The sequence below is a fragment of the Mesoplodon densirostris genome, chromosome 7 (assembly GCF_025265405.1).
Source record: "Mesoplodon densirostris isolate mMesDen1 chromosome 7, mMesDen1 primary haplotype, whole genome shotgun sequence".
In the NCBI taxonomy this organism is placed as follows: Eukaryota; Metazoa; Chordata; class Mammalia; order Artiodactyla; family Ziphiidae; genus Mesoplodon; species Mesoplodon densirostris.
In genome coordinates, this window is record NC_082667.1 from 23,063,169 (window position 1) to 23,135,257 (window position 72,089).

Genomic DNA, 72,089 nt, shown 5'->3' on the forward strand with positions numbered 1-72,089 from the left:
AGCAAGGTAAAAACCCACCAGACCTAACAAACGCAGAGGAAATAGGCAGAATAATGAGAGTAAAGATGATGCAAAATCTTGGAAATAGAATGGAGAATATACAAGAAACGTCTAACAAAGACCTAGAAGAATTAAAGAGCAAGCAAACAATGATGAACAACACAATAAATAAAATTAAAAATTCTCTGGAAGGGATCAATAGCAGAATAACTGAGGTAGAAGAATGGATAAGTGACCTGGAAGATAAAATAGTGGAAATAACTATTGCAGAGCAGAATAAAGAAAAAAGAATGAAAAGAATTGAGGACAGTCTCAGAGACCTCTGGGACAACATTAAACACACTAACATTCGAATTATAGGGGTCCAAGAAGAATAAGAGAAAAAGAAAGGGACTGAGAAAATATTTGAAGAGATTATAGTTGAAAACTTCCCTAATATGGGAAAGGAAATGGTTAATCAAGTCCAGGAAGCACAGAGTCCCATATAGGATAAATCCAAGGAGAAACACACCAGGACACACATTAACGAAACTGTCAAAAATTAAATACACAGAAAAAATATTAAAAGCAGCAAGGGAAAAACAACAAATAACACACAAGGGAATCCCCATCAGGTTAACAGCTGATCTCTCAGCAGAAACTTTGCAAGCCAGAAGGGAGTGGCAGGACATACTTAAAGTGATGAAGGAGAAAAACCTGCAACCAAGATTACTCTACCCAGCAAGGATCTCATTCAGATTTGATGGAGAAATTAAAACGTTTACAGACAAGCAAAAGCTGAGAGAGTTCAGCACCACCAAACCAGCTTTACAACAAATGCTAAAGGAACTTCTCTAGGCAGGAAACACAAGAGAAGGAAAAGACCTACAATAACAAAACCCAAAACAATTAAGAAAATGGTAATAGGAACAAATATATTGATAATTACCTTAAATGTAAATGGATTGAATGCTCCAATCAAAAGACATAGACTGGTCGAATGGATACAAAAACAAGACCCATATATATGCTGTCTAAAAGAGACCCACTTCAGACCTAGGGACACATACACACTGAAAGTGAGGGGATGGGAAAAGATATTCCATGCAAATGGAAATCAAAAGAAAGCTGGAGTAGCAATTCTCATATCAGACAAAATAAACTTTGAAACAAAGACTATTACAAGAGACAAAGAAGGACACTACATAATGATCAAGGTATCAATCCAAGAAGAAGATATAACAATTGTAAATATTTATGTACCCAACATAGAAGCACCTCAATACATAAGGCAAATCCTAACAGCCACAAAAGGGGAAATCGACAGTAACACAATCATAGTAGGGGACTTTAACACCCACATTCACCAATAGACAGATCATACTGAATGAAAATAGATAAGGAAACACAAACTTTAAATGATACACTAGACAAGATGGAGTTAATTGACATTTATAGGACATTCCATTCAAAAACAACAGAATACCCTTTCTTCTCGTGTGATCATGGAACATTCTCCAGGATACATCATATCTTGGGTCACAAATGAAGCCTTTTTAAATTTAAGATAATTGAAATCGTATCAAGTATTTTTTCTGGCCACAACGTTATGAGACTACATATCAATTACAGGAAAAAATCTGTAAAAAATACAAACACATGGAGGTTAACCAGTACACTACTTAATAACCAAGAGATCACTGAAGAAATCAAAGAGGAAATCAAAAAATACCTAGAAACAAATGACAGTGGAGACATGATGACCCAAAACCTATGGGATGCAACAAAAGCAGTTCTAAGGGGGAAGTTTACAGCAATACAACCCTACCTCAGGAAACAAGAAACATCTCAAATAAACAACCTAACCTTACACCTGAAGCAATTAGAGAAAGAAGAACAAAAGAAGAACAAAAGAACACCAAAGTTAGCCAAAGGAAAGAAATCATAAAGATCAGATCAGAAATAGATGAAAAAGAAATGAAGGAAACGATAGCAAAGATCAATAAAACTAAAAGGTGGTTCTTTGAGAAGATAAACAAAATTGATCAACCATTAGCCAGATTCATCAAGAAAAAAAGGGAGAAGACTCAAATCAGTAGAATTAGAAATGAAAAAGGAAGAGTAACAACTGACACTGCAGAAATACAAAGGGTCATGAGAGACTACTACAAGCAACTCTATGCCAATAAAATGGACAACCTGGAAGAAATGGACAAATTCTTAGAAACGCACAACGTTCTGAGACTGAACGAGGAAGAAATAGAAAATATGAACACACCAATCACAAGCACTGAAATTGAAACTGTGATTAAATATCTTCCAGTAAAAAAAAACCCAGGACTAGATGGCTTCACAGGCGAATTCTATCAAACATTTAGAGAAGCTTAACACCTATCCTTCTCAAACTCTTCCAAAATATAGCAGAGGGAGGAACACTCCCAAACTCATTCTATGAGGCCACCATCACCCCGATAGCAAAACCAGACAAAGATGTCACAAAGAATGAAAACTACAGGCCAATATCACTGATGAACGTAGATGCAAAAATCCTCAAAAAAATACTAGCAAACAGAATCCAACAACACATTAAAAGAATCATGAACTATGATCAAGTGGGGTTTATCCCAGGAATGCAAGGATTCTTCACTATATGCAAATCAATCAATGTGACACACCATATTAACAAATTGAAGGAGAAAAACGATATGATCATTTCAATAGATGCAGAGAAAGCTTTCGACAAAATTCAACACCCATTTATGATAAAAACTGTACAGAAAGTACGCATAGAGGGAACTTACCTCAAGATAATAAAGGCCATATATGACAAATCCACAGCCAACATCATTCCCAATTGTGAAAAACTGAAACCATTTCTGCTAAGATTCAGAACAAGACAAGGTTGCCCACTCTCACCACTATTATTCAACATAGTTTTGGAAGGTTTAGCCACAGCAATCAGAGAATAAAAAGAAATAAAAGAAACCCAAATCAGAAAAGAAGAAGTAAAGCTGTCACTGTTTGCAGGAGACATGTTACTATACACAGAGAATCCTAAAGATGCTATGAGAAAACTACTAGAGCTAATCAATGAATTTGGTAAAGTTGCAGGATACAAAATTAATGCACAGAAATCTCTGGCATTCCTATACACTAATGATGAAAACCCTGAAAGTGCAATTATGAAAACACTCCCATTTACCACTGCCACAAAAAGAATAACATACCTAGGAATAAACCTACCTAAGGAGACAAAAGACCTGTATGCAGAAAACTATAAGACACTGATGAAAGAAATTAAAGATGATACAAATAGATGGAGAGATATATCATGTTCTCGGATTGGAAGAATCAACACTGTGAAAATGACTGTACTACTCAAAGCAATCTACAGATTCAAAGCAATCCCTTTCAAACTACCACTGGCATTTTTCACAGAACCAGAACAAAAAATTTCACAATTTGTATGGAAACACAGAAGACCCTGAATAGCCAAAGCAATCTGGAGAAAGAAAAGCGGAGCTGGAGGAATCAGGCTCCCTGACTTCAGACTATACTACAAAGCTACAGTAATCAAGAGAACATGGTACTGGCCCCAAAACAGAAATATAGATCAACAGAACAGGATAGAAAGCCCAGAGATAAACCACGCACATATGGTCACCTTATCTTTGATAAAAGAGGCAAGAGTATACAATGGAGAAAAGACAGCCTCTTCAATAAGTGGTGCTGGGAAAACTGGACAGCTACATATAAAAGAATGAAATTAGAACACTCCCTAACACCATACACAAAAATAAACTCAAAATCTTTTAAAGACCTAAATGTAAGGCCAGACACTATCAAACTCTTAGAGGAAAACATAGGCAGAACACTCTGTGACATAAATCACAGCCAGAGCCTTTCTGACCCACCTCCTAGAGAAACGGAAATAAAAACAAAAAAAAACAAATGGGACCTAATGAAACTTAAAAGCTTTTGCACAGCAAAGGAAACCATAAACAAGACAAAAAGGCAACCCTCAGAATGGGAGAAAATATTTGCAAATGACACAACTGACAAAGGATTAATCTCTAACATATACAAGCAGCTCATGCAGCTCAATATCAAAAAGACAAACAACCCAATCCAAAAATGGGCAGAAGTCCTAAATAGAGATTTCTCCAAAGAAGATATACAGATTGCCAAGAAACCTATGAAAGGATGCTCAACATCACTAATCATTAGAGAAATGCAAATCAAAACTACAGTGAGGTATCACCTCACACCGGTCAGAATGGCCATCATCAAAAAATCTACAAACAATAAATGCTGGAGAGGGTGTGGAGAAAATGGAACCCTGTTGCACTGTTGGTGGGAATGTAAATTGATACAACCACTATGGAGAACAGTATGGACCTTCCTTAAAAAACTAAAATTGGAACTACCATATGACCCAGCAATCCCACTACTGGGAATATACCCTGAGAAAACCATAATTCAAAAAGAGTCATGTACCACAATGCTCGTTGCAGCTCTAAGTACAATAGCCAGGACATGGAAGCAACCTATGTGTCCAGCGACAGATGAATGGACAAAGAAGATGTGGCACATATATACAATGGGATATTACTCAGCCATAAAAAGAAACGAAATTGAGTTATTTGTAGTGAGCTGGATGGACATAGAGTCTGTCATACAGAGTGAAGTAAGTCAGAAAAAGAAAAACAAATACCATATGCTAATACATATATATGGAATCTAAAAAAAAAAAAAAAAAAAGGTCATGAAGAACCTAGGGGCAAGACAGGAATAAAGACGCAGACCTTCTAGAAAATGGACTTGAGGACATGGGGAGGGGGAAGGGTAAGATGGGAGATAGTGACAGCGTGGCATGGACATATGTAACTACCACATGTAAAACAGATAGCTAGTGGGAAGCAGCCACATAGCACAGGGAGATCAGCTCGGTGTTTTGTGACCACCTAGAGGGGTAGGATAGGGAGGGTGGGAGGGAGGAAGTCACAAGAGGGAAGAGATATGGGGATATATGTATAGCTGATTCACTTTGTTATAAAGCAGAAACTGACACACCATTGTAAAGCAATTATACTCCAATAAAGATGTTAAAAAAAAAAGAAATAAAGTGAGAGTAAAAAAAAAAATTAAAGAACCAGCAAACATCTACTTTAAAGAATAGTTTTGTATGAAGCACTGGGTTTTGTATGATGACACAAATATCCCCTAAACACTCTGTCCAGGGTTTGATTGGTCCCATGCAAACACTTCTCACTGATTAGAGTAAAACGTGAGTTCCTGGAAAATGGAAAAGATACCAAGATGCATGGCAGAAATGGACTGGAAGTCAAAAATAAAGTCCAAACACTGCCACTGTGTAGTTGTTTGAGCTTACACAAACATCTGACCTCTTGGGATTTAGACAATACAATCTCCAGCTTCTCTGCAAGCTTTAGTGTTCTGTGCTTCAAAGTACAGCTTCAGACCAGTCCTGTGCTATAATCTAGTTCCAGAAATCTATATCTGAGCTGTCAGTTCATGAAAAGAACATATATAATTATAAAATGAACAGTCCTAAGTTTCTAGGTTACCTCATTCTGGAGAATTCTGCCCTACTTTTAGCATAGAAGGAGAAATTTCATAAGAATTCTTATGCTTTAAAATTTTTTTACACTTCTGTCATCATAATAAGCATGAATTTTATTCATTCTTATAGAATCCTCACTTATTGTAGCATATGAAGTAACTCCAATTGTTCTAATTGTTGGGAAATCATAGTGATTCCCTCTACTTATTTTGTCCTCCTCAATTCTTTAAACTCTTCTTTTGTAAATATACTAAGTAGGAAAGAGCATATTTGATAGTATTCCAATCTACATGAAGCTCCTATCTTCTTAGCACAAAAAGACTAGGTAAATTTTTGAATGCAGGAAAACAGTTTAATGACCATTCAGATTCACTAGCTGTCAGGTACAAAAGAAAAACAAGTTATCTCCTAATGCTTTGGCTTTTAGGATATTGCCTCTGAGATTAATGTATACACTCTCCCCTTTACCTACTCTCTTCAACTGGCTAACTCCTGCTTATTGCGAAGGTCTCAGCTTAGACATCACATCTTGCAGAAAGTCAAGGCACCCTTTGTTTAACCCAATGGTTCTCAACTGGGTGCAATTTTGCCCCTCCCCTCAGAGGACATGTGGCAATGCCTACAGGCATTTTTGGTTCTCACAACCTGGGGGAAGGTTGCTACTGGCATCTAGTGGGTAGAAGCCAGGGATGCTGCTAAACATCTTACAGTGTGCAGGAAAGCTCCCACAACGAAGAACTGTCTGTCTGACATGTCAGTAGGGCCGATATTAAGAAACTCCAATTTAAGCCATCATAGCATTTGTCACACTGTATTGTATTTGTAGGGTTTATGCACCTGAGAACAAGAGCATGCCTTGATTTCCACTGCATGTTCCTTGCATACCTGGGACTCATTAGGCAGACGGTAAAAACGAAATGACAGGCCAGCTGAATTAATAAAGGAAATTACATATAGTATACAAGGAAGCAAGAATAAGACCATAGCATATTTATTGTTACAACAAAATATTTTTTTAGATTGCCTAGATAAAATGTTCACAGTTTACAAAGCGCTTTAAAACCGTGATCCAACAACTCAGCTAGCCAAGTAGAGTGTAACTTAACTCAGTTTTTACAAAGAAGGCACCAATTCTTAGAGAAGTTAAGAGGCTTGCAAATGTAAATGATAAATGATCTAGCACTGGAGGTATCTTACAAAGCCTTCACTGATTTGTTACAAAATTTTAGGAACTTAGAAGTAACCAGTTGGTTGTGTAGTGGATGTCACACTATCCCTTTTATACTGCCAAAGAAAAGCTTTAGCTTTGTTCCATAGGAGCCCCATAACCACTCAACTTCAGCTAACAAAAGCAACCAAGTGCCACTGACTCTTGGAAGGTTTGGCCTAATAAAAGAGTGCAATTATGCAATAATGTGTCACTTAGCAATTCCCTTATAGGTGGCTCAAAGGCACCAGGGACATATCCTAGGTAATGATGAAAATAAACTGCTCCTTGTTAAATCTCTAATCAGCCAGATTGCCTAAACGTTTAGAAACACAGAATATATAGAAGGTAGTTTTCCAAAGGAAATTTCCTTGATTTGAAACTCATCTCTGCATACTTATTTGCAGCATTTCTTTGGGCAAATATCTTAACATCAATGTATGTGCCTCAGTTTACTCAACTGTAAAGTGAGGATTATAATAACAACCATTTCATAGGACAGTTGAGGGGGTGAAATGTCTTCATACACATAAGGTACTTAGTGCCTGAAATAAAGTGTGCCCAATAATTTTTATCAATCTACTATCTATCTATCTATCTACCTACCTACCTACCTACCTACCTATCCATCCATCCATCATCTATCCATCCATCTAATTTGATGCAAGTGCTATCTCACTGAAGTTTACCATAGGGTAAAAGACCCCATATTCTCAGGGAATTTCGCTATGGATGTGACATCCATCAATCCATATATCATTGATCTATCTTATCTGTCTATCTATCTACCTATCTATCATTCATTATTTCTGTATCCTCTCCCAAGTAAAGAATTCTTCCTGGAGATAAATAAGCCACATCAATATGCTATGTGTCTCATACACATCAAATGTCTATGTAAAAACCTACCTAAGTACTTTGACTAATGTAGTCAACACACGTATTTCTTGGTTCCCCTGCATCCTATTCAACTTAACTTCTTTGGTAACAAAGCAAATTTTGCGGGGGGAATTGTCTTACTCAAGAATGCTATGGGAACCTTTCATATCTCAATTTATCTATTTCTGTAACTTTTTTTACAAAGCAAATGTATTACTCTGGCAGAAAAAAATCAGTGTTACTCATACTCAAATAATATAAAGAGTCTTTTTAAAAATAATTGCCATGGACTCCTTCTCCAGCCTTGACCTATATTATGTTAATTACAGTGTTGTGTAAATGTACACAAACATAAAATAAAGCTAGGCATTAAGGCATTAGGCTAAATAAATTGAATGTAAAACTAAAAATGGGATAAAATTTTAATGACAGTGAAAAATTGGTACTGTTGGGTTTAGTAGCATGTGGCAAACAGTGAGCTGTGCCACCCAGATTGCCCTTCAAGGAAGGACGCACTGACCAGCTGTGAGGACTGTAGGCTCCAGCTGTCACCTTCTTCAAGGTCTGCCTCAGCTGCAGCCTCCTGGCCCAAGGTCAAGCCTTTCCTTGAACAGCCTGTATCTTGCAACTGTGCAAGGTTGGGGTATAAAGGCCCCCCATTTCAGCTTGATGGGGGACAGCTCTAACAAGCAATGCTCACCCCAGAGCTCCCTGCCAGGTTGGCTGAGGTACTATTGGTCTGCATCAGAGTTCAACTCCTTCATTCTACCCAGACCTGTCCTCTCTTCCTTTCTTCTACAGAGACTGATCTCAAATAAACATCTTACACCCCAAGCTCTCTGTTTCCAGAGAATTTGATCTACAACACAATAAAAAGAAAAGAGCCTATGCTTCTATATTTTTAGTTTGATGACACAAATACCAGAAATGAACATTTAATGAACAGCCCAAAACAGTATTAATAGACTCAAGCCTGTGTTTGTCCATCTTCAACTGAGCAATGAGTGAGGGCAACTTGTGTGCTTAAGAATACAATTCTTTGTGTGTTTCCATTAATCAATAAGCTATACAGCTATACCTAGTAATTAAGAGCTCTAGCAGCTCATCTTCCCATTATGCAGAATAGAAAATCTTTTTTTAAATTTTTTTAATTTTTTTAATTTTATTTTTTAATTTTTTAATTTTTTTTTGCTTTATAACAGATTTAATCAGTTATACATATACATATGTTCCCATATCCACTCCCTTTTGCGTCTCCCTCCCACCCTCCCTATCCCACCCCTCCAGGCAGTCACAAAGCACCGAGCTGATCTACCTGTGCTATGCGGCTGCTTCCCACAGGCTATCTACCTTAATTTTGGTAGTGTATATATGTCCATGCCGCTCTTTCACTTTGTCACAGCTTACCCTTCCCCCTCCCCATATCCTCAAGTCCATTCTCTAGTAGGTCTGTGTCTTTATTCCTGTCTTACCCTTATGTTCTTCATGACATTTTTTTTCTTAAATTCCATATATATGTGTCAGCATACAGTATTTGTCTTTCTCTTTCTGACTTACTTCACTCTGTATGACAGGCTCTAGGTCCATCCACCTCATTACAAATAGCTCAATTTCGTTTCTTTTTATGGCTGAGTAATATTCCATTGTATATATGTGCCACATCTTCTTTACCCATTCATCCGATGATGGACACTTAGGTTGTTTCCATCTCTGGGTTATTGTAAATAGGGCTGCTATGAACATTTTGGTACATGTCTCTTTTTGAATTATGGTTTTCTCAGGGTATATGCCCAGTAGTGGGATTGCTGGGTCATATGGTAGTTCTATTTGTAGTTTTTTAAGGAACCTCCATACCGTTCTCCATAGTGGCTGTACCAATTCATATTCCCACCAGTAGTGCAAGAGTGTTCCCTTTTTTCCACACCCTCTCCAGCATTTATTGTTTCTAGATTTTTTGATGATGGCCATTCTGACTGGTGTGAGATGATATCTCATTGTAGTTTTGATTTGCATTTCTCTAATGAGTAAAGATGTTGAGCATCCTTTCATGTGTTTGTTGGCAGGCTGTATCTCTTCTGTGGAAAAATGTCTATTTAGGTCTTCTGCCCATTTTTTTTTTTTTTTTTTTTTCCTTTTTGCGGTATGTGGGCCTCTCACTGTTGTGGCCTCTCCCATTGTGGAGCACAGGCTCCGGACGCGCAGGCCCAGCGGCCATGGCTCACGGGCCCAGACGCTCCGCGGCACATGGGATCCTCCCAGACCGGGGCACGAACCCGCATCCCCTGCATCGGCAGGCGGACTCCCAACCACTGCGCCACCAGGGAGGCCCTCTGCCCATTTTTGGATTGGGCTGTTTGTTTTTTTGTTATTGAGCTGCATGAGCTGCTTATAAATTTTGGAGATTAATCCTTTGTCAGTTGCTTCATTTGCAAATATTTTCTCCCATTCTGAGGGTTGTCTTTTGGTCTTGTTTATGGTTTCCTTTGCTGTGCAAAAGCTTTTAAGTTTCATTAGGTCCCATGTGTTTATTTTTGTCTTTATTTCCATTTCTCTAGGAGGTGGGTCAAAAAGGATCTTGCTGTGATTTATGTCATAGAGTGTTCTGCCTATGTTTTCCTCTAAGAGTTTGATAGTGTCTGGCCTTACATTTAGGTCTTTAATCCATTTTGAGCTTATTTTTGTGTATGGTGTTAGGGAGTGATCTAATCTCATATTTTTACATGTCCCTATCCAGTTTTCCCAGCACCACTTATTGAAGAGACTGTCCTTTCTCCACTGTACATTCCTGCCTCCTTTATCAAAGACAAGGTGACCATATGTGCGTGGGTTTATCTCTGGGCTTTCTATCCTGTTCCATTGATCTATCTTTCTGTTTTTGTGCCAGTACCATACTGTCTTGATTACTGTAGCTTTGTAGTATAGTCTGAAGTCAGGGAGCCTGATTCCTCCAGCTCCATTTTTCTTTCTCAAGATTGCTTTGTCTATTCGGGGTCTTTTGTGTTTCCATACAAATTGTTAAATTTTTTGTTCTAATTCTGGGAAAAATGCCAGTGGTAGTTTGATAGGGATTGCATTGAATCTGTAGATTGCTTTGGGTAGTAGAGTCATTTTCACAATGTTGATTCTTCCAATCCAAGAACATGGTACATCTCTCCATCTATTTGTATCATCTTTAATTTCTTTCATCAGTGTCTTATAATTTTCTGCATACAGGTCTTTTGTCTCCTTAGGTAGGTTTATTCCTAGATATTTTATTCTTTTTGTTGCAATGGTAAATGGGAGTGTTTCCTTGATTTCACTTTCAGATTTTTCATTATTAGTGTACAGGAATGCCAGAGATTTCTGTGCATTAATTTTGTATCCTGCAACTTTACCAAATTCATTGATTAGCTCTAGTAGTTTTCTGGTAGCATCTTTAGGGTTCTCTATGTATAGTATCATGTCATCCATTATGCAGAATAGAAAATCTTTAACAAAATATCACACAAAGGAATATTCCAGGCAACTGAAAACTGCAAAGCATAAACAATTGCTGGGTGACAATATTGCACTAAACAGGCAGTTATTTCAATGAGGCATTGTACTAGCTAGCAATTATTTCATAAAACATTGCACACAACATGGATGATAATTCTACAACATACCTCACAGGATAATTATTTAAGGCTGTTCAATAAATGTTTACTCCAAATCAGCAATTATTTCTTTAACAATGATGATATATTCAGAAGGAGTTTTCAAAACCTGGCATAAATAGATAGGCTGAAAGAAACCTGCATGTACCAGAGTCTAATGTTCAAAAGCTTTTAAGAGAGTAAACACAAATTTAAAAAACTTCTTTTTTGCTCAACAAGCCATTTCTCCTGTATTTAATCATCTCTTCAATTCACTTATTCATCAAATACTTAAGTGTCACCTACTTTATATCTTGAGCTGTGGAATGAAAAGAAAGAATCCTGTGGTCAAGGAGGTGTTTGCAACCTGTTAGAGCCTGACATGATTGACATGTATTTCAAGGCAGGCATGAAAAGTTGTCCCTGTCTCTCTCCCTGTCTCATCCCCTACCCACTTCCCTTTTCTGCAGCCATTCTGGACTGTTTTATTTTTCTCAAGTCTCCAAATCCAACCCTAGTAGAAGCCATTTGCCCCTGCTGTCTTCTCTGTCTATACCTGCACTATCCAGTAGGGTATTCCGTAGGCACATGTGGTTACTGAGTACTTGAAATGTGGCTACTCTAAATTGAGATGTGTTTTAAGTGTGAAATAAACACTCAATTTTGAAGACTTTGTACAAAAGAATAATGTAAAATGCACCACGATTAATTTTAGATAGTTATGGGATGAAATAATATTTTGGAAATATTGGTTTCTATAAAATACACTATTAAAATTAATTTTATCTGTTTCTTTTTTAATGCGGCTACTAGAAAAATTAAAATTACTTATGTGGCTCACACTATATTTCTATAGGACAGCTCTGGTCTAGAACATTCTGACGTGTTCATGATTTCTTCTTGGCATTCTGGTATCAGCTCATTGTCTTCGCCTCAAAGAGTTTTTTTTCTGACCATTATTCTAAAGAAGACACACCACCCTCACCCACTCAGTCACTCTCACATTACCCCATTTAACCTTTTTTTTATTATAGTAAAAAATATATAACATGAGATCTACCCTAACAAAGTTTTAAGCATACAGTACCATGTTGTTACTATATGCAGACTATTGTACAGTAAATCTCCAGAACCTTTTTATCTTGCATGACTGAAACTCTATCCATTCAACAATTCCCCATTTCTCCCTACCCTCAAACCTTGGCAACCAACATTCAACTCTGTGCTTCTATGAGTTTGACTAACTTATTTACCTCACATAAGTGGAATCATGTAATATTTGTCTTTCTGTGACTGGCTTATTTCACTTAGCATAATACCCTGAAGGTTCATCCATGTTGTAGCACATGACAGGATTTCCTTTTTTAAAGCTGAATAATATTCCATTTTATATACCACATTTTCGTATCCATTCATTCATCAATGGAATTTGGGTTATTTCCACCTCTTGACTATTGTGAATAACACTACAGTAAACAGCCACTAAGGAAAACATTGTGGAGCATCTCCAAAAAATTAAAACTAGAACTACCACATGATCCAGCAATCCCACTTCTAGGTATTTATACAAAAGTATTGAAATCAGGATCTTGAAAAGATATTTGCACTCCTGTGTCCATTTAGTTTTCTTTTTAGCACTTATTATTATTTGAAATTACCCTCTGGACTTATTTACTTTTTTAATCATCTCTGTCAGAATATAAGCCCCAGGATAGCAACTAATACATCTTCTTTACCATTTAAACTACAGCAATAATATAATGCCTGAAACTTAGTAAGTGTTCAATAAATAACTATTGAACAAGTGAATGAAGATGCAACACACACCTAGGTAAAGGAGCAGCCAAGTGTGCCAGGGAAGACAGAGAAGGGAGCACTCTAGGTTGAAAGTATTTGGCTAGGTTCTCTAGAAAGAGCAGATTCAATCCACCTGTCTACCTAGCCAACTATCTTTTTATCCATCTTTCCAACATTGATCCATTTACTCAAAAGACATTTCTTTAGCACTTCTATGTTTCAGGCACTGTGCTAATTGCAGAGAAATATTGTACCATATACAATAGTGAATACAATTAAACAGGGTCCTACCATTATGTGGCTTACAATCTAGAAGGAAGACCAACCAGTATGAATAGTTACTTAATTACATAAACAATTAATTATAATTTTGATAAGTGCTAGGGAGGGCAATTTGTCTAGGGGATCAGAAGAGGCTTACACAGGTGAGCAATATTTATGCTAAGACCTGAATGATAAAAAGGAGTTAGCCTGAGCTAACCTTGACCCTAAAGGGACAAGGCAGAAAGGGAAGTTCAGAGAAATCCAAGTAATTCAGTTCTTCTGGGGCACCAAGCATGTATGTGAGACAGACAGACTGCCAGTATGAATGTAGGTAATTTTATAGAAAGTATATTTATCAGTTAAATACACATATATTGATGTAGAATGAAAAACTCAGCAATGGTTCTAAATTTTGAAGGCAATGACACATAACACCTTAAATGAAATTTTAATCAATTTTTAATTCTGATGAAATAATCAATATTTATTTTTAGAAAATTTAAAAAATATCACTAAAAGGAACTTAAAATTATCCCTGATATTATTTTCCAAAGATAAGTACCATTAATGTCTTAGTTTACCTACCTTGATTTTTTTTCTATTTTATTTCTATACATACATTTATTATTATAAATGTATGTATAGAAATAAATAAAATAGAAAAAATTATACATACATTTATTCTATTTTTTCTATTTTATTTCTATACATACATTTTTTTTCTACTTGTATATACTTTTTAACAAAAAGACCTAAGTATAACAATTCTTATGTTCTTATAGGTACCTTTAAAAGAATAGTAGAACCAAGACTCTGAAAGTAACTAACTCTCATTTTTCTAGAAACATAAATTAAAAAATTTTAGAACCTGTTTTTAAGTACCAAACTCTCCCCTAAAATTTAGAAAGTAAAATCAGTAGTTTTCACCACATTCCCACAAAACCAGTAATATCACAGGAAGTCTCTGATTGAAAACCAAGGAAGCACCTCAATATATAAGGCAAATACTAACAGCCATAAAGGGAGAAATCGACAGTAACACAATAATAGTGGGGGACTTTAACACCCCACTTTAGTCAATCAACAGATCATCCAGACAGAAAATCAATAAGCAAACACAGGCCTTAAATGACACATTAGACCAGATGGACTTAATTGATATTTGTAGAGCACTCCATCCAAAAACAGAAGAATACACATTCTTCTCAAGTGCACACAGAACATTCTCCAGGATTGAGCACATCTTGGGCCACAAAGCAAGCCTTGGTAAATTGAAGAAAACTAAAATCATATCAAGCATCTTTTCTGACCACAATGCTATGAGATGAGAAATAAACTACAAGAAAAAATCTATGAAAAACACAAACACGTGGAGGCTAAACAATATGCTTCTAAACAACCAATGGATCACTGAAGAAATCAAAGAGAAAATCAAAAAATATCTAGAGACAAATGAAAATGAAAGCACAACAATCCAAAACCTATGGGATACAACAAAAGCAGTTCTAAGAGGGAAGTTTATAGCAATACAACCTTACCTCAGGAAACAAGAAAAATCTCAAATAAACAACCTAACCTTACACCTAAACAAAACTGAAAGTTAGTAGAAGTAAAGAAATCATAAAGATCAGATCAGAAATAAGTGAAACAAAGAAGACAATAGCAAAGATCAATGAAACTAAAAGCTGGTTCTTTGAAAAAATAGACAAACTTGATAAACCTTTAGCCAGACTCATCAAGAAAAAAAGGGAGAGGACTCAAATCAATAGTTAGAAATGAAAAAAGAGTAGTTACAACTGACACCACAGAAATATGAAGGATCATAAGAGACTACTATATGCAACCGTATGCCAATAAAATGGACAACCTAGAAGAAATGGGCAAATTCTGAGAAAGGTACAGACTCCCAAGACTGAACCAGGAAGAAACAGAAAATATGAACAAACGAATCACAAGCAGTGAAACTGAAGCTGTAATTAAAAACTCCCAACAAACAAAAGTCCAGGACCTGATGACTTCACAGGCGAATCCTATTAAACATCTAGAGAAGAGCTAACACCTGTCCCTCTGAAACTGTTCCAAAAAATTGCAGAGGAAGGAAAACTCTCAAACTCATTCTATGAGGCCACCATCACCCTGATACCAAAACCAAAGATACCACTAAAAAAGAAAATTACAGGCCAATATCACTGATGAACATAGATGCAAAAATCCTCAACAAAATACTAGCAATTCAAATCCAACAATACATTAAAAGGATCATACACCATGATCAAGTGGGATTTATCCCAGGGATGCAAGGATTTTTCAATATCCGCAAATCAGTGTGATACACCACATCAACAAATTGGAGAATAAAAACCATATGATCATCTCAACAGATGCAGAAAAAGTTTTTCACAAAATTCAACACCTATTTATGATAGAAACTCTCTAGAAAGTGGGCATAGAGGGAACCTACCTCAACATAATAAAAGCCATATATGACAAACCTACAGCTAGCATCATACTCAACAGGGAAAAGCTGAAAGCATTTCTTCTAAGATCAGGAACAAAACAAGGATGCACACTCTCACCACTTTTATTCAACATAGTTTTGGAAGTCCTAGCTATGGCAGAGAAGAAAAAGAAATAAAAGAATCCAAATTGGAAAAGAAGTAAAACTGTCACTGTCTTCAGATGACATGATACTACACATAGAGAATCCTAAAGACGCTACCAGAAAACTACTAGAGCTCAGCAATGAATCTGGTAAAGTTCAGGCTACAAAATTAATGCAAATCTGTTGCATTTCTATACACTAACAATGAAAGACCAGAAAGAGAAATTCAAGAGACAATCCCATTTACCACTGCATCAAAAAGAATAAATTACCTAGGAATAAACCTATCTAAGGAGACAAAAGACCTGTACTCTGAAAACTACAAGATGCTGATGAAAGAAATCGAAGAAGACAGAAACAGATGGAAAGAAATGCCATGTTCTTGGATTGGAAGAATAAATATTATTGAAATGACTATACTACCCTAGGCAATCTACAGATTCAATGCAATCCCTATCAAATTACCAATGGCATTTTTCATAGAACTAGAACAAAAAAATCTTAAAATTTGTATGGAGACATAAAAGACCCTGAATAGCCAAAGCAGTATTAAGAAAGAAAAGTGGAGCTGGAGGAATCAGGCTCCCTGTCTTCAGACTATACTACAAAGCTACAGTCATCAAAACAGTATGGTACTGACACAAAAATAGAACTATAGATCAATGGAACAGGATAGAAAGCCCAGAAATAAACCCACACACCTATGGTCAATTAATCTATGACAAAGAAGGCAAAACTATACAATGGTGGAAAGACAGTCTCTTCAACAAATACTGCTGGGAAAACTGGACAGCTACATGTTAAAAAAAATGAAATTAGATCATTCTTTAACACCATACAAAAAATAAGCTCAAGATGGACTAAAAAACTAAATGTGAGACAGGACACTATAAAGCTCCTAGAGGAAGACATAGGCAAAACACTCTCTGACATAAATTGCAGCAATATCTTTTCTGATCCACCTCCCAGAGTAATGGAAATAAAAACAAAAATAAACAAATGGGACCTAATTAAACTCAAAAGCTTTTGCACAGCAAAGGAAACCACAAACAAAATGGAAAGACAACCCACAGACTGGGAGAAAATATTTGCAAATCATGCGACCGACAAGAGATTAGTCTCCAAAATTTACAAACAGCTCAAATGGCTTAATATCATCAAAACAAATAACCCAATCAAAAAATGGGCAGAACACCTAAACAGACATTTTTCCAAGGAAGACATATGGATGGCCAACAGGCACATGAAAAGATGTTCAACATCACTAATGATTAGAGAAATGCAAATCAAAACTACAGTGAGATATCACTTCACACCAGTCAAAATGGCTATCATCGAAAAATCCACAAACAATAAATTCTGGAGAGGGTGTGCAGAGAAGGGAACCCTCCTACACTGTTGGTGGGGATGTAACTTGGTGCAGCCACTATGGAGAACAGTATGGAGGTTCCTTAGAAAGTTAAATATGAGCTACCATATGACCCTGCAATCCCACTCTTGGGCATATATCTGGAGAAATACAGGGTCCAAAAGGATACATGCACCCCAATGTTCACTGCAGCACTGTTCACAATAGCCAAGACATGGAAGCAACCTAAATGTCCATCAACAGAGGAATGGATAAAGAAGATGTGGTACATATATACAATGGAATATTACTCAGCCATAAAAAAGAATGAAATAATGCCATTTGCAGTAACATGGATGGACATAGAGATTGTCATACTGAGTGAAGTAAGTCAGACAGAGAAAGAGAAATATCATATGATATCACTTATATGCAGAATCTAAAAAGTAATGATACAAATGAACGTATTTACAAAAGAGAAACGGACTCAAAGACTTAGAGAATGAACTTATGGTTACCGGGGGGGGGAAGGGTGGAGGGAAGGGATAGTTAGGGAGTTTGGGATTGACATGTACACACTGCTATATTTAAAAAGGATAACCAACAAGGACCTACTGTATAGCACAGGGAACTCTGCTCAATGTTATGTGGCAGCCTGAATGGGAGGGGAGTCTGGGGGAGAATAGATACATGTATATGTATGGCTGAGTTGCTTTGCTGTGCACCTGGAACTATCACAACATTGTTAATCAGCTATACTCCAATATAAAATTAAAAGTTAAAATAAATAAAATAAAACCAAGGAAAATGTTGTTCCTCCTCTCAAATATATGGCCAGACACCTATTAGAGTATTATGAAGTCTTACTATAAATAATTAAACATAAGCTGCCAATGCCCCTAGTAAAATACATGAACCAAATATATTTATGGGATGTACTACCTAAGCTGATTATGATGTGTTTATTCCCTTACCTAATCAAGACTGGTTTGTAATTCAAAACAAATGTCACAATCTTTAGAGCAAAGGAAAATTAACGAGCATGAATAGTCTATAACTCTAACTTAAAAAAATTAAACCAGGCCAATCAAACTATTCTCAAATCATAAACTCCTAAAAACTGAACACTTGGGAACCAAAATAATAAGGCTCTCAATAACTTTCTATATTTTATTCTACCCAAATGTGCAAAGATACAGTTTGTGACCCCCAACTTTCTTTCCTTATTGACTATAGTATTTATCATTCTGGCCATTAAATAGATTAATAGCCCCCATTTTTCACCCATCTTTTATTCATACACTTTGCCATATAACTTTGCAATGCTCTCCTACTTTGAGTGAGATGTTCTGCCCCACCCCTTGACTCTGGCTCAGTCATGTCAACAAGCAAATGTGAATCAAACAGGGGCTTGGAAAAATGCTTGACTGTTTTAGTTTGTTCCATTGCTTCTCTGTGATTGCCATGAACATAGACTTGAGCTAGCTTGCTCCAGTCATGAATAGCTCCAATCATCACAGCCAAAACTATCCTACATCAGCCAATAGCCAGTTGATGCCAGGTGGGCAAGTAGTCCCAGCCCAGATTCAAAGAATGGCCAAGCCAATGCCAGACTAAATTGCCAACTTCCAGACTTGTGAGCAAAATAAATGGTTTGGGGTGATCATGCCAAACACACTATTATTGAGTCAATAGATGACTGATACAGCAACAAATATCTTCATTAGTAGCATTATTTTCACTTCTGAAAAGAAGTCAGAGTATACTGAAAAAGGCAATAAATAGCAATGAATTTTCCTTCTTTCTTTCTAATTAAATTTTCTACAAAGAAACACCTTAGTCATGGATTATAATTAATCTATGGTAAAACATTTCTAATGGTTACTATCCATAATATTTTGACCACTTCCAAATTTCCATGATGAGTGTATAAGAAGAGAAAAAGAGCTTATTATTCCTATCAGAATGATAAAGTTACTTTTAACAACTGCTGTTCTTCCAAGCTGATTTTCTTTAAAATTAAGAGCAACATTCTGGTCAATTTGAAGTTAGGATTGTCCAAATACATGCAAGGAAGACATGTTTAAAATAACTCTTCTAACAAATTCAAAAAAAGACATTCTCAAAAGTATTACACCACTATTACACCATTAAAATCTGTGGGAATAGTAAAGAACCTAAGTAGAAACAGCATTATGAGGGCTCTAACAAGATGAAGTTTATCAGGAATAAATGTCATATTTCAATCTTGGGACTAATGAATCACTTTTACTTGTAAGTATGGTGTGGGAGAGATGTAACTTAGCACACCAATTACTGAAAACTCAATTATAGTTAATAACACAAAAAGCATGAGGGCGTAAATGTGATTAAATGGAACTGAGGTTCCAGCATTGCTGGGAAAAGGAAAAATTACTAATTTATATTTGACTATATAAGTCAAGATGCATGCTCTAATGTAGCCACTAAATATGTGAAAGACTTTACAACTAGTAAGTCAATAAAGGGAAAATATGGATTTTAAAACATCTGATTAGTCTACAAGGAGACAAGAATGGAAAGAAAAAACTTAAAGTGGGTGATACAAATAGAAAACAGATATTAAATATTAACATAAAAACCCAAATATATTAATGATTGCATTACACATAAGAAAAAAAAATTCTCTAGTTAAAAGGCAAAGATTGGCAGACTGCATTAAGAAAATGGTTTTCAAAATCACACCCTAAATATAAGAACACAGAAAAGAATTAGGGTAGAAGAAGATACACCAGACATCTCCACCCAGAAGATAGTTCATGCAGCAAAACTAATACCAAACAAAGTGGATTATAAGGCAAGAATCATTTGTAGAGACAAAGGCAATGGGGTGGAGGGTGGGAAAGGATGTTCACAATGGCAAAAGAATCAAGCCACCACGAAGATATAACAGCAAAAAGTATAGGCAACAAATAGCAGAATAACAGATTCAAAATATATGAATGAAAATTGAGAGAAATAAAAGAATATATAATAGAGAAAATTAACAAAGCCAACTATGGTTCTATGTAAAACCTAGTGAAAATGATTAACTGTTAACAAGACTAATAAAACACATAAATTATTAATATCAGGAATGAAAAGGAGGTCATTGCTTCAGATCTACACAAGCCAAAAGAAAATAAAAATATATAATAAACAACCTTATTAAAATATCCTTATAGTTTATACATTTTCCTTTATGTATATTATACTTCAACAGAAAGTTTACTTTCAAGAATGTGAAAATATTTAATTTATTGTCATGCTCAAGCAGCACATTTCTTCCCTACTAAACCCTTAATTTCTCAAAGGCAGGTAGAGTACATTATTTTCTATTACTGTCTGCAAGAAGGCAGGGGAAAATATATCCTTATTTTTAAAAATTCTACTGTCTCATTTGCAAATGACATGAAATAATTTTCCAAGGGCATTTTTCACAGAATTAGAAAAAAAAGAACTTAAGTTTGTACAGAACCACAAAAGACCCCAAGTAGCCAAAGCAATCTTGAGAAAGAAAAACAAAGCTGGAGGCACCACACATCCTGCTTTCAAATTATATCACAATGTTACAGTAATCAAAACAGCATGGTATTGGCATAAAAACAGACACAAAGATCAATGGAACAGAATAGAAAGACCAGAAATGAACCCATGCATATATGGTCAATTAATTTATGACAAAGGAGCCAAGAATATACAATGGGGAAAGAATAGTGTCTTCAATAAATGAGGTTGGAAAAACTGGAGAGCCACGTGCAAAAGAATGAAATTGAACCCCTTCTAACACCATACAGAAAAATCAACTCAAAATAGTTTATGAACTGAAATATAAGACCTCAAACCACAGAACTCCTAAAAGAAAACATAGGGAGTAAGCTCCTTCATGTCAGTCTTGGCAACAATTTGCTGAATCTGACACCAAGAGCAAAGGCAACAAAAGAGAAAATCTACAAGTGGAGCTATGCATCAAATTACAAAAAGTTTCTGAAAGCATAAGAAGCCATCAACAAAATGAAAAGGCAATGGGAAAACAAAACAGAAAGGGAGAAAATATTTGCTATCATATATCTAAGGGATTAATATCCAAAATATATATAAAGAAGTCATACAACTCAATAACAAAAATCAATCCAATTTTTAAAATGAGCAAAGGAACTGAATAGACATTTTTCCAAAGATAACATACAAATGGTCAACAGGTGCATGAAAAGGTGCTCAGCATCACTAATCATCAGGGAAACAGAAATCAAAACCGTGATATCACCTCATACCTGTTAAGATGGCTATTAACAAAAAGATAAGAGATTCGTGTTGGTGAGGATGTGGACAGAAGGTAACAACTGTGTACTGTTGGTGAGAATGTAAACTGGTGCAGCCACTATGGGAAACAGTATGGAGGTCCTTCAAAAACTTAAACCTAGAACTACCATATGATCCAGCAGCTCCACTTTTGGGTATTTATCTAAAGGAAACAAAATCACTTTCTCGAAAAGATATCTGCACCCCCATGTTTATTGAAGCATTATTTACAATAGTGAAGACATGGAAAAAATCTAAGTGTCCACCGACAAATGAATGGATAAATAAAGTGTGATACATATATATTTATTTTTATATATATCTCACATATATGATCTATCACATACATATATATACATAATGAAATATTATTCAGCATAAATATGAAGGAAATCCTGCCATTTGCAACAACACGGGTGGACCTTGAGGATATTATGCTAACTGAAGTAAGTCAGACAGAGAAAGACAAATACTGTATTATCTGACTTATATGTTGAATCTTATAAAAAACAAACTCATAGGTTACAGAGAATAGACTGGTTTTTACCAGAGGCAGGGGGTAAGTGGTAGGTGAAATTGGTGAAGGTGGTAAAAAGTATAGACTTCCAGTTATAAGATAAATAAATCCTAGGGATGTAATGTACAATATGGTGACTATAGTTAACAATACTGTATCATATAGTTAAATGTTGATGAGAGAGTAGATCTTATAAGTTCTCAACACAAGAAAAAAATTGTAACTATGCGTGGTGATGGATGTTAACTAAACTCATTGTAGTAATCATTTCACAATATGTACATATATCAAATCATTATGTTGTACACCTAAAACTAATACAATGTTATATGTCAATTATATCTCAATCTGGAGAATAAATATAAAAAAACACCTAAAAAAATACCTAAAAACTTCTAACTAAAGACTAAATGTCCTCTTTTCTCAATGTGCGTAACATATAACAGACACTAATATTAGCTCAATAAATTCTTATTCATTCAGACTCCAGTTCAGCTCACTCACATTGTAAGTCTCAGTAAGCAAAGCAATATGAATCTGAAAGTAGTCACTTGATAATTTGGTGCCTAGAAGAAACTGAACCGCAAAGAGACAAGTCAAGACTTAAAATGGATAATGTTGCAAAAATATTCTTTTGGTTGATTATACTTTTCAACATATGTTCAACAAATATTTATTTCAGATGAGAATAATGTGCATTCCTTCATCCATCATTGAATCCCCTCTGTCTATCTAGCCCATGGTACAACATTTGTATTCAACAAATATTTCTTAAATAATAAATATTTTGTTTTGTGTATCTCCACTTTTATGTTAATTTCTAACATGGAACATCACTGCATTCATGATAATGATTTAATTTGAAAACTACAGACTGAAATATTTTACTAGTCACACCTTTGTATACTTCTTCTTTCTCCAGGCAAAAATACACATCTGTTTGTCTAATGGCACTTAAGAAACTCCTGAATCTGCTAAATGATTAAATTATCTGGGAAGGAACTGAGACTATATTCTGGGACTATGTCTACATCCAGGATTGAACTGATATACCAATCCAACCATATAAAAATATAGTATTCATGGAGGTAGTGAGACTTTCAAAGCTAAAAATAAATTTGGATAAACTTATTTTTTATAAAATTTCAAAGATTATATGGTTAATGTATACCTTCAGTGAAACAATTTGCCATCACTGTGAGCAAAAGTAATAATACAGTCACTAAATTATTTTTAAATAAGTGCATGAGCTTAATTTCTGTTCCCAGAAATAAAAATGATAACATAATTCTAACTTTCTAAGGAAAAACTATGATAGAATATGATTTAATATATCCTATAAATATTTATATGTTATATTTACAGAGAGAGAGCACACTAGACATACAAATATATTTGCCTTAAGCAAAGCTAATGTATGGACAAAAATTAAAATTAATTTATAAAACAAGTTAGTGGTTGACTGTTTATGTTTCTAAGATTTACTACAGGGTTCATTTAAATAAAAGGTAATCCCAGGTCACTTAAATATAACACATTCATTCATTTGCTTCAGAGTCAGCTTTTCCAGAATTACTCTTCCATCACCAGAGGTGAGCATGAAGAACAGAACAGGAAGTGAAAAACAGCAATTTCTCTAAATTCTTGGATTTTGTCATTATTATATATTTCCCTGAGAACAGATCCTGTGTCTCATTCACTTAATATTCTTTAACTTGCTTGACACACAGTAGGACCTTAAAAATTACCTGTCAGAATCAGGGAATTGTATGTCTGTGTGAGCGGCCTTGTAGCTAAGTTGTGAAATAAGGCTTTAAAATCTGTCGACGTGCTGTTCTTTTTTTGTACTACCTGCAATTCAGCAGAGACATCCTTTGCCTCGGGAAGAATGAGGATTGTGAGAGGGGAAAAGCCGAGCCAGAGAAAGTGTCACTCTTCAGTATCTGACTTCCAAAATAGTCACTTGAAGTCTGTTTCAAAGACAATACTCTTGAAAGCCAAAGCATTTAAGTGAGAACTGAAATGTTAAAAAAAAAAGAAAAAAAAAAGAAAAAAAGCTGAAAAGGGATTCTGTGTCCAAAAAGAAAGCCCTAAAGAAGCAGAGCATAAAATTTATTCTCAAGGAACAGATCAGAAGAAACACAGATGAAAAGCTAAAGGACCCCACCCAAATGGGAAAATTAAGACAGCTCTGTCCAGGAGTAGAGAAAGGGAGAGCCCTAGGGAGACAGCCAGGAGGACGAGAGGAGGGATGACATGGTGGGGGGGGGGGGGCAAGTGTAGGATCGCCTACTGATCTCTGCTGAGCCTTATGATGACCAAGGCATCACCCACAGGTCACTCTTTGTCGTTCCAGTGAATGCCCACTTAGCCTGGGTTAGTTCTCCCCATAATGGTGGTGTTCCTTTTCTTTCCCAAAGGATGAGTCTCTCATCAACAGCTGCCTGAACACTGTACAGCAACTGCCCAGCAGAAGTGGTGGTCAACTATTATTGGCTTCAGATTGGAAGGTAGCAGATCTAATAAGGAGGGGAATTTACAAAGGAGGCTTGCCTCGGGCAGTCGCAAGATGAGTAGATCTCTGCCCTGGCCTAAAAGAATCTTAAAAGTTTATATAGAGGTCTTAATGGGGTTCAGTCACATACACAGTCCAGATGGTCTCAACAACACATTACTCTCTCAAGGCCACATCCCTGAAACAGCTTCTTTATGGTGGGAACAGAGGACAGAACATACATTCCAAGGACACGAAAGGGGATAAGGAGCCTCCTATCACCTGGGTCCAGCTCGCCGGTCAGCAGGAGGTTACATCCTCTCCATGACCTCCTCCAACTAAGATGCAAAATTTTGTTCAGCCTGCAAAAAAATCTATGCTTACAATGCCCTCTTCCATGGCCCGAGCTATTCTAAGCCTGTAAAACACACATAGGAACTCTGAATTCTTAGAATGAGCAGTGTGAACAACAAAGCATCCAGCACCTGCACTTGGCTGGGACTGATCAGAACCAGTTTGAGATTCTTCCTCACTCCAAACCAGGACAGGGTGAAGCTGCCCCACACCACACTGTTATTTGAATATGGACATTGCCAAGTCTAGAAACTTAGAATCCTGGAAGATCTACAACTCTATCACATTTTATATAAAATTGTAATATAAGAGCAATAAAAATACTTTCTTTTTCTTTTTTAACGTAAGTGAAAAAAAATCAATACCATGGACAAAGGGGGGAATATTCTAAATAATAAAAAGGTCTCATAAGTTAAGAGAATTTATGCCATAACTGGTTGGATTATCAGACACCATCTCATGCACCAACTTTACAAATTAGGAAATGAAAGCTTGGATAGGTTAATCAATTTGTCTGACGTCTGGTGGAAAAAGCAAGACAGACCCAAGAAACCTCTCCTCCCTGCCACTTGTTATCTAAAATTCAAAAACTCAGCTTTTTTTCTTTGCATCTTGCTTAATTCAGCCATGTAAACAGTTCAACGGCAGTCTCTGCATACCCTATTAACCTTAATTTGCTACATAAAGATAAAACCTAGTACCATGATCTTTTGAGCTTAGTTGGTGAGACTTTTCTTTTGCAAAACAATCTCTATCTCTGTTCCCTTCTGGAGTGACATTTCCTTTGGTTTCCCATAAGTAACCTCCTGTTAACTCCAATTCACATTTGCTTTTTATTATGGTTCCATATGAGGTCACTCCATTACCCCATCTGTCTCTAATTAACCTGTAGGCTATTTCCCTGGAAATTATTCAGTATGATTTAACAACTTTAATTTCTAATAGTGGCATACTAGGATTGAACTGGTATATCTTGAACATAATCAAGTTGCCTCATGAAATAAATATGCATATGCCATTTCATAATTTATAAAGTGACTCTGTGTGCATTACTTCTTCACAAATATGTAGGTATACTTATTACTTTATTTTTAAAATACAGCATCTAGACCTCAGAAGACAAGCCTGCAATCAGGTTTCTCTGATTCAAAATTCCATATTCTTCCTATTAGGTTATACCTTCTTCAGAAAAATTGCTAACGGTGACCCATGTGTCTCTGGAGAATGAAAATGTACAGAAGCTGAAATTCACGTGCAAGCTTCTAATGTGGGACAGTGATCAGCCCCAATCATAATGCTGGTCTGTTAAATTTGATTAGGAACAGGAAAGGCGGCCACATCCAGTTGCCACCGTTAAACCATCTCTGTCACTAACAGAGCAACAGGCAAGTGGCTTGCAAAGCACTGAGGTCAGATAGGAAAAAGGGATGAACAGGCATCGCATAGGAGGAGGCAAGGACTGGAGAGGAAGCTTCAAGGCAGGTCATTCACTGCAACGGAAGTCTGTGGGGAGAACTGAAGCAGAGCCACTGCCCACCTGGGGATGGCCCATAGCAAGACATGGCCCTGATGTGCCTGTAATCTCCTCCTACTTGCCTCCTCGATTGGCTCAGAATGGACCGGAAACAGACCTTGTTCCTGAAGACAGGAAGTGATCCTGAGAATGTGAAGGAACTGCATTTGCTGGCCGATCAGAGAGATTGAGCAGGAATGCCTGTGCGGAGGGAGGGCTCTCACGTTGCTCGCATCCTCCCCCATACATGGCATTCTGTGAATTTATCCGCTGTGAGACTGTCTCACACAGGACAGAATTCGGAAAACTGATCCAGAAAAAATAAGGGGGCACTTTTTCTCTCTTACTGGCCCACCATCTCTCTCTGCTCCTTTCCAAAATCTGACTTTGTCTGTCCTAGTACTCAAAGGGAACACAATCAGAAAGTTTAAAACTGCTTCTAAATAGGCGCATTCTAATTAAATGGACTCTGCCACCATAAAGGTGGATGGGGTTGAGTTTCCCATTGGAACAGCCTGAAAAAGAAACTACACATTTTCTAAGGCTGTGTGATACATGGTTCTCATTCTGGACTTTACGTTTTTCTTAGACCATAAGATCAAAGTGGCATTATTATACACTGTCCATGTATCATACATATAAACAAATCAAAAAGAGAAAATAGTTTCTTTTCCTCCAGGAAATCTGTAGATATATCTAAGATCCATTTCCTACCAGTCTTTGAATTAGTGACTGGGCTCCCCCAACTGGAGCTTTACAGTACTGCAAGTCATCCTTAATGGCTGTCATGATTTTAAAGGAATGCTTATGAAGAAAGTGTTTGATTTTTCTTTAGAATCTTCATAAACAAAATGACCTCATTAGGGAATTTCAAGGCTCTACATTTTCCCACTCTTATTCTTTGATTTGTTGTATCCTTTAATAATTATTTTCTGAGCATCGCTATGAACTAGATCCTATGCTAAACTCAATAAGAGCACCTATGGAATTTTTTGCAATTCTGAACATGTAATCACAAACAAGACCTTGAGAAATTAAAGAGAGTCCCAAGGAGGGACTCTGAGGACTGCACGCTGAGAACAACAATTGAGCTAATTACAAGCGTAATTACAAACTAATTACCACATTGAAACTAATTACGAACGTGTAGTCTGAGCAAGAAAAGGCTAAGAGATTACACATCAAAATGTGTCTCATGCAGAAGAGGGCTTAGACTTATCTTGCATTACTCTACAGCAGGGTTTCTCAACCTTGGCAATATTGATATTATGGACTGGATAGTTTTTTGTTGTCCTATGCATTATAAAATGTTTAGCATCATCCCTGACCCATTAGATGCCAGGGGTGAGAAATTCCAAATATCTGCAGACTTTGCCAAATGTGCCCACGAGGAAAATATGATCCACATTGAAAACTGTTGCTCTGGAATCTAAAATGGTGGTTTCCAAAGGGATTTCCAGAGTGGGTATTCAATTAGCAGGACTCTAGATACCCTCTTACCAAAGTGGCTCCATTATTATATATTTTCATATGGGATGGGAGATGCTACAGAGAACTTGTACTCAGGTCAATTTCAGGAAAGAAGTTCAAAACCCAGTGTTTGAGCAGAAATGGAACTGTGAGGCTCATGTTGCCTCATGTTCCCCTTCCCTGGAGGAACTCTACAGGAGCATGGTTAACATCAGTAGGAGAACCTGTAAAAAAGATTCTAGGCAACAAGTATGTGGTAAGAGGTATCATTTCTAAGGTCTCCATAATTATGATTTCTTGCCATGATTACATATGGTTGTGTAATCCAGACACAGAAATGGTGGCCACACAGAATATCATTAACTAATTAGCTAGATATTTGATTAGCTGTTCCCTTTAAGAATTTGAAGACATTTACGGCCATAATTTAAACTGTACCATTTATTTTTGTACCGATCATCCAAAAAACCTAATCCTTTTTAGAATCTATGATTAAAACCCATCTGCCTTCTTTTCATGTTATCCAAAATAGTGAAGACTATTTTACTTTTTTTGGCTGCCTCAGAATTTGTACTGGAATTACAGAAAGAACAAAACTGTGCTCACTGACCACTGAATGGTGATTGTTTGGGGTCATCAATGGCCACATGTCTTAGTGAGAATGTATTTTAATATCTTATTATGCTGCTAATGGTACTATGATTTTATAACATTAAGTTAGATATGATCATACGCCTTCCAATGGAGAAATATCTTTGTCCATTTCACAACACCCTGACTTTTATCCAGGGGATGAAGCTATTTTTTTGAAAACTACCCTAATCCAAAAGGTATCTCCAAGAGGTAAGATGCTTCTCAACATTCCCAGCATTTCCCCAGAGCAGAAAAGTCAGAAAGACACAAACCTGTAGGGTTGCCTCCAGGCTATGTGTTATTTTGAATCATGAGCACAGTTTAAAGAGCTTTTTCCAATAGCCTAAAAAGAAGCCATTTTAAACTGGTAATTAGAAGCTTATCTGCATACCATTATTTTTTTAATTAATTTTAAGCCCCAGAGGGCTTTTGAATGGTTGACTAGCCCCATTACTGAGTTTTTATAAATGCTTCGGTTATTAGAAAATTTTTTTAAATTAAAAAGACAGTGGAGAGCTCCACTGATCAGACCTATATTAGTTCCCCAGACTATTTCTAAGCCTCGAAGGTTACATGTTTAGGTTGGCTTTCCTCAAGTCAAAAATAGCCCTTCTGCAGAAAGTACAGATCAAGTCTATATGCCTGCTTTGAAATCTGACCACTGATTCCCATCCCTAACCCACAGGATATCTGAGAGAGTCACTACCAAAATGTTAACCCATCAGTTTATTTAATAAGGGCTTATTCATTTCCAAGATACTTACTACACTGAGAATGCCTACATTAAACTTAATGCCTTACAAAATGGGTTTTGAATATTAAAAACACTGGATTGAAATTAAAAGAAAATTAAGGTCACAGCAGGTGAAATTCATTCCCTTTCTATTATCAATGAGTTGTGTGATTTTGAACAAGCCAAGCCCTCCTCCTAGGAGTCAGTCTTTCCACCTTAATATTATTAGGTAGTTCTTATTTTTAAATAAAGTTACAGAATTCCGTATTCTGTAGGCAAACTAGGAAATAGAACATCTTGTGTTTTTTAAAAATAAGTACCACAATTATATCTCCATTCTGAAAATATTTGCTATGGTCCTCTCATTCACTTAACTCCTATGTTCTTCCATTGACTCAAGATATAGAAGAAACATTTGAAACATTAAAAAAAAAAGTCAAGAAAAAAATCTTCCACTGTGTTCCAAATTAATTTATTGTTATTTGGCTTACATTGTTGGGTTATAGTTTTAGATAAAGAAGGCTATACTTATTGGATGCTTTCCACTCTGGCTGGGCTGTATAGCTGGGCTCTCTTCAGTGGATTCAAACCAATCTGCTCAGGCCAAGCAAAACACCCTGTGCCCTTATTCTCAAGGACTTCCTGAGTAAAAGTGCTGAGTTGAACAAATTAATCTATATCTTCACCCACTACTATGGTAAAAACAAATTTTCTTGTACAGGACAACCTATGCATTTAGCAGAATTTAACATTTCAGATATGGTTATCAAGGAGGGGAATTCACACACTCCTGCTTCTGTATCCTTGGAAAAATGTTGCTGAATGCCTAAGGTAAAAACAAATTCATCCTCAGGTAAAAGTAAATAGACATTTGAATAAAATGAAGTGACAGCAAGTTGATCAAAATAGATGTTGTAGCTGCTATATAACTGCTCCATCTCCACAAAATGCTCACTCGTTTCTGTCTTTACCCTAAACTCTGCTATGCTTCTTCATAGGCATAGGGGAAAAAACTGCTGACTTAGCAAGATTTGATCAAAAAAACAATAAAAATAAAAAATAAGGCTTGAGTACGAAAGATGCTTGAAGTGTTCTGACTCATAAGAGAGTCATAAGACCTATAAGAGAGCTGCTTATTCCATAGTAACATTCCTCCCACCAAACCCAAAACTTAAGGTCAGCTTCAAAGCTTGAGAGGCAGGACATGATAATTAATACTGAGTAATATTGCATGCATACACCAAATCACTTTTCATGTATTACATCATTTAATCTTAACAACTGTGAAGGTTAATTTTATGTGTCAATTTGATTGGCTGAGGGATTCCCAGATGGCCGCTGAAACATTATTTCTAGGTGTGTCTGTGAAAGTTGCTCCAGAAGGGATTAGCACTTGAATCACAGACTGAGTAAAGAAGATCACTTTCACCAATATGGGCATCATTCAATCTAAATAGAGCAAAAAGATGGAGGAAGAGCAAATCCCCCTCTCTGATTGAGCTAAGACATTGATTTTCTCTTGCCCTTAGACATGGCACACCTGGTTCTTGGGCTTTTGGACTCAGACTGGGACTTACACCATCAACTCCCCAATTTTCAGGACTTTGGACTTGGACTGAATTACACCACTGGCTTTCCTGGTGCTCCAGCTTGCAAATGGCAGATCTCAGAGCATGGGACTTCTTGGTCTCCATAACCATGTGAGCCAATTGCTATAATAAATCTCCTCTTTTATATATATATTTATATATATACATATATATATATACTATTAGTTCTGTTTCTCTGGAGAGCTCTAATACAATACTCTTTAAAAGTAAAATCAATTATTATCTCCAATTTATGAATGAAGAAACACAGGCACATATAGGTTCAATAATGTGCCTTTGGTTGCACAGTGCCATAAAAAAAGCAAGGATTCAAGTTCAGACCACCTAGTGCCTTAGTCCTCATTCCTAACAAGTATCTAAAATAACAAAACAACAGTAACAACTAATATTACTATTAACTATTATTGCATGTCTGTTACATGGCATTCACTATATCTTTTCTCACTTTCTCCTTATGAACCAAGGGTTAGTACTCCCATTATAAGATTCTAAGAGGTTAACTAAATAGCCTGATGTCACATAGCTTGTAAATGAGAGAGCATGAGTCTAAGCTTCTGCTTTTAAAGTACTATCTGCCTGTTTCGTGAGCATATGAGGAGTGCCATATTCTGTAGTTGTGAGAAAATCCAAGGATGCTGAATAAAGTTCCAAGCAGCTAAGAGCTAATCAACCAACAGAATATGAACAGACTCAGCAATACACCAATACAGAAGAATAAAAGCTAAAGCAGAGATATAAATTAAGCAGCTTTATAGTTGAGACAAATTCACTACTGTTTTTAGACACAAGTACGACCCTTTTCCAGCCAAGTCTCACTCCACATGCCAAGAGGACCTGACCACTAAAAGCCCGTGTTCTCTCTTCTAGACCATGTTTTAGTTATCCAGGACTTCATAATTCCGTACCCAAATGGTCTTGAGCCCTGGATCCAACCTCCCCAGGACCAGCTACACCAACAATGTGCACACCCAATGATGTTTGGTTGGGGCAATACTTTAAGCAGTGTAAGTGAAGGTTGGATATGCAAGCTGGGGTATCTGTCTGAAGATGGAAAGAGATACCAAGCAATGGGCTAGGGCCTGGGGCATTTACACCATCAGCATAGGATTATGACAAATCCAAGAATTTTAAACTTGAACCTGGTCTTCCAGGAAAATATAAAGTTATATTTGTCAAGAAAAGGGCAGAACATATTTTATGTAAACGTTTGTAAGTCTGATTTATAACTTTTAAAGACCTATGTCCTGTAGATCCCCGTTTGCACTCCTACCTTGAGTCCCAAAATGCCAAGGGCAGGCCTGAGCCGGCTCATTTCTTTCTTATCCTTTCCCTTCCCACCAGAGGCAAATATGCTGCAATAAGCTCACTGTAGTATTCAACAGGTAGTGGTTAACAAACTTGGTCTGTGGCTCCACTGAGGACACTTTCCAGAGAGATTCATCAAATCTTAGTTAAAGATGACTTCCTATAGCCTCACTCCTCAGTCTCTTCTGAAGAAAAAAAATCACCTGTTGTTGTGTAGGAACTGCTATTTACATAACACTTCAATGTTTACTTCATTGGAAACAGCTGTTTCATCAATTTATTTCAATGTCCGTTAGGTTGACACATAAGATTATGGTGTGCTGTCTACATGATGCCAGAACAACCAGATGATTTAATCAAATTCAGTCCAACAAGCAATTTACTTTGAAAGAGAAATTAGTCCATTTTGTTTGCTTGTTTTTTTAATTGTTTGTTTTTTAACTATCAATTCTACTAAATCAACAGGGAATCAGTCATCCTCTCCACTGCAGCCAATACAATTCATGTAACAATTAAAAAAAAAAAATCCAGGCACAAAGTCAGGCTATCAGTCAATCAGTTTGGTTTTAGTACTTATCTTCATCAAGCATCTAAGCTCATATTCCATAATGATGAGACATCTGCATGGGAATGTTACCCAGCATGGGTCAGAACGCCAAAGATGATAGACACACAAGATGCACTGGAACAGACACCCACTCTAAGAAGGAGTCTTTGAGGGAGGTGGCTAGGCTAGACTTGCCAAGTCGTGGTGACTGTAGTCACCTCTCATTCTGACATGTGTCAGTTCACAAAACCCAAAATACCTCCATACCACATTCCTACAAGCTTCCAGCATTCCTTCACTAGTAAAGCATAGGGAGAGCTTAAATAAAAGTGACCTTATAACCACCTGCACCATCATTTGGTGCCCCGGGATCAAATGCCTCAACCCACTTCCTGCTTGAAAAGAAGGGGTAGGGTGTCCTGTAGCAGGAGATATGTAAATAGACTTTGAAACCCAGAATCCAGTTGCTTAACACTGTGTGAGATTCCCATCACTGACAACCACGCTGCGGCGTATTTATAAATTAAGCATCTAATTGAAACCCATGTGAGAATATACCTGATTCATTTTCCGTGGGTGGCTGCCAGAAGCAATATAGAGCAATGCGAAATCATTAAAGAAGTAGCCTCAGCAGCCTTGGAGAAAGTGCCTGCTGATTTGGGGAGGGCACCTTAGAGAAGTGATGCTCTAAAGATAGAAATTCCTCTGGCCATAAAAAGCAAGCTACTTTCCAATCTAACCTACAAGTCATTTGGGTCATAGTACAAATTTGGAAGGCCGGATGCAAGGAGTGAATTTTACTGATCATTTCCCCTTCCCAAACAGCATGATCTCCCAGAACTGCTTTGTTAGAACACAGTAGATTACAGCTTGTGGTAGGTAAGGCCGTAGCCCAAGCTAAACAATTTCATTAGGCACATGCTGACTTTGCCCAGATTGTTGCCTTCGGGTCCTGGATCCTACATGGAATTGAATCATCCTCCATCATAATTACAAGAAGCATCAGAAGCAGCTGTTGCTTCCTCCCCACTGCTAGTACCGGACAGCAGACAGCCTGAGGGTCCCATCACCTGACAATGACACACTTCATTGCAGTGTGCATGCCTGTGCATTCCATAGCCTGAGCCAGGAGCTGTTATCTGCCCACTTGCTGCAGAATATGGTGTGGAAACGTCTCTCCACATCAACAGAGCATAGCGAAGACAGGAATACTACTCTCACTAAACACAAAAGAGTTACAAACACTGTTTCACTGAAACATGAACTACAAAGTACTACTGTCAATATTAGTCATCAGTTATTTATCCCCACTATGTGCTAGGCACCAAGCTAAGTACTCTAAATACATGATTTCACTTCTTCCACCAAAATCGTCTCTGGGATTAAAAAGTTATACGGTCAACCACCAGAGCAGAAGGGAAAGTATAACACACTCTCTTCCTTGCACGGAGTCTTTGAAAATAAGAAGGAGGGAGAAGATATGGAGCCACTGCTCCAGAAGTTGTAGGCTGAGGGGGGATAATTTCAGATACTCACTAAACATTTGCAATCACCTACTATGTGGTCTGCGCTAGATGCTAGGGACACAATCAGAGACAGTGGCATCGGCTTTACACTAGAGGAATATTAAGGGGGTGATTTTTAAAACAGTGTTTTGAGAAAGAGGAGGGATACTATTTGGTAGAGAAGGGGAGGAGGATGAAGGGGCTAGCTAGGCATTGCAGCATCCCCAGGGGAGGGACTGAGTCCAGGATGACACTTGCCCTGAGCGGGTGGGGAGAGAGGGTGGGAAGGGAAGGGAAGGGAAGGGAAGGGAAGGGAAGGGAAGGGAAGGGAAGGGAAGGGAAGGGAAGGGAAGGGAAGGGAAGGGAAGGGAAGGGAGGGGAAGGGAAGGGAAGGGAAGGGAAAGGAAGCAGGAGAAATGAGATTTTATGAAGGTGTGCTCCCACAGACCCACATTAGAAGAGAATCAAGATCTAGCTCTTCCAAGATCTGTGCCCCCATGATTGCTGTAGGATACTAAACACCAGCTACTCTGGATGGGTCTTAATGTCTTGGAGGGCAGACGACAACTTGAGAATCTGATAAACTATGTACATAAAGACACATGTATACACACATGCACAACTTTATATAAATTCTCTGAAATCTATCCATGTTCTAAGATCTCTAAGCCTGGAGAATTGAGCTGGGACCAATATGTCCTCAAAGGGGTTGAGAAGAGCCCAAGTACAAGAAGGTGTGAGATGCATGGAGACAGCCACAGCCCCAAGGATCTTAGTATTGGTGGGTATTCATTATACACAGTAGATAATTCAGAGAGAAATATTAGCCAGCACCCTTCAGCAATAAAGGAGAGATCCAGAAATGACCTACTGATCAAAGAGGTGAGAGAAGCCTTGGAACAGCTTAGAAGAGTGGCAGTGTACGTAACGGTCAGCAAAAAGGTCTTATTAGTTAAGGAAGCCCTGTATGCTTTCTACCATGAAGTGAGTCACTGTGGAGGCAACCAAGATCCTCAGTCCTTATTCACAAACATCTGGGGGAGAGGCTAACTTTGGAAAGTTCTTTTATTGTACTCTCTGTGTATAATGTAGGAATGAATGTCAGAAGACCTGGAGAAACTGGAGTCTTGGAGTCTTGGCGGCTGAGTCAGCTATATATGCCCTGAAAGGAAACCACCTATGAGTTCCCACTGGAGGGTGTTGTCCAGGAGTAAACAACAAAAACAAACCAATTTAGTCCTTATGACAGCCCAAGTGAGATTATTACCACAATCTTAATGAGGAGGAACAAGCCTGCCTAAGGCTATACAGCTAGAAAATGAAATGCTCTGTAAACCGAGGTCCCCACGTCTCCAGAACCTGTCTTCTTAATCACTGCACTCGACTGTCTCCCAGGCAAGTGAAAAATTACATGGAAAAAGTGGGACAAGAATCTTACTCGGAAAACATCTGCTCTCTTCAGTCTTTGCTTCTTCACGGAATACACGTGCTGGGGGAATTTTCTGTACTCCAGTTACCCTCATCTGCCTTACCACCAACGAGCCCTCTAGTATTATGAAGCACGCTAGAACGCTACCTTACCCCGGACTACTCTGTTTATCCCTGCTGAATGTTCTTTCTTTTTCTTTGCAAGGAATGCCTATCATCAATGCATAAATTCAATTACTGTTTGGATTTATTTATTCATTTGTTTGATGCATGGCACGCCCCATTCAGCGCTACGCTCTGAGATCACCATATCCGACAAAGGGAGACAGTTTACATGTTCAGCCTAGACATAAACCAAGCTGACTCTGGCTCAACAATCTCGTATTACCGCCTCCAGCTCACAGTGCTCATCACGTGACCTGTTCTTTACGCGTAGGTAGTGATCCATGGTGACAACAAATACCACGGCTGCAGGAGTGGAGGCTGGAGCAGGAAACGTCCTTCCAGAGGCTACCTTTCGTATTTGGCAAATGAAACAGAACCGGCCTTGACCAGCACTTAACTGGGAGGAGCCCCCGGGAGACGGTGAGCCTTTGCCCAACGAGGTTTATGGGAAGTGGATTGTTTTATTTCCAAAGAACAGGTTGATACCGTCATTGTCTCACAGGTTAGGGCAAAAATAAGAGAGGAATTCTGATTTTGTCTAAGTTGCCTTCACATTTATTTAGGACTTTCCTTGTGTACTGGACTCTCTTTGCAATTCTCACCGGAGCACATGGAGCATTCTTGTCTGAATTCCTGGCACAAACAGACTGCGGAATATACTGAGTCATCAGAGAGTGCAATTAATTAGTATCAGACACAGCAGTCTGGGGCCAGCAGAGGTGGCACCCAGAGTCATTTATGTAGAAGTACCACTGTCAGGAGGGAGGAAAAAACCATAAATCGGAGAGTCAGATATGCCTGGGTTCAAATATCTGCTCTGCCACTTCTTTGCTGTGAGACTTTCAGCAAGTCACTTAGTGCTTTTCTCTTAGAAGCTGGTGATAAAATCTACTCTGGATGGAGTGTGTGAGGGTTTGAGATGGGCATAGGCATGCCCTCAGTTATTCATTGTGATGATGATGATTCCATGAGGAACCATCAAGAGCCACTACAGAAAGGAGACATAAATCTGAAGTCTGGGAGATGAACCAGAAATGTGAACCAAAGACCATAAATCAGTGAGTAAAAAAGTAGTAAACCAACAACAGTTCACAGAAAGAAAGGGAAGCGCAGTTCATTTTATTCACCATTCATGGGGTGGCTTATTTTAAATGAGCCCGGTTGCCTTCTGGAGCCCCTGGTGTTCTGTCTCTCTACCAAGATGTCACCAATGAATTCTGATCCCTCTGAGCCCTGCAAGCTCACCTGGGCCCTGGTGGTAGCTGTATGGTCAGTCTTTTTCCTTCTCTTGAAAGCAGAAGCCCTTTATTACTCTGAAATTGGGAAAAGCAAAGAGGCACAGTAAGGATGCCTCTTTTCTCATAGAATTCTCCTGCTAAGTTTCTGAGGTTTTAGCCATGGTTTTAAATGATGCTTGCTCTAATTGGATTTGATATTTTCCAAAATTCTTTCTGGGTCAAAATATATAATTTTATGCTGCCATGGCATAACTCTTAGTTGTGTCAAAGGCTTTTTTCCTTCTTCCTATTTATATCTGTACAAGAACTTGATTATAGTGTAACTCCTATTACATGGCAATCTTTATTTGTACCTCTGTCCATCCACATGACTGTAAATTCCTTGAGGGCAGAGACTGGATTTTATTTCCCAAAGACCTCGTCTGCTTTTTAGGAAAAAAATAGTTGTGCAATAATATGATTGCTATTATGTGAGTGGATGCTATGAACCAACACATGGCAATATTGTGAATTTATGTCCCAGTTTCCTTTTCAAACAAAATATCTAAAATTACCTTGGGGAAAAGGCACTCTCCAGATTATATTAGTGTGAAAATGTTACCTACTTGGTCACTACTGTCAAGTTAAGCTTTTGAGAATTAAAATTGTGCTTTCAAGAAGATAAAAGCTGTAGTTTTTACAAGCAGAGTTGTACAATATGTTTACAATGGAACAGTTCATATGAATTACCTAGAAATATCTGAATTGAATGCTGAATATCAAGCATTCCCTTCTCAAATTATTTTTTTGGGGGGTTGTCATTTCCCTTACTAGGCCCACTGGTAAGTAACAACTCAATCTCCAGCTAAACTGTATAATTCCAATCTGCTGTAAGGCTACACATTGCATCCCTAACCAAAGTCGGTCACTTTACAATTATATATCAATCAACAACAAGGTAAGTTAATAGTAGTGATAATAGCTATCATTTATTAGGTGAATAAGATCTATATATTCATTACTTGACATGGATTATCTCAGTTTCTTTTCAAAACTACCCTCTAAAAGAACACTACTGATATCCCCATTTTGTAGCTAAAAAAACTGAAACCCAAAGAGGCTATGTCACTGATCTAACAGGCATGCAGATGTGTTCATCCCAAGTCATCCACCATATCTGGGGTGGAGGAGAAAGACTTGGAGGGCATGCCTGAGTGACAGTGGGCTAGTGACCACCTTCATTTATTTTATAGAAACTCTCTCAGCTATGCATTTGATATCACTTTGTTATGATGATCTGTCTTGGTATTTGCATATCCTGTAAGAAACAACCCTCAGTTAGAAGCAAAGAAATGATGCATCTTAAGATGAAGCAGTGCACATCATTAGTTATCATTGTATTTGTCTATGAACATCATAAGGAACCAAGTTTCATAATTTCCAAATTTCCCAGAAAGATAGCAAGAGAAATACATAAGAGAGAAACACAGCGTGAAAACACATAAATCTCCAGACCACTCTGCAGAAGCACTACTCTTGGACAGTCAGGGAAGGAAAGTTGTACTGGAAGTGAAAAGAAAGCAATACTTTATACCTAGTCCATCTGTTTTTATGTGTATGAGAATCGTCATTATTTCTGAGTTTCTACATTACAGTTCCAAAACCTTAAAGTGATTATCTCTGATACTGAGTGAAGTTTGTTGTTGCTCTGAAACTGAAGATGGGTGGGCCTGGTTGCAGGAGTGAGCTAATGGAATGGAACCTGAAAACATGGCTTAATTGACCCAAACTCGGATAATACAGTTTCAAGAGATAAGTGTAGCAGAGTGGAAGAGAAGGAGAGATGGAAATCAAGTCAGCTGTATAGAAAAAACGTATTTCTTTGCATAATCATCCCTGAGAAATGCCTTTTTCGAACTTGCCCTTACAGGCATACCTTGTTTTACTGTACTTTACTGCACTTTGCAGATATCGCATTTTTCACAAACCGAATTGTTCATCACAACCCTGCACTGAATATTCGATCTGTGCCATTTTTCCAACGGCATTTGCTCACTTAGTGTTTCTATGTCACATTTTGGTAATTCTCACAATATTTCAAACTTTTTCATTATTATTGTATTTGTTATGGGGATCTGTGATCTTTGATGTTACTATTGTAATTGTTTGGGGACACCACGAACCATGCCCATATAAGATGGTAAGCTTAATGGCTAAATGATGCGTGTGTGCTCTGACTGCTCCACTGACTGGCAATTCCTCCATCTCTCTCCTTCTCCTCAGACCTCCCTATTCCCTGAGACACAATATTGAAATTAAGCCAATTAATAACCCTACAGTGGCCTCTAAGTATCCAAGTGAATGGAAGATTCTCACATCTCTCACTTTAAATCAAAAGCTAGAAATGATTAAGCTTAGTGAGAAAGACATGTTAAAAGCCAAGATAGGCTGAAAGCTAGGCCTCTTGCACCAAACCATTAGCCAAGTTGTAAATGCAAAGGAAAAGTTCTTAAAAATATTAAAAGTGCTCTCCAGTGAACACTTAAATGATATCCGTTCTTCAGTCCATGGATCAAGGAGTCATTGTGACCTTCCAGTCTTGTTAGTAAGAAATATATTTCATAATGAAATTAAAACAAACAAGCAAGTAAAAGTGATGTAGATGCCCAATGTCAAAATAAGCCCAGGAGGTAATCAATGAGTTGTGTGATGTCAAACTCATTACTTGGGTATCAGAAGGGCAAATGTTAAAAGTTCTGTGGGGTGCACAGAACTGAAAGGCCAAACCAGGCAATATGAGACAACAGAAAATGTTAACCCAAGTAGGAGACTGTGGCAATACAAAGATTTTGCCAAACGGTGCTTAATTTATATAATAACAGTAACACATACCATTTATTAGGTGCCTATTAGGTGCCAGACACTGTTAAGCTTTTTACATAGTTATGTGACTTAATCCCTTTATTAGCTCTATGAGAGGAATTATTATCTTGATTTTATATATGAGGAAACTGAAACTCAGAGAGATGGAGACTTTTGTCTAAGGTCACACAGCCATTAAATAAGAATGACAGAAATCAATCCCGATTCTGTTAGACTCGGAAGCCCACTATTCTTAACACCATACAAAATCCCTTTCTTACGTTTCATACCACTAAATATAATGTGTGTCCTTTTAAGGATATATCAGTGGATTTTTCAGACAATGTTACAATCCATCTAAATCCATCTAAAGGTTCAAACCCTTTGGCTTAGGTGGACTCTTGGTCCAGCTCCCTCCAACCAGCCTTGCCCCTTTAGCAACTGTATTTTTTGGCTCTTAGTTCTTTATTCAGAGGTTAAACCCAAATCCATATCCACATTAGCCAATGCCATGTGCTTAGTGCTGTGAGTCGTTCCCTTTTCTTGTTTCCTGGCTCCCTTCAGAATCTTTATAGTGTGTTATTTCTGGACCAGTTGCTCACTGTGACAGTGTGTAAAGACTCAGAGCATCTGCCAGTTTCCTGCCAGATGGCTGAACTCCAGTGAATGGCCACTGACCTATGGACTATGCCTAATGCTTTTCTGCTTAATGCAGAAACTCTTGCAGAATGTCGCATGTTGCAAGCCTGGGATTTGACTAATCTCTAGGAGATGCTAAAATCTCAATAATAATGATGATGATGATAATGTCCAAGTACTCTGAGTGTTTCCTGTGTGTCAAGCACAGCTTCAAGCACTTTATTTTATTTTTTATTTTTTTTGATATTTTATTTTATTTTTTATTTTTTTTCCCATTTTTTTTATTAGTTTCTGCTTTATAACAAAGTGAATCAGTCATACATATACATCTGTTCCCACATCCCCTCCCTCATGCATCTCCCTCCCTCCCACCCTCCCCATCCCTCCCCTCCAGGCAGTCACAAAGCACCGAGCTGATCTCCCTGTGCTCTGCGGCTGCTTCCCACTATCTATCTAGCCTACGTTTGGTAGTGTATATATGTCCATGCCTCTCTTTCGCTTTGTCACAGCTTACCCTTCCCCCTCCCCATATCCTCAAGTCCATTCTCAAGTAGGTCTGTGTCTTTATTCCCGTTTTACCCCTAGGTTCTTCATGACATTTTTTTTTCTTATATTCCATATATATGTGTTAGCATACGGTATTTGTCTTTCTCTTTCTGACTTACTTCACTCTGTATGACAGACTCTAGGTCTATCCACCTCATTACAAATAGCTCAGTTTCGTTTCTTTTTATGGCTGAGTAATATTCCATTGTATATATGTGCCACATCTTCTTTATCCATTCATCCGATGATGGACACTTAGGTTGTTTCCAGCTCCGGGCTATTGTGAATAGAGCTGCAATGTGTATGTGTAATCTTCTGTGTAAGATTCTCTCTGTATAGCTTTGCTTCCACCATATGTCCCAGGGTTCTATTGGTCCGTTTTTTTTTTTTTTTTTTCAATAATTACTTTCTAATTTTAATAACGCTACTATATTTCATACTTTATTCTATTTTACTTTACCTGCTCTTTCTTTTTTTCCTACCTTCCCTTCCTCCCTCCCTCCCTCCGCTCTTCCTTTCCTTCTTTCTTTTTCTTTCCTCCCTCCCTCCCACCCTTCTTCTTTCCACTTTCTTTTTCTTTCCTTCCTCCCTCCCTCCCTCCTGTCTTTCTTTCTTTCTTTCCTTCCTCCCTCCCTCCCTCCCTCCCTCCCTTCTTCCATTCACTCTTCCTTTTGCTTTCATTGCCCCCTCCTTTCCTCCTTTCTTTCCTTCTTTCTTTCCATCCTTCCTCACTCCCTCCCTCCTTTCTTTCTTTCTTCCTTCCTTCCTTCCTTTCTTCCCTTCTTCCTTTCTTTCCCTCTCTCTTTCTTTCTTCTACTAATTCTTTCTTTCTGCTTTTTCTCCCTGTTATTCTGAGCTGGGTGGATGAAAGGCTCTTGGTGCTGCAGCCAGGAGCCAGTGCTGTGCCTCTGAAGTGGGAGAGCCAACTTCAGGACACGGGTCCACAAGAGACCTCCCAGCTCCACATAATATCAAGCAGCGAAAATCTCCCAGAGATCTCCATCCCAACACCAGCACCCAGCTTCAGTCAACAACCAGCAAGCTACAGTGCTGGTCACCCTATGCCAAGCACTTTAGAAGCATCATTTAATAATGTTCATAACAAGTGAAGGAAGCAGGTATTATTACTAACCTTGTTTTACAAGTGAAGAAACTGAGGCCTAGAGAAATTAAGTTACCCAAGTCCACAAAGCTGAAAAATAACAGAGCCGAGTTCCTGACTGCTTCCTGCACTGTGTTCTGGGAAAGCAAACGTTTGGGATATATTTGTTCCACAAAAGGGAGCTAAGACCCAAAGCATCCATCAGGAGGAGCAAAAGGCCCCTCATGGAAGCCTTGTTGATGATGGTTCATTCATAATGGGAAAGAAAATAGTAACAACTAGCTCATACTGAGCTCCTTCTTTGTGTCATTTACATATATCCAGTCACGTAATCTCACAATAACCCTGTGAGATTCGTCTTAATATTAACTCCAATTAAAAGAAGAAGAAACCTAGATTTTGAGATCAGTATGTTCTGCAAGGACACATTTGGTAAAAAAACAAGAATGTATCAGATCGTTACTACCACAGTAATGCTGTGTAACAAACCACAACAAAACTTACTTGCTTAAAAGAATCATAATAAGTTTAGCTCACATTTTTCAAATTGACACTTTGGCTTGATTTGACTGGGCAATTCCTCTGTCCTTCCTGGGACTCCTCATGCATCTGAGGTCAGCTGTGGGTCAGGCAGGCAGTTTTGCTGATTTTGACTGGACTCTTTCATCTCTGTAACTCAGCTGGAACAACTGAGTTGGCTCAGCTCTGTTTACATGACAGAAGCAGAGTCTCTAGAGAACATACAGATATGTACAAGGACTCTTGAGGGCTATGGTTGGAAATGACACATCATGCTTTCTACCACTTTCTGTTAGTCAAAGCAATTCACAATGCCAGCTCAGATTCAGGGGTTGGAAAACAGATGGGAAGGGCTACAAAGTCATATTTCAAAGAGCACAGGTCTACGAAAGCAAGAACAATCATTGCCATTTTTGTAATCATGTACTACAAAGCAGAATTCAAACCCAGTTCTAACTCCAGAGTCCTTATTGCTATAAACTACCTCCAATACAAAATTCAAGTTTGCACACCCTTAAACAGAACATTCAGGAAGTGCATTTATATCTCTTTCCTCTAAATATTTTAAATATTTCACGCCACCCTCTTTTTGCTTACGTATTTTCTAAGGAGAAGTTACATGTAATTCTTATCTTCACTTCTCTGTAGATAACGTGCCCCCTGCCTCCCTGCAACCCCAGCTTCTTTCAAGGTCTTTGTCTTTGATTTTCTACATTTGAATATGGTATACCTGGGTATAATATGTTGGGGGTTGTTTTTATTGTTGTTATTTGGCATTTATCCTGCTCAGTGTTCTCTGAGATTCCAGAATCTGTGGGTTGGTGTCTAACATTAATTTGGGGACATTTTCAGTCATTATTACTTCAAATATTTCATCTCTTCTTTCTTTTTCTTCTCCTTCTGGTATTTCCATTACCTATGTTACACCTTTTATAGTTGTAACTTTCTTGGATATTCTGTTCCACTTTTTCCAGTCATTTTTTTCTTTGCTAAAAAGCAACTAAAAATATTTGAAAGTTTCTATTGACATATCTTCAAGCAGAGAGATTCTTTCCTAAGCCATGACCAGTCTACTACGGAATCCATCAAATGCATTTTCATTTCTATTTCATTGTTTTTGATCTATAGCATTTCTTTTTGCTTCTTAGAATTTCCATCTCTCTACTTACATTATCTACCTGTTCTTGCATTTTGTCTACTTTTTCCATTAGAACCTTTAGCATATTAATCATAGTTGTTTTAAATTCCCAGTCTGAGAACTCAACATCCCTATCATGTCTGAATCTGGTTCTGATGTTGCTCTGTTTCTCCAAACTGTGTTTTTTGCCTTTTAGTATGCCTTATAATTTTTTGTTGAAAGCAGGACATGACAGAATGGATTAAAAAAAAAAAATCCAGTAAATAGAGCTTTAATGATACAGCAGCAGCGAGGTTTGTGGGGGAGGGGAAACATTCTTTAGTCCTATAATTAGGTCTGTCTTTGAACCCTGGGGCTGTGAACTTTACAAGTACTTCTCAATTTCACCTCCCCTATTAGGTGGGACAGGATGGCAAAGGGGGGGATGGGAAATTTCTTCCCCCAGGTCAGTTAGGCTCTGACAGAACCCCAATAGGTTAGGTTTCTGGTAGAATAGTTTCTCTTAAGGGCAGGCCTTGTTAAGAAGAACAGAATTCTCTGGCATATTTCGAAATGGTTCCTTTTCCTCTCTCCCTACCAGAAGGATGAGGGAATTTTCCTCCAATATTCACTATGAAATACTAGTAGAGCTCCTAGCAGTAAAACTCACAAAGTGTGGAGACTCCTCTATCCCTCATAGAGTTCTTAACTCTCAAACTTGTCCACACTGGACCTCCAGCAATTTGTCAATTATAGCTTAGGTTTTCCTACACCATACTAGTTCCTGAGGACGTTTCTGCCCTTGGGTTTCTTATCTGGTAAGTTAAAATCCTCTGTATTACCTATCTGTCTCTTCAATTTTAGGGGGCACTGGCTTGTCCTGTGACCTCACAATGCTGAAAGATCTAAGAAGAGTTGTTGATTTTTCAGTTCATTCAGATTTTTACTTGTTAGAACAGAGTGATGACTCCCAAGCTCTTTACACACCTGCCAGGCCAGAAACCAGAAGTCCTGGATCAGAAACTCAATCTTTTCAATTATCATGTTCCTAGTATATACAAGTACCTAGTGACCTGGATTTACCTTTCGGTTGTCTTGTTAGAGGACTGGAAGGAAAGGGAAATGTGAGGGTTATGAAGATGATGGCAGCTTTGAGGAGGGAAGATTTTAGGTTTGCAGGAATGAATCTGAAAGTGTTTCCTATGGACTTTGCATGCTTTCTAGAGCAATGACCTGGCTCTAGAGAGAGTGTAATGAGACTAAAGGTAATTTTTCCTAGTGGGGACTTATTTTGGATCATAGTGGGACTAGAGTAGCATATTCCGCAGGGACCCAAGAAAACCAAAATTCCTTGAGGCCTACACAAAGAAGTAGCAAAAATCTCATGGGGTTTCCAGTTTCCTGTCCCTTTCTCATCCTCTATCTGTGCCAGGAATTGAGCTAGATTTTTCACATTTGTACTCACCATTTTAACTTATCTTTCATGTTCATAAAGAGCCACACTTAGACAAGAGACAGCCCAAGAACCCAACTGACCAACTGCTATATGGGTTTCAACATGGTTTAATCCTCCAATCTTCCTATAGCTTTAAATGCCTCAATTTGGACCATCCTTTGCTTGGGTATCACCCAGAAATATTTCCTCAGACTTTGCATAAAAAGGAGAAGGAAAGCAGCAAGCTAATTTTGTTTAGTTCATTTCCACTTTACTCTTTCTTTATTATTAGTTATGGTTTCAGTGCAGAATTCTTCAAAGGGTAAGTCAGGCTATAAGAAAACAATCTCTTGAAATTCAAATAATAAAAAAGTAACCAATGAAGGAGAGGAAATAGCTTCCTTTACATCTAAATTTGCTTTTCTCTTAGGTTTGTGCAAAGTCTCCTTCAGCTGACAAATATTTTCATTCAACGAAAGGATCATTTGTTTCAGGTAATGTTCTTATTCCTGAAGGAAAAGGAAAAGGAAATTCTGAAGTGAAAGATATCCTGAGGAAACAGTTTGGCAAACGATATGACATTTTCCTGTTCTCGTTTAATATCATAATGGAATAAATATGGGTAACATGGAACCAAGTGGGGAAAAAAAAGATTCTTAGTATAATAGAATGTGAAATCAGAATAGTTCCTGAGAGATTACCTGGTCCAAATGCCCTATTTTTTTGATGCGATCTAAGACCTAAAGAATTAAACTTCGTTGCCCCAAATAACCCAGATGGTTAGTGACAGAACTGAAGCTAGAATCAAAGCTTAAAATTCCCAGTTCATTGTTCTTTCTAATCAGGACTCAAGAATCTTCTATCAAAGTCTGCCTCTATCAGTCCATGATCTTCTGTTCTCTTCTGCCAAGCCACAGAAGGGCCTACTTCCACCCTCTAGCAAAGCTTTGTGAGGCTTTGGTACATGCTGTCACCTAAAGAGGGACATGATAAAAATTCAGGGTATGTTGAACTTCACTGTTATCTTCAGTAACCTGTAAGTGAGACTGAGCATTTTCTTCGATTACAAATGTAGTCAACAAACCACAGTTGTATTAGTGGTTCCTGCGACTTTGTCACCATGGAAATCAGATGTTTTCCCATCCTTCTATAGTTTTTCTACATTTTGAAACATCATTTATGTTCCTAATGATTTTGAAATTATGATACTCATCAGACTTTCTCCTAGATATTAATATTTAATGTCTTCATAAAAAGGCATATACATTGCCATTTCATAAATGTGCTCTTTAATACTTTGTCATTGGTTTCCTTAGCAACCGTATATAATTTATTTTATGGCAGGCCTGAACAGGCAATTATATGAAGTTGTACAGTCCTCCCCCAAAGGTCTTCTGAATCACAAGATACCTATAAACACTTCTAGGACTAGCCACATCTCTCATTTAAAAGTGGCCCCATAGTCCCATGGCAGGCAAAAACACCCTAAAATGTATCTACACCTGGGGAATAGACCAAGGTGTGAGCTCCTGAGACAAAATCATTGAGTAATTAAGAAGTCTGCTTGGGGCTTCCCTGGTGGTGCAGTGGTTGGGAGTCTGCCTGCCGATGCAGGGGACACGGGTTCGAGCCCTGGTCTGGGAGGATCCCACATGCCGCGGAGCAACTGGGCCTGTGAGCCACAATTGCTGAGCCTGCGCATCTGGAGCCTGTGCTCCGCAACAAGAGAGGCCTTGATGGTGAGAGGCCTGCGCACCGCGATGAAGAGTGGCCCCCGCTTGCCGCAACTAGAGAAAGCCCTCGCACAGAAATGAAGACCCAAAGCAGCCAAAAATAAATAAATTAATTAATTAATTAAAAAAAAAAAAGAAGTCTGCTTGAATCAATTAACCAGATTCAGCAACGAGGCTTGAATGTTAGGGTGAAGGGCTGGGCTTCCAGGTTCAAATCCGGGCTGTGCTTGTCACCTTCTCTTGGGCAGTGCTACCTGATACCCCTCCCCATCTCCCCCTACCCTATGATGCAATACATCAGTGAAATTACTGAATCCCTGAGAACCAAGTAGTTCTGCTGTGAACACCATTGTAAAAGCTGGACCCAAGATTAAAAAAGGGTTTCCCCTTTGGCAAAGAGGACATCGGCAGCAGTGTGAGCTGAAGCCTTGAGCAACCCAGAAATGGGCGAGTCAAACGAGAACATAAACAGTATGGATGGTGGACCACAAGCAGACTATCAATTAATTAGGCAGAAAAAAAGCGGCAGCATCAATTATCACAGCAGGCACCATGTTACACACTGCAGAGTGCACTGCTTAGGAAGTCAGATGCAACTCCCAGAGCGTCTGGGTTTGAACTGACTCAGCCTCTTAGGCAAGTTACTTCATCTTTCCTTGCTGTAAAATATGAGTAAAAGCTGTACCTACTTCATAGAGTTTTGTGAGACCAAAATGAATACATTTGAGAAAAGTGTATATAATAGGCCCTGGTCTACTATAAGCACTCAATGAATGTTAGATATTAGTTGTAGCAATCGCTGTGAATATATACACAGGACAACTGTGCTCTCCATCATATTGTGAAACTCTTTTTGAATGCATAAATTGTTGACATTAGAAGCATATGCAGGGGCTTCCCTGGTGGTTCAGCGGTTAAGAATCCACCTGCCAATGCAGTGGACATGGGTTCGAGCCCTGGTCCGGGAAGATCCCACATGCCGTGGAGCAACTAAGCCCGTGTGCCACAACTACTGAAGCCCGTGCACCTAGAGCCTGTGCTCCACAACAAGAGAAGCCACCGCAATGAGAAGCCTGCACACTGCAACGAAGAGTAACCCCCACTTGCCACAACTAGAGAAGGCCCAGGCACAGCAAAGAAGACCCATTGCAGCCAAAGATAAATTAATTAATTAATTAATTAATTAATTAATTAATAATTGCAAACAAATCAATGGACAAAGGATTAATCTCCAAAATATATAAATAGCTCATGCAGCTCAATATTAAAAAAACAAACAACCCAATCCAAAAATGGGCAGAAGGCCTAAATAGACATTTCTCCAAAGAAGATATACAGATGACCAAGAGTCACATGAAAAGCTGCTCAACGTCACTAATTATTAGAGAAACGCAAATCAAAAGTACAATGAGGTATCACCTCACACCAGTTAGAATGGGCATCATCAGAAAATCTACAAACAACAAATGCTGGAGAGGGTGTGGAGTAAAGGGAACCCTCTTGCACTGTTGGTGGGAATGTAAATTAATACAGCCACTATGGAGAACAGTATGGAAGTTCCTTAAAAAACTAAAAATAGAATTACCATATGACCCAGCAATCCCACTACTGGGTATATACCCAGAGAAAAACATAATTCAAAAAGACACATGCACCCCAGTGTTCACTGCAGCACTATTTACAATAGCCAGGTCATGGAAGCAACCTAAATGCCCATCAACAGACAAATGGATAAAGAAGATGTGGTACATATACAATGGAATATTACTCGGCCATAAAAAGGAACAAAATTGGGTCATTTGTAGAGACATGGATAGATCTAGAGACTGTCATACAGAGTGAAGTAAGTCAGAAAGAAAAAAACAAATATCGTATATTAACGCATATATGTGGAGCCTAGAAAAATGGTACAGATGAACGAGTTTGCAGGGCAGAAATAGAGACACAGATGTAGAGAACAAACGTATGGACACCAAGGGGGGAAAGTGGCGGTGGGGGGGGGGAGTGATGGTGTGATGAATTGGGAGATTGGGATTGACATATATACACTAATATGTATAAAATGGATAACTAACAAGAACCTGCTGTATGAAAAAATAAATTAAATAAAATTCAAAAAAAGAATAAATAAAATAAAAACCTAAAAGAAACTGAGTTCCAATAAAAAAAAAAGAAGCATATGCAGCTTACATATGTAAGACCCCTTGGAATCCTTGGGGATTTCTGAAGGATGTATTTCCTGGAAATAATTTGACTCTTTTTAAATATCAAAATTGAGTAAATTATTAGAAAGGTGAAACATGAGACACAGCAATTAACCCTTCATAATGATTCTGTTACTGTTGTAACCCTTTAAGATTAAAAAAAAAGGTAATTATATGTACAAGAAGAATATTTACCAAGTTCCTGAATTACCTTCAATTTTAAAGACTAAATTTTAGTATCCTAAGTCATATATTATATCTCAGTCACTGATGCCTATAAGAAAGCACCTAGTACCAGGTCTGATCCATTGTAAGAATGAAGTAAATACCTTTGAATAAATGAAAAACAAGTTCATGTGAGGGCTCTCTCTGCTGTTAAAGGTAAGTCTTATAGAATTCACAATACCTATGAAAGCTAGATTATATTTCATTTTTAATGCTATTGATGTCTTGGTACAATATACATTCCAATAATATATGCATTTGTCTGAGGTGTAAATAAAAGTTCCATTTATTAATTTGCTAATTCTTCTTCCCTGCTGATGTTATCAATGGCACAGTGACCGGGGCCTGGATTTTTATTCTAAACTGGCACTATCACATAACTTTGGTCACAATATTTTATGGATCAGTTTCTCTAGAAATAATAGCCTACTTATTATATGCAAGAAAGACATGCACTCACACTCCCCTCCCCCCCCGCCAATTCCCAAGCTAACTTCCGTTTCTTGTCCACGCAAGAGTGACAGCAGCAAGTCTAAACCAATTTGTTATCCACTTCTTGATTAGATATCCAGGGAGACCCTACTGCTCACAAATGTCCAGGATTATAAATTGGATACTTAATCTCCTTGGCTGCTGGGATGCCTGATTGACTGGAAGATTGGTGGCTTTTATTTCTAAAGTGCTTGTGTGGTTGAGAAAAAGTTGCAGCATCCCTGGGAGAGTCATCATCTATAACGCGCAGTCTGGAATCGTTCCCTAGTCAGCTCCCTGGCTCTATGTTTGCCCACAGCTGTCCTCTCCCAGTTGAGGGGTTGGTGGTCCTATCCAGTGTCACCGGCTCACCCCAAACTAGACGCAACTGTGACTCCAAGTTCCTAGAGAACAACTCGGGCAAACGCTTATTGTTTAGTCTCCGTGCTGCTTGGAGGACATACAAGTCTTTACAACCTTGATTAGTGAGGGCAAATGGAATGGGTTTAACCCATGGGTTCAGTCCCCCCATCTTTTGATCATTCCTCAATCTGGAGGGAGAGGGGCAAGGATGGCTCTGGCTACGTCCTGCTGATAAGGGGTGTAGACCCAACAAGGGCTTGGAATGAAACTGGCTAGCACTCATTTGAGAGTATTTTCTTATTTCTGGTTTCAAGTTCACATTTTATCCCAATAAACAAATACCACCTATGTGCCAGCTGTCAAGGCACTCATAGACCCAAGATTGGTAACAAACCCCAAAGATATACTCTTGGGGGCACACGGAATGCCAGACATTGTCAACATTTAGGATTTTTAGAGGTTTTGTCGAGGACATGGTCAAGCAGGGATTGTGTCCCACGTTTTTACGTGTTTTAGTGTCTCTATCATTATCCATTTGGCTGAAAAACTTACATATTAAATATGGAAGAGACATAGGCTGGGAAAGGATGGTTTTTCCAATATTCTGACCAAATAGAACCTTGACAGGGGTAGACGCCAGGGGTTTTTGCTTATTTGTTTTAAATCTGAGGATCCAATGACAGGGAGAGAACAAAGTTTCAGCTCAGTCAAGGGAAAGAGAGAGGACAGGTGATCAGCCTAATTGATAGGTTACATCTGAAGTCAGTAAGGTTAGGGATGGTCAAAAAACTGGCCAGCACAACCAAGGGGTCAGCATGATCAAGCACAGAAAGAGGTTTCAGATGACAGACCCACTGCTAGAGAGATTACCTACTTTTGCCAAAGTAGGATAAATCTAGACACCAAGTTGTCCTTGCAACCCTGGGGGGTTAGAAACAAAGGACTAACAAAGGAAAAGATCATTCTAGGAAGTTACTTAAATTGCCTTCTGAAAAGTTTGACTTTACCAAGCCCACTCACCTTGATTTCTTTCTCGCAGCTTCTGAAAAGCAACTTACGATCTGTCTGGATTCACCTGGCCCCTGGAAGAACTCAGTGTCCGGGTCTGGAACCAGCACAGAGTTAGATGACCTTGGTCCTGGTTTTTGTGCAGCATGGTTTCCGTTTCCCTCTTAAAACCTCTAAAAATCTTTCTCATAAGATCCAGTCCAGCAAGGATGGAGCCGGTCTTCTGGATGTTTACCCTCCAAGATTTCAGTCTATGGTATCACGGTCTCCTCCTTTAAAAGCTTCATTCAAAGGGTTTTGCTATGAGTCCAAAGTTAGGGATCCAGATGTGGCAGAAGCCAACCATTCCCAGGAACATCTGCAGTTGTCTTGGTGGGAACTGCAACTCTGGCTACAGCTTCCCTGGCTTCAGGGAGCAGCTCTCTGTCCTTGAGTTCAAAATCCCCAAATATTTAACATAGTGCCAAAAAAAAATCTGCATTTTTCCTGCATGTGCTCCAGAACCAGAGTGCACATGACCCCAAGGGGGCATGCACCTGACCCCGAGAGGTGGGGTACACATGCACAAACCTCAAGTCTGCCTCCAGAAGGCAGGGGCTTGGGGTATTTATGGGATCAGGAATAAAGAGGCACGGCGTTCCGAGGCTTGGGCAGTGTGGGCGGCGTGGGGAAAAGTGATTGCGAAAAGGTGTTGGAATTGTCCTTCTGCGCAGGCGTAACTAGGCTACAGGCTCCACAGGTTCACAAAGTCACCAGCGGATAGGTGCGCAGGCCCAGTTGCGGGGTCGGTGGTTCTCTCGCGTTTCGTCGGCTCAGCTCAAACTAGACACAGCTGACTCCAAGTTCCTGGAGAACAGCTCCAGAAAACATCTTACTGTTTAGGCTCTGTGCAGCTTGGAGGATGCCTAAGTCTTAAAATGACCTTGCTAACTGACAGCAGGTGAAACGGATTTGACTCATTACCCATGATTTCAGTTTGAAAATCAAACTGAGAAAGGTGGCTGTGATCCTTGACTTATAATGAGGTTTTAAAACCAAGACTGATCACAGGAATAAAGCCGTCCAGGAGCATTTGATTCTTCATGATTATCTTTTTTCCTTTGAATTACTTTTTAATTTTATTTTTTTATTGAAGTATAGTTGATTTATAATGTTGTGTTAGTTCCAGGTGTACAGCAAAGTGATTCAGTTATATGTGTATATATATACATATACATACATATATATGTATATGCATATATGTATATATTCTTTTTCAGATTTTTTTTCCTTATAGGTTATTACAAAATATTGAGTATAGTTCTCTGTGTTATATAGTAGGCCCTTGTTGGTTATCTATTTTATATACAGTAGTGTGTATGTGTTAATCCCAAAATCCTAATTTATCCCTCCCCACCCCTTTCCCTTTGGTAACCATAAGTTTGTTTTCTATGTCTGTGGGTCTATTTCTGTTTTGTAAATAAGTTCTTTTGTATCTTTTTTTAGATTCCACATATAAGCGATATCATATGAAATTTGTCTTTGTCTGGGTTACTTCACTTAGTATAATAATCTCTAGGTCCATCCATGTTGCTGCAAATGGCATTATTTTATTCTTTTGGATGGCTGAGTAATATTCCATTTTATAAATATACCATATCCTCTGGTGGGCAGGGCCGTGACAGGGGGTGTGTCTAGTAATGGTTGTGGATTCAGGAAGTTTTTAGGCAACCTGTCTGCTAATGGGTGGGGCTCTGTTCCTACCCAGCTGGTTTTTGGCCTGAGGTGTTGCAGCACCTCAGGCCAAAGGTCCATTGTCCAATTTGCTGCCCAAATGCTTCAAGGCTGTTCTCCATGGGAAAGGCTCAGGGAACAGGTGCTATGCTCTCCTGAGATGAATTTCCCACACTTGGCAACTGCCTGTATGGCTGGCTGTGACCTTGGACCCTGGGAGAGGTGGCATGGGGGTCCAGGGTCCCTCCCTGGAATCCCTCAGGGCCACCCCTGCCTTTCAGATTCCTGGGAGGTTCTAGATTTGTGGCCCCAACTTGCACAGAGCTTTACCCCGTTGTGGCCTGGGCACAACCTTTGGGCCACAGCCTGGTACCCTGTACCTGGCCGGACACCTGGGATTGGAGGGGGCCACAGGCATCATGAGGACTGTGATTTGCTGGGAAGGTGGCAGGAGTGAGACTCCTTATGGCAACAAATCTGGGACAAGGAGCCTCAACTATCTTTCTGTATGGAGATGTACACCTATACAAATATCCCATTTCCCCATCATACCCATCATTCCTGGAAGGTAGCCTTGACTACGTTGGGATCACAGTCTTTAATATTGAAAAGTATGCTGTCAGAAATGCAAGTAAATAATCATAACCACTTGGCTAGGCCTGTGGTATTTTTCTTTCAATTTTCCTTTTAGGATTCTACATGCCTAATATTTTAAGCACAAATATCTTTACTAGCTTCTTACAATAGAAAACAACAGTAACATTCTTTTGAATCCTTACTATGTATTAGACACATTAAGTTAGGTGCTATTACTATCCCCATTTTACAGATGAGGAAACTGAGTCTTAGAGAGATTAAGTCACTTGCCTGAGGACAGGTTCCTATTAAGTTACTGAGTCAGGATTCGGAACAAATTCTGTCTAAACAGCTGCTCCTAATTCCTACTCAGTGGAAAAGGGGAGTATAGTTTAACATGGTTCTCTGGTTTTCATGAGAAGGAATTATCCCTAAATACTACTAAACTCTTAGAACACTCTTATTTCTCTGTACAAGTGTGGTGTGACTGATTGGTGGTGATAGTCATTAGTCTATGTTTCTCTCATGAGTGAATCTGATCTATTAAATGGCTTGAGTATGGAGGACTTAGTCTCTTTCTCCTCCCTTCTTCACCTGGACTGGAGGGAGGCAGTGACCTGTGTCCCCAAAATTCAACTTTGCTTCAGGTGGGCAAAATCAGAAATGAAGGGTAGGTCTCAGCAAACTAACTTTAGCTCAAACTAAGACAAATCCTCTAACCTAACTACTATTGAAAACCAGAAAATAGCTTGGTTTTCCATTCTCCTGACTCCTTTGTCTTACTTTTCTATTGATTCAGAAATCAGTCCAGGAGATACATGCTGTTTTGTAACCTATTGCTGTATAACACATCACTCTAGAATTTGGTGGCTTAAAAATAAAAAACAATCATGTTTTTGGTTCATAAATTTATAAGTTGGGTAGAGTCTACCAGGGTGGGCTCATCACGATCCCATGAAGCATCAGCAGCCCAACTGGTCTGGGGGATATGTTTTCAAGATGGCTCACTTACATGGCTGTCAAGTTGGTGGGGGTGTCAGCTGGGAGTTCATCTGGGGCTGTTGGCTAGGGGCCACTCCCTGGGGCTGATTGGGCTTCCTCACAGCATGATGGCTGAATTTCAAAAGCAAGCACTCAAAGAGGCCCAGATGGAAGGTGCAAGAGTTCTTATCAACCAGCTTGAGAAGTCCCAGAATATTCCTCTACAGCATTCTATGATCAAGCAAATCTCTAAGGTGAGCCCAGATTTAAGAGGAGAAATGCCATCTTTCAGTAGAAGGAGAAGTAAAATAATTTGCACCCATTGTTAATCTATCATAGATGCTATTGACTGAACTTTCTCTTCAAGTCCAATGCCCTGAAAGGTAAAACTATATAAAGAGTAAAATATGAAACATATAAGAAAACAGAAATCATACCCCAGCTTGCTAGTTTTTCTGAAAAGTTTAAGAACAGACAAAAAATATTAAAATTCTGTTTCTAAATCCCAATGGTCTTCAGCTTTATGGATACTAACTAATTCATGAAAGAATCCAGCAACCAAGAAGAACTAAATTTTCCAGGGTCTCATCAGACATCAATATAAAACTGATTTTCTGTCGTTAAACTATTTATTGCCTGATTTCCAATGTCTAACTTGTTCCTAAACAGAACTGTAACCAGAATGATTTAAAAGTTATTTCTCATCTGCTAAGTATTTTTCCATTAATTTGCTGTTCTTTCCAAAATCCATTAGGGAAAAGAAAAAAATGACACCCTAAACTTGAAGATGCCATTTCAATTACCTAAAGTGAAGAGGCTGAACCAGGTAATCAAAAGATTCTCTGAACTCCTGCTTTCTTACAACTTCAGCTAACTTCAGCATTATTATCAAAAATTTTCACCAGACATTAAACAGAATTAGAAAGAATAGGTCATGCCCTCCCAATGTGGGACAGGTAGATGCTTGGAGTTACTACTACTATTTGTCTATTTTGTTATTATAAACATTCACTACCATTGGCCATAAAATTAGAGGTGCAGGTGTGTGGTTTATAAAGGTTATAAGTAGTTGAAGATCTACTGGGTCTTCTTTTAATAGATTTGTGAGAGATTCAAGGTGAGGTCATTATCGCAAAGATTTCTTTTGATGTGGGAAAGAAAAAAATACGGATGCTTATTCTTTAACTTTGTAAAGTGCAGGAACACAAAACTTGGCCATGTGAAGTTTATGTAGTCACTAGAGGAAGATTCCGTTCAATATCAGCTTTTTAATAGCAGAAAGGAAATATTTTTCCAAGGGGAAATCACAAGATCTGTTTGGGAGCTCTAAGGTCATCTGGGAGACATCTCACAAGTTCTTTACTATCTAAAAATGTTAGGACTCAAAGGTCTCAGTCCCTTTCCCACTTTTATTATGGATGCATTTTGTTATATAAAAGAACTTTAATATTTATCAACTGCCAACTATACCAACTAAGAACCAAGAGAAAGAAAAATATTGTGATACTTTACTGTTTATTTCATTTAGAAGCAGAATTAGTAATACAGAGAATAAAGGAGGAGGGGGGAGGAAGGATGAAAGGGAAGGAGGGAGGAAAGAAGAAAGCAAAACTTATCAGAGACCAAACTCAGTGAAAGGTATGGCAAATGAAAGATGGCTTCAAAATCTTTGACTTTCTCCTCATTAACACATGGAGTCTACATCCCTTCCCTTGAATGTGGACTGACCCTCAAATACTTTAAGCAATTGAGTATGGTGGCTTCCCTTTTTTTCCTCTTGGTGTCCTGAGGTACCATGAAAGAAGTCCAGGCTAGTCTTCTGGAGACAGAGGTCATGTAGAGGGGAGCTGATGCACCTGATATGTGGGTGGAGAAGCCATCTTGGCTGTCAGCCTGCAGAAGATTCCAGCCCCTGCTGTCCTCTGACTGTAATCCCATGAAAGGTGATGAGCAAGAACTGTCCAGCTTAGTCTATTCGACCCACAGAACCATGAGAGATACTAACAAAGTATTGTTGAAACCACTAAAATTGAGGGTAGTTTGGTACCCAGCAGTAGATAAGAAGAACAAGACATCCTGTGGGGAGAGAGAGGACACTATATCCAGAGAAAACCATAATTCAAAAAGGCACATGCACCCCAATGTTCATTGCAGCACTATTAACATTAGCCAGGTCATGGAAGCAACCTAAATGCCCATCAACAGACGAATAGATAAAGAAGATGCAGTCTATATATACAATGGAATATTAGTCAGCCATAAAAAGGAATGAAATTGGGTCATTTGTAGAGACGTGGATGGATCTAGAGACTGTCATACAGAGTGAAGTAAGTCAGAAAGAGAAAAACAAATATCATATATTAATGCATATATGTGGAATCTAGAAAAATGGTATAAGGTTTGAAAGGCAGACACAAGTAGAGACACAGACATAGAGAACAAATGTATGGACACCAAGGGGGGAAAGGGGGGGGCGGGTGTGGTGGAATGAACTAGGAGATTGGGATTGACATATATACACTAATATATATAAAATAGATAACTAATAAGAACCTGCTGTATGAAAAAATAAATAAAATTAAATTTAAAAAATAAACAACAAATAAAGAGAAAACAAAGAGTGAAAATGCAGGCTAGGCTTGTCAAAATGTAGCATCAAGGTCATCTGGAGCCTTTAACTCTTGGATCTTCCTTCTAACTGCAGGTTTCTATCTGAAATGCTTTGAGTAGATCTTCTTCAATTGCACAGTGCAGAGAGAGGACCCAACCAACCAACCAACTGTCCACAAGAGACTGTGACCACCAACAGTGAATCACATTTTTCTGGCCTCCTTTGGTGAGACCAAAATGGTTTGGAGATTTTTTTCCCCCTGATATTTCCCTATAAAAGTCTAGTGTGCCCCTGCAAATACACTCAGTAAAGTCTCAAGATTCAATTTACATAATTGAAGCAGTCCGGCTAATTTTAGGAAAATTACAACTCCGTGAAAAATAACTGTTATACAGTAACTATGGCAAAGATGTTCTGCTTTGTGTCAGACATAATGAAATCAGTAGGTTTCAAAATTAAGAACAAGCTCCTCTAAGCTCTCAATGTCATTTTAAAAGTGAGAGAGAGCTGTTAAGGAACAGCTTTGCATGTTAATCACAGAGCTCGGGAACATTCTGTGTTAAGATATATGATTTTTCAACCTTGTTAAAAGAAATATTGAAAGAGAGAAATTGATTTTTTTCCCCAGAAAATTTGCCTGTCACACTCCAAGATAAGTTACTGTTATGTGTGTCCATTAAATAAGTTTATTATATGAAAAGCCACACTCTAGGAAAAAAAGTTCAGTCAGCATTGACTTCAGCTAGGATTTATACAATCTCTTAATTCAGGGAATCAAGGTTAACTGAGTTGATTCTCATTAATGTGCAATTGAACTAGTTATGGAACAAAGAGCGTATGGAATAGTATCAAGTTATAATTGCATGTGGGAAATTGTTTTGGTCGCCTCAGAGAGGGATTCTTGGAAATACTATATTCACAGAAAGAGTAAATAAATGTACTGCTATTATATGTGCTGAATGGTAAATTAGCATGCAATGTTTGGTAGAAGAAATCAGTGAGAGAATGAGATAATTTTTTGAAGTTAAAGAAAACATTTATCCTAAAGGTTTTCAAACTTTTCCCAAGAAGCCCTGTATTCCGCTGAGATATTTGGGGATGGAAGAAAAGGGAAAGGAAGTCTGAGTGGGTGGGTTCTATTCCCTAAGTAGCTCCACATCAATCTGTCAATCCATCACCCCTCTCAGCCACAGCTCTGCCTTTATGTGTTTTCTGTACTGAAATGATCATAAAATTGCATTTGAGAAACTAGTTCAGAGCCTAAATAGGGTCCTAGATGAGTTCCCTCAGAAGCTGACCCAGAAGTGATTCCTAAAAAGCACCAGCACATCAGTGGCAAAGTAAGAGGATGGAGGTGAAGAACTGCTATCTCAAGAAAGTACATTTGGAAGAATTTAGCCTGAACCGATAAGCTTCCAAATGCAAAATCTTGAGTGTGAAGGAAACCCCTGATTCGAGTTTTCAGACCGTTTTCCCCATAAAGATAACAAATATAATCATTTTTTGGGGGGGATGGCATTCTCATGAAGTTTCTTGGGTTTATTCAGGAGCACTAGACTCATAAAGTATTGGTTAATTCACTCCAAATTGAGTTTACTACTAGCTAAAGCCAAACATAATCTCAAAAGATATATGATGTCTTTTCACTTGACAACAAATTTTAGTTCAATGATGTGCTTATTTAGAACCATAATTAATTACAGAAGCCAAACTGCAATAGAAACTGAAGATACATATATCTTTAAAAAATTCATCTATATATTTCCAGCTCCTTTGAGCCTCTATTCTCATCTTTAAAACAGTGATAATAGTATCTTATAAAATCCTTGCAAAGATAAGATAATGCATGCAAAATGTTTAGCACAATGCTTAGATGTATGCGTTCAATGTGATAGCTTTTATCATCATCATTATTATTAATCACCATTATTGCAAAAAATAGAGGAACTGGAGAAAACTGAGCATTAAATGATGATGTAATTTACTCATTTATAAGCATCCCTCAATGGTAAAGAATTAATATTATTCTTGATAAAAATAGTTCATAAAATACTATCTTATAGAACTGTACACATTTAGCTTTTGTTTAATTATATTAGGTTCACATTTTCCTTATCCTTTGACATTTTACTTAACCCATGACTACCACTACCTCTTATCCCTAAGAGGGATACCTACCTCGGAAGGTGAAAAGTTTAAATCAGCAGTCCTCATCAAAGAATAATAGACTATCTAATCTAGGGATGCTTAGCCTCACACAACTTTTAGGAAGTCCATAAGAATGTGAAATTGTGGAAAAAAATTTGTGTGAAAGTTTATTTACCTGGGAAAAGTGGGTCATTATTGGAGGGTCTATGACTCTCAAAAAAGTTAAGAACCATTGATCCCATCCCACTCTGATTGTACAGTTGAAGAAATAGGACGAAAGAATTGGAGTCACTTACTCAAGGTCATACACTTAGCTAGTGATAGAATTGTGAGTAGGGCTGAAGATGTTCTTATTCCTGGTCCTTGATGATCTGGGCAGAGATTCTGATTTTTTTTTTTTTTTTTTTTGCCATGCCACACAGCTTGTAGGATCTTATTTCCCCTCCCAGGGATTGAACCCTGGCCCTCGGTAGTGAGAGCATGGAGTCCTAACCACTGGACCACCAGGGAATTCCTGAGATTCTAATGACACTAGGTAGAGGATGGTCAAGGAAAAGATGGCAGACCCCAACAGACATGGATCTTGTCAAATTTGCTGGACAGCATAATGGCTCCTTGTCCATGTACGGGAGTGGTCAACCCCAGACCAGATTTCAGTTCCATCATTTTGTTGACTGAATTTGGGCATGTTACTTAATTTATATGAGCCTATATTGCCTCACCTATAGTACAGTTATAAAAATTGCTTATAGTCAGGATTTAGTGAGGATTAAATGAAATAATATGCAAAAAGCAACCAGAACAATGCTTGGTAAATAATAAATAGAAGTTATTACTGTGGTTATTTTACCTTGTCTTCCTTTTCTATAAAGTTTCCTTTGCCCCAGCCAACTCAGTTCCTCCAAATCCCTTCTATTCTTTCTTCCTACTAACAGCTACTTTGGGGATATAATTCAATGAGCATTTGCACAACAATGTTTAAAAGACTGATACCTTCTCCTGAAGATCTCCTTTTAACTCATGAAAAATCGCCCCAAACCAAGGCATAAAGCCAGGGATGGAACTGCAGCTTCAACAATCTGATGAGAGAGAAATTTATTACTTTATTTTTCAATGGACGAGAACTCCTAAGCTTCCCTTCCAGAAATCACACTTGTTTGTGAATACCTTCCACTACTTGATATGACCATGTGCCCAGCGACAAGTAAAAAGAAGCAGAGGGCTTCCCCAGTGGCACAGTGGTTGTGAGTCCGCCTGCTGATGCAGGGGAGAAGGGTTCATGCCCTGGTCCGGGAAGATGCCACGTGCCGCGGAGCGGCTGGGCCCGTGAACCATGGCCACTGAGCCTGCGCGTCTGGAGCCTGTGCTCCACAACCCGTGTACCGCCAAAAAAAAAAAGGAAGCAGAGCATCCCTGGCCAAAAGCGTTTTCCTGAAATCCCCTTAAAAAACAGGAAGCCTCTGAGACAGGCTGATGAAGTCCATGCCACAGTAGATGCAACTCACATACCTGAATCCTCCCCAGCCTAAATAATTCATTACCGCAGTAAAACAGCAATTCCCTCAGTCAATGCTGAATACCATAGCTATTTGCTCATTGCAAAATACTACCATCTCAAAGAAACAGCAGATGATCTATCCTCCATATGCTTGACGTCCTTGCCCAGTTTGCCTACAAACTGAGATCTCTACCGGTTTTATAATTCCAACCATGTTTATTTTAATCTTTTTTTTTGGAAATTAATTTTCTCTTTTAGAATTCAAATATAACTGCTGGTACTGGGACAAAAACAGAAAGATTCTTTTTTTTACCCTCTCTTTGGTTTCAGTGTGTATCTGATGTACAGGTATTCTTTTTTTTTTTCTTTTTGCGGTATGTGGGCCTCTCACTGTTGTGGCCTCTCCCGTTGCGGAGCACAGGCTCCGGATGCGCAGGCCCAGCGGCCATGGCTCACGGGCCCAGCCGCTCCGCGGCATATGGGATCCTCCCAGACCGGGGCACGAACCCGTATCCCCTGCATCGGCAGGCGGACTCTTAACCACTGCGCCACCAGGGAGGCCCCTACAGGTATTCTTTACTCTGTAATTCAATGAACATTAAGCAAAAGCCACATTAATTATATGATGGTTCCTAAAAATAAGCTAGTAGCAGATTATCAGCTCCTTTTTACAAAAATTCTTATTATGTATGCAGTGTGTTCTTACTCACTAATCCTTCTGAATTCATGGGGCACAAGTTAGCACAACCTTGTAACATATGGTTTTAGGCCTTTATACATAGCTTACCTCTTGCTGATGTTTTTGGAATGTAACTAGACCCAGGAGATGAGGGTCAGAGGGAGGAGGTGGGGGTTGCTAAGAACTCTTTCTGGGTAAAGTATTAACAGAACTAAAGTGCTGTAGTTGGATACAAATCCCCATGCTTCCCCCTTCAAGCATTAAACTGTTTGATTTCCCATCTATCCAAGGTTGATTAGCGTTAGGAGACTTATTCGGGTATAATTCAATTGCCAGATTCAAATGCCTGTGTTGTCTAAACTAGTATTGCACTATCACTGTTGCCATGAATAAAAAATAAAATAAAATAAAATAAATAAGCCTTATCCTCCTCCTGAGGGTAGAAAAGTTCGAAAAGTACTGGGAAGAAGAAGAAGCAGAAATGGCATTATTCCTGGTGTTTTCTACCTTTAAAAGAGAGGTTGTGGACGGCACTGCTTACCAGCCTCCAAAATGAACATCTGCTGCTTATCACTTTTTTTTTTCCTGCAGTACGCGGGCCTCTCACTGTTGTGGCCTCTCCCATTGCCGAGCACAGGCTCCAGACGCACAGGTTCAGCGGCCATGGCTCACGGGCCCAGCCGCTCCGCGGAATGTGGAATCCTCCCGGACCGGGGCACGAACCCGTGTCCCTTGCATCGGCAGGCAGACTCTCAACCACTGCGCCACCAGGGAGGCCCCTGCTTATCACTTTTTAATGCATCTGATATATTGGGTATTTTAAATAACAGGAACATTCACATTATGATCCATCAGACAGCTAGTATGACATGCGAACTAATTTTCTCATTAAAGTACAATCACAAGAAAAGGAAAGCATGCTCTACTGGGGCAAACACAAATGCTCTGTTTTCTAGCAATCTCTTAACCAGACAGGAAAAGCAATACTCACAGCCCCCAACCCAGAGTCACTGCAAGATTCTACTACTTTCAAGTTTAAAACGTGTCCAGTACTTTATCAGATTTAAAAAGAAAATAAAGCACTGATGGGCATTTCTGTCACTGACCTCAGTCTAGTGCATCTCTTGCAGCAGAAGAGGCATTCTTAATTCTCAGGGTGCAAACACCTCCCAAACCCTCCCACGCTATCCTGGGCCCCCACTGTTACCTCATCAACAGGTTCTTCTCTGCGCTTTCCTTCATCTAAACCTACACAAGGATTCATGTTTCCCATGTCCCTTAACTAAAACCCTTTACCCTTCTCCCTCTCACTTCTCTTCACTGCCACTTCAGTGCCATTTCAGTGATTCATCTCTAAATCCAAATAGTTGCACCAGGACTTCCTTGGCGGGCCAGTGGTTGGTTAAGAATCTGTGCTTTCACAGCAGGGGCCGCGGGTTTGATCCCTGGTCTGGAACTAAGATCCCACATGCTGCACAGCATGGCCAAACAAAGAAACAAAGGGTTGCGCCATTTCACGTGTTTGCTGCATCGCTAATGTCTTTCCCAGCAACGTCCCCACATTTTTTAACCTGCAGTTGAAGCATCCCCTCACTTACCTACTGCACACTCACCCTCTGGCTTAGCAGACCCTGGCCCATCTCTCTTTTGTGTCATTACTGTGCTTGGGTAGTGTCCTCATTTTGGCATCACATGGCACATCAAAGGACTGTGACAGAAACTGCTATCTCCCAATATCCATTCACCCCCCGCCTTTTTTTTTCTGCAGAAATGTAACTTGTGGTACTCAAAGGAAGAGAAGGAAGTATTATGTCATGAAGTGAATAAGTGAAGAGAAATAGATCTAAGAATAATATCCTTTAATAAATTAGAGGTGAAAAGAACAAGTGCTGCATCTTTTGGAACTAAAGAGTGAGAAGATACTCCTGGAAGGCTAGGAGAATGAGAAGAGGGTGAAATGGGGAAATAACTCAGAGACTGAGGAAAGATTATTTTTTCACACTTGAAATGAAAGTAATTATACTAATAAATTCCAGGATATCTAACCTTCTCTGTATTCCCAGATGTGACTGACTTCATTGCTCTGTACTGCTCTTTTAGTAAATACATTCCTTTAAAATATAAGTGTATGGGACTTCCCTGGTGGCGCAGTGGTTAAGAATCTGCCTGCCAATGCAGGGGACATGGGTTCGAGCCCTGATCCGGGAAGATCCCACCTGCCATGGAGCAATTAAGCCTGAGCGCCACAACTACTGAGCCTGTGCTCTAGAGCCTGCGAGCCACAACTACTGAAGACTGCATGCCACACCTACTGAAGCCCACGTGCCTAGAGCCCATGCTCCGCAACAAGAGAAGCCACCATAGTGAGAAGCCCGCGCACCACAAGGAAGAGTAGCCCCCACTCGCCGCAACTAGAGAAGGCCCGTGCCCAGCAATGAAGACCCAATGCAGCCAAAAATAAATAAATAAATAAACAAATAAATGTAGAAATATATATATATATATATATATATATATATATATATATATATATATATATATAAGTGGATGTAATTTGTACCAAGTCTTTTCTTTAGAATTTTTACTGCAGCATCCTAAGTGAGACTGTCCTTTGTTTTGCTATTTTTGTTAGGTTCTGGTTTAGTGTTAGGCTTCTTTCATAAAATATGTTGTTTGAAGTCTTCCTCACTTTTCTGTGTTCTGAAATGGTTTAAATTTTTGTCCTTTGATGACAATGAACTTGTCTGTGCAATTGTCTGAGACTCTCATCTTTGGGGAGGTTCTTAAAATTTCTTCTTCCTTTTAGGGTTATTGATCTATTCAGAGTTTTGACCCTTCCTTGAATCAAGTTTGAGAAATTTCATTATCCTAGAAATTCAGCAAATGTATAAAGACTTACAAATTTCTTAACAAATAGTGTGTATACATAAAATCAGTTGTAAAAATGTTTAAAATCCCATATGCTAACACATATATATGGAATCTAAAAAAAGCTTCTGATAAACCTAGGAGCAGGACAGGAATAAAGATGCAGACATAGGGAATGGACTTGAGGACATGGGGAGGGGGAAGGGTAAACTGGGATGAAGTGAGAGAGTGGCATGGACATATATACACTACCAAATGTAAAATAGATAGCTAGTGGGAAGCAGCCGCATAGCAGCTCCGTGCTTTGTGACCACCTAGAGGAGTGGGATAGGGAGGGTGGGAGGGAGACGCAAGAGGGAGGGGATATGGGAATATATGTATACATATAGCTGATTCACTTTGTTATGCAGCAGAAACTAACACAACAGTGTAAAGCAATTATACTCCAATAAAGATGTTTAAATAAATAAATAAATAAATAAAATATTTAATTTCCTGGCTATTTATAGTTGTAGTCGATGATGAAGCTTAATGCTGGGTTTTTACTTTTCCCTCATTATTTTATCTCCTTTCCATTCTGACCACATGATAATCTTTTAGCCCAGGCCCTTTGTACTTGTTACTCCAGTGAGTTCAGCCCAACACTTTTCATGAACTCTCTAACTAGTTCAATTCCTCCTGTTTGGCACTATAACATCACATATCAGTTTAAAATTACTTTCAGTTGTGATTATTTGATTAACTATGTCTTCACTATAGAGACTATATCATATATTATTCTTTTCTAGGTAACTTTTTTTTCTGGATGGCTGCTTACAGCAATATTCTTTATCATTAAAGATTTAAATGTTTAGTATCATGTATTTAAAGGTCAATTTCTTTTCACAGTTTTGACTGGAAGATAGCTATTTTACATCCACACGCACAGTTATTTTTTTCTTTAAATTAAAAAAATGTGTAAGATGATCCCTTTAAGTATTTTTCTATTCACTCGTTTTTCCCTCTATATGTGGAACACCAATTATTTATTAAAGCATTTTTATTCTCTTTCATTGACTTCCACATTGTGGGAGCACTTTCCAATTTTATCAACATAGTCAATAATCTGGTCTTCCGCTGTTTGCTGCCTCAGGGTGAATTCTAACGCTGCCATTTTATTATTAATTCTTTTTACAATCCTTACTTATATAATACATCTCCTTTTTATCAGCTCACGTTATTACCTTTTATCTTTTTATAGATTGTTCTCTTTTTCAAGATGACCATTCTATCTTGTCCTCTTTTTTTAAAAAATCTAATTCCACTTTTATCTAGAGCCGAGTTTCTCAACCTCAACACCAATGACATTTAAAAAAAAATAAATTTATTTATTTATTTATTTTTGGCTGCATTGGGTTGTCATTGCTGCACGTGGGCTTTCTCTAGTTGCGGCCAGCGGAGGCTACTCTTTGTTGCAGTGAGCCGGCTTCACATTGTGGTGGCTTCTTTTGTTGCAGAGCATGGGCTCTAGGTGCATGGGCTTCAGTAATTGTGGCACGTGGGCTCAGTAGTTGTGGCTTTCAGGCTCTAGAGCGCAGGCTCAGTAGTTGTGACACATGGGCTTAGTTGCTCCGCGGCACGTGGGATCATCCCGGACCAGATCTCAAACCCATGTTCCCTGCACTGGCAGGCGGATTCTTAACCACTGCACCACCAGGGAAGTCCCTGTCTTGTCCTCTTTTAAGTCACCAATTTAAAAAGATTTTTCTGGATCTTAGATAATGTTCAGAAGTATGATTTTACTCTGAAGCTTCTGAAACATACACTTTTTTCTTGTTTCTCAAAGTCTATGCAACAAAATCTAACTCATTCTTTTTTTTTTTTTTTTTTTTTGTGGTACGCGGGCCTCTCACTGTTGTGGCCTCTCCCATTGTGGAGCACAGGCTCCGGACACACAGGCTCAGCGGCCATGGCTCACGGGCCCAGCCGCTCCGCAGCATGTGGGATCTTCCCGGACCGGGGCATGAACTCGTGTCCCCTGCATTGGCAGGCGGACTCTCAACCACTGCGCCACCAGGGAAGCTCCCTCTAACTCATTCTTTGTAACAGCCTCATAATATTCCTTAGTATGGATGTGCCATATTATAATCTCTCTTTTAAATTCTCGTACCAATGCATTTCAGGTTATCTATACGGCTTGTTTGTGTTGGTTTGATTTGGTTTGGTTTGGGTTTTTTGCCCCTTCAAACAACACTGTAATAAAACTTCTTGCTGGAGTTTTAGATAGAACACATTCTATCCTTTTCCTTTGCCTATTTTGACAGCTTAAAAGTTGCTTCTGCATTGTATGGTTCTGTTTTGCAACACATCTAAACGTCTTTTCATATATTTACTCCTCAGTTTTCATTTTCTTTTTCATGAGTTGTTTGTTCATATTATTTTCTTTCTTTTTTTTTCTCAGATATTTGTAGGAATTATCTGGACATTAGAAATATTAACTCCTTGTTTGTTACAAATATTGCAAATATTTTCTCCAGCCTATAAATGGTCTCAATTCTTTCTTATGTTATTTTCTAATAAGAAAATTGTTATTAATATGTAGTCAAATTTGCCAATCCTTTTCTGTGTAGTTCTGGGTTTCCCATCTCATTCAGAATATCTCTCCTACCCTAAGTTTATAAAAACATTTTTTCATAAAGTGTTGAATGATTTTATTGTTTTACTTTTTACACTCAGTTCTTTAATTAATCTGGAATATATTTAAAATAAGCTATAAGGTAGAAATCCAACATTGTTCTATCATTTTGGACTGAATTTAAAAGGCATCCTTGTCATATATTAAGGCCTCATCCTGTTTAGATCTATTCCCAGGTTCCCTTCTCTGTTCCAATGATCTGTTCTTCTGTTCTTATCCAACCATTAGACTATTTTGATTTTAGGAAATTATGCAAAAACTTAACATCATATTTTGCACATTTATTCTTTCATACAAATTTTAAAATGGTGTTTTCCAGTTTGAAAAAAAATTGAGATTCTGAATGAAATTGCATTAACGATGTGTAATTTGAGAATAAATTACAATTTTATGATATTTTATTTTCCTCTCTGGGAATGACTCCCCAAGATTTATTTTTTTGTTGAGTCAAATGTATTATTTAAATATTGATTACATCAAACATATTATTTTGTAACTTGCTTTTTTCCATTAAACAGCATATTCTAAATACTTTTCATGTCACTGAATATTTTTAAACAATTATACAGGCTTCAGGGTATTAAAATATCAGGATATGTTCTCATGATATAAAAGACTTCATTGAATCTCTACGTTTTCATTTTGTTTTTATAAATAGCATTATATTTTCTTATTATTATAGCTAACACTGCACATTGAGCAACCTTATAGATAAATCTCTGCTCACATCTATGATTTATTTTTATAACAAAAAGCAAGTCGTGTTCAACACAGAAACCATGAAAAGCACAGAAAATGGAAGAAAAAAAATCTCCAAAGTTTAGCTGGGAACCCATCTTCTAAACATAATTGCATAATGAGGATCTGTTGTTTGTCTTTTTAGTATTCTCTCCCTTCTCTCTCCATCTGCGTGTGTGTAGAGTTATAAAAACAACATTGAATTGCATACAGGATAGTTTTTTTTTTTACCTTACATTGTGAATGTGTCAATCTGTTTTCCATTGGTTTTTATGTCTGTTTTAATGTTCATGTCTTATGTGCCCCCAAATTATCTCAGCCCCAACTGTCCCCTGACCCTTAATGCCCTGCTCAGTCTCAGCCACTGCACTGGTAAATGACTCTATGGGGACCAACCAGCCACATGCCCAGAGTCTCTGGCTCCTCCCACCATTTCCAAATTTGTATAAAGCACACCCAGTTCATGGAGTCTGGCTTCCCTGTTGGCTGAAGAAAGTGTCAAGGACACAACCCAGAAGTTTAGGAAAGTTAACTCCCTGACCAATGACCTTTGACCATGGGTAAAAGGGATACTGATTGGGGTCAAGAGAGAAATTCTTTCTCAAATCTGAAGGCAAGCCATGGCTAGTGCAGGAATGTCACTTTGCATTTGCTTCTTATCCTTCTTTGCCTCACTCTTTTTTGCCTCAGGCTTGCTGCCCTAGAAGTACACCTTTCAATAAGGATTAGCACTTGAACCTGGTCTCAGTATCTCTTTTCTATGGACCCCAGGCAAAGCACCAGGATAACATTGTATCAAAAGGATATATTATAACTTAGTACTTAATCTTCCATTGATAAACATTCAGGTTTTCCAAATATTGCTTATTACAAATAATGCTGTTATAATATACTTACATAAATATATTTACACATAACTCTGATTATTTTCTAAGGATAAATTAATAGACATAGAACTTCTGGAAAGTGGTATAAGCATTTTTAAGGATAAAGAAACTTTTTAAAAGTCACATTTAAGTTCTTTGACTCTAGACTGAATGAGTCAGCAAGGAAATTAGCTGGAAATTGCTGTATACACAATTTGAAATGGGAATATTTTTCAGTTTAATGTGTTAACATTTAGAAACTATACAGTCAGTTCTGAGATCATTCTCTAGCTCCTGCCTCATTAAGAAATGGGAAATGAGTTGTAATGTCTGTAAGAGTCTCCAATATGTTCAGTGGGGTTTCTGCATTTTCCAGATAGCCCATATCTTATTTGTACAGGTATACTTTCTTCTTTCAGGAATCTTGTTTTCTTTAAGCACATAGCTTTTGCTTATGTACTTGTTTCATTTATACTTCTGAATCTTTTTGGAATATGTTCAGAAAACAACAACAGCAAATGAGTTTTGCTTCTTTCCAATATACACAGAAAAATCCTAGATGCTACCCTACCTAGTTCATGAGAATATCTGTGTGATATTGTAGTTTATTATTTCTCCATAACTCTTTTCTAAGAGGGTACAGAGTGATAACAAGGGTCCAAGAATTTACATGTGCTCTCAGCACTGTCCATGACAGACTGAATCAATAATACACATATACTATTTGGTGCCATTCTGATATGTATTTTTTCAGAGGATGGTTACTAAAAGTATCATTATGCCAGGAAGGTATATGAAGTTTGAGAAGTTTGAGTACACTCATATTTGAAGACAAGAAACCACTATTCTAACTCCAGCCCTGGGTTCCATGTTTGCAAGATTTCAAATTCCACCTGTGAACAGCATCCTGCATGTTGTGGCAAAGGGGGGGAAATTTTTTGAACTTTTTTGATCAGAATATTTGCTTTCTCCTTGAATTCAAAACTGGAAAGCACATGCCCCAAAGTACTTTACTAGTGCATATCTATCCTGTGTACCCCAAGTACCATTTAGTGGTTATAAGTTGAGCTCCAGCGTCAAAATTCCTGTGTTCAAATTCTGGCCCCATCACTATGTGGCTTTGGCAAATTGCCTAGCATTGCTATTTTTTCATCTTCTCTTCTATAAAATTGGGATAATAGCCATATCTATTTCATTGAATTAATATGAGAATTGAATGTGTTAATATATGTGACTCAGAAGAGTACCTGGCACACGGTATGCACAGAGTAAAATAAAAACCGTAATAAAAATAAAAATAAATTATTATTTAATAATTTTATGCCCAATATCATATTGATAACCTGGATAACACTGACTTAAATTATGTGAACTTATACCTCCTCCCATATTTCAAAAGACTTCCAAGGAAAAAGATAAGAGAGGAAAAGCATTCACACTAATTCAGTACCTAACATGTTCCAAACACCCCACTATTACACAGGGCTCTTCCTAAGTCTGTTAATTTTGAATATGCCACATGGTATCATATTATTATATATTTAGGAAAATGCATCCACATTCCACGTTATCTCATTTTTTGGCATTTAAAAGATTGACAGGACTTACATAATTGTGGCCTTAAAATCAGTCTCAATGTCAATTTTCTAGTTTTTCAATTTATAACTTAAAGAGAAAAAATATTTTACATGTCAATCATCTTAAAAGGCCCTTACAAATTATATAGGTTGGAGGCACTCTATCTACAGTATCTAATAGATAATTTGGCCCTCTTTTACACATCTCATCTTTATAGCCAAAATAAAAATGTCTGTTCTGTTGATGAGGAAACTGAGGCTTAGAGAGCTTAGGCATCTTTACCAACTCCACCATGGAAAAGCATTAAACCTAGAGCTGGACAAGATCAGAAGCACTTTCTCCACCTCCCATGGCCTCCAGAGTTCTCATCTTTCTCAGCTCACAGTGGGACATGGGGCTCTGCTTGGGCCCCTAGAACTAAACACAAAGACCTCAGGGTTCCTTCTCCCCAAGAATGCAGCCCTGAAACAGAACACCCCAGTTCTAAATGCTTTTGGGCAGAAGGCCCAGGTTTCTGTAGCTTCATTTATTCTCTTGTCAGGCTGTCCATCAAGAATTAAAACTCCATGACTTCATGTGGCTGAAGCCCAAAACTCTTAACATTTCATTTTATCTTTGGTTTCAACACCCTTTTGTTTCTGTTCTTATCCATTAGATGTGTGTTTTACGTCTTGTCCTTTAAGTTTTAAATCCCTTTTCCCTCCTGATATCTTTTCCAGGTATTGGTCAGCCTGGCAATGAGAAATAGCCACATCTCTGAGTTGTTTGAAACAAATTCTGAAATCTGAGCCCATGGCCTGGGAATTGCACAGATAAAAGTCATGTGTTACCAGTATCAAAATATATCCTGTTGAAATGTGTGGCACCTACATTTTGGTTGTCTGCCAACTTTTTCTAATGTACTAAAACTATGTCTCTTAGCTCTATAAAATGTTTAACCTGGAAAGTTTATATTATATGCACCGAGAGGCTATGGGTGATCCATAAATTCATTGATGCAACACAATTTTAGCCATCAAAGATTTGGATAGGTCTAGGTATATAATAACAACTAATACTTATCAAGGACTTTACAATGCCAAGCATAATTCAAAGTACTTTGCATGTTAGTCCTCTAAACAAAGCTAGGAAGTCTAATCCTCATGTTAGAGAGGAAACTGAGGCATAGAGGGATGAAGTAAGTTGTCTAAAGTCCCAAAGCTAGTAGGTGGTAAAGCAGAAATGTGAACCCAGGAAGTCCAGCAACAGCACTCACAGCCTTAAGCACTAGGAATAGTATCTGTCCCATCCAGAAGGGGATTGTAAGGGAGGAAAGATCCATGTGAAAGAGATGCTGATATAATGATGGAGGGGAAAATAGAGAAGAAAGCATTTCTTCTTCTGCCACCCAAGTCTCTGGACTCATTTCCAAGCCTACAGCAAAAACTGTAGGAACATTCTCCTGAGGGATTCCGTGTGACTTCAGAGATAAATTATTCTATTTGAAGGCAGAAGAAGAGATAAAGAAGATGTTTCTCCAGTTAGGAGCAGAAAATAAATAATGACATTTGGTGGCATATAGAGCACTAGGACACAGAATCCTTTGTATAGATACTGGAATTTTCGTACATATACCATGAGCAATGGCAGCCTTGGTCATGATCAAGCAACCCACAGAGAGAGTACATCAAATTTGGGTATCAGAGCAAAAAAAGAACTAAGCATCCTATGCTACCTGGAGACCAGAACTGCCAGACTGATGTGAGCACAGTGACTTGAACAACAGGTGCCATGTGAGCAGTTATGGACTTGAGTCAGTGAACTTTAGATTATTATCCCTACGTAATCCATATATAAACAAAGGCTTGGGA